The 72,089-nt window shown below is 38.7% G+C and overlaps 1 protein-coding gene across 5 annotated transcripts; it reads left to right on the top strand.

Annotated features, from left to right (window-relative positions):
- Positions 1 to 12,875: 12,875 nt before the first annotated feature.
- Positions 12,876 to 70,881, top strand: map3k1 (mitogen-activated protein kinase kinase kinase 1, E3 ubiquitin protein ligase). Of its 5 annotated transcripts, none has more exons than XM_006627038.3 (20): positions 12,876 to 13,531; positions 48,638 to 48,788; positions 50,257 to 50,466; positions 51,267 to 51,467; positions 52,499 to 52,615; positions 53,696 to 53,844; positions 54,802 to 54,923; positions 55,241 to 55,322; positions 56,567 to 56,753; positions 57,334 to 57,624; positions 60,493 to 60,614; positions 61,215 to 61,306; positions 62,035 to 62,227; positions 62,706 to 63,969; positions 64,495 to 64,647; positions 65,220 to 65,382; positions 65,663 to 65,794; positions 66,067 to 66,209; positions 67,537 to 67,668; positions 68,273 to 70,881. In XM_006627038.3, the coding sequence occupies exons 1-20, from the start codon at positions 13,026 to 13,028 to the stop codon at positions 68,420 to 68,422; spliced, it is 4,560 nt and encodes a 1,519-aa protein (XP_006627101.2). In that variant the 5' UTR covers positions 12,876 to 13,025; the 3' UTR covers positions 68,423 to 70,881. The 5 variants fall into 5 exon arrangements, with proteins under 5 accessions (XP_006627101.2, XP_015193287.1, XP_015193266.1 ...); XM_015337801.2 differs by lacking the exon at positions 12,876 to 13,531 and adding an exon at positions 13,601 to 13,707; XM_015337780.2 differs by lacking the exon at positions 12,876 to 13,531 and adding an exon at positions 35,207 to 35,522.
- Positions 70,882 to 72,089: the final 1,208 nt, after the last annotated feature.

Genomic DNA, 72,089 nt, shown 5'->3' with positions numbered 1-72,089 from the left:
TAAATATACAAATAAATATTTCACACAGGTGTTTACCAAGGAGGAACTCTGCTACAGGCTAAGGAAGTACAAAAGTTCCATATTACATAATATTAACATACAAGAGGATAAATGTTCCATAAATGAACAAACAATTCCCCAGGGCCTTATAACAAGTATTCTAACACTTACTGTATATTAAAAGAAATTCGGGATGTTATTCATAGACTTAACAAGAGTTTTGATATACGGTAATGAAACACTTTCATTAAACATTCCAACATATTGCTCAAGAAGTAATATCCAGTGCTTATTAATTGCTAAAGTGTTATCCTTTTATTAAAAGAAAGCATAATAAAACTTAGCCAAGTAATTATAGACCAAGAAGTCTATCACATGGAAGGAGATAATAACAGAATTCAAGGGGGTAGAATGCATGGAAAACAGTAGAAAAGGTAGTTGTTACTCAGATAACATATTAGATTTTAATCTGATTAATCTGAGGGCCACAGACATCCAAGGTAATATATCCAGAGTAAAACATGGAGTAAAGGAGATCCTTACACTTGGGTGACGCGATTACTAGAGTATCAAAGGGATATCTTTGATATAATCCGGATTTTTGTGTAGGTATTAAACTACTCAGATTCACTGAAGATTTCAAAACAGGAGCATCAGCAAATGCTGCAGAAGTAATAAGGGCAATTAAAAAAAAATGAACAAAAATTGAATACCGGGCATTCACCTGGGGGGTGACATTTAATGTAGACAGATGCTGAATGTTAGGTGCAGGTAGCAGAAACGTAATCTAGAAAAGTAAGAGGGGGGATTGCTGGGCCTGTAGAAGCTACTCATAAAAAGGACTAGAGTGTTAATGTTGACACATCACTTTCCTCCTCAGGTCTGCTGTTCTTCAACCTTTTTCATACCTTGACCTGCCTTCCTAAACTGCTGTGGATCTCATAGTCCTTTTAATTGGGCTGTTTTTAATTAGATTTGTTTATATACCGTTTTAACCACAAGGCCTAGATAAAGATGGAAGTAAAGTGTATAGACTGGGGATTCATGAAAAAGATGAACTGTCTAAAACAGAGTTTGTTTTAGAGTTTTAGAGTTTGTTTACACTGTGCATTACAAGCTAACAACAGTTTTTATTTACTGAACATTTACAGACTATTAGATGACTCTATCTGGGCACTGTCTGACTGTCTGACTCTGAGTCTATAGATAGACTCACTGGGCACTGTGTTGCTCTGCATTTGAAAATTTCACATGAAAAATATACAGTATTACAGTTCTGACATTTACTTGAATAAAAAGAGTAGACAGACAGTCATGAACTGTGTATAGACTGGAATGTTGAACGCAATGGACATTACTAACATATAGGCTACCTGAATGAAAATAAAAATAGATGTACTGTAAATCATCTGTGTGCTCCATGTTGCATGTGGGCCAGAACAAATCACACATACCTAAAACATTATAACATATACCCTGATAATGCTTACAATTTGTGTACTGAAGTTTGACCAACCAAACAACATAAGTAATTGTTGAGTAATATCCTTTTTAACATTTTTATTTTATTTGACCTTAAACAAGATTCAGCACAGACAATGCTTAAATGTGATTTAAGCAACAATTAACACTACATACAGTACCTGGATAAACTAGATTTACCCAAACTTTAGCAAGGATGCTGGCTGTTGACAACACTGCTCTAAATAAAAAAGTCAAAAATAACATTAGGCTGTAGTTAAAAGTGTAATACGGAAATCAAGAGATGTTATTTGTAAAACTTTGGTCATATATTGCTACATTCTTGGGCTTAAAGGAATGTGCCTCATGTAACATCTGTAACAGTCATCTGATCTGAACATTCTACTGATTCAATTAATCAAAATCTTTAAACGTCAACAACAAACTAAATGGCACACATGGAAACTACAAACAAGTGCGTTTAAAACAGGAGGCAATTTTTGCACAAGGATTCTGGGAATCTGGAACAAGTTTCCCACCCCCCATAATGTCAAATGGAGGCTTCTTTCAAAAAATGGCTGGACAAGATTCTCAAATCAATAAGCTCCTAGCAACCAAATGAGCTAAAAGGCCCAGATGACTTTTTCTAATTTGTAACCTTTCTTATGATCAGGAAGGAAATTGCGTGATGACAGCCCAAAATATCCCCTATTTACTTGGTAAGATGTTGAACCAGGAAAGATGTATGTTCTCAAACAACTATTTTTGTACTTATAATCATTTCCCATTAAACACAGTTACTTTTTTCTATTGCAAAAAAATAAATATATTATTATAAAACATACATATTAGAAATAACTGAAGCCCTGAAAACCTGGGTGAAGTATCATTTGTGGATATGTGTTACCCCATGATAAACCATGTTAGAGTACGTTTCTACTGCTGCTTAAAAATTGGGAAAGATGTCAAAGAGATTAAAAAAATGTTACTACAGTATAACACATATATTGTAAAGAGTTTCATTTTTATTGTGGTTTGTGGCTTGCCAGTGTGTATTCTTAAATATAACTGGGTTCTTATCCTGGCAGAGGTAGGGAGACCAACACTCCTTCTAATATGAGGTATGACCTTCCTAAGCATTAACACAATCCCGGTGGCAACATTGATGCACAGACCTGATCAGACCCTGGACAGACTGCTGTGGGATGTTTTACTTCTCTTCCTGTGCTTTTGCAGCCAGCTGGTAAAGGTTGGTCGGTCGCAATTCTTTCCTGCTGGTGGCTTTGGTCAACCTGTCCCATAATGCTTCTGTTTGAACTCAGGTCAGGAGAAAAAAGATGGCCAAGACGATCAGCTTTGCTTTCCTGAAACACTACCATTATAATCCTAGTACTGTGTGGTTTAGCATTGGCCTGCTGGAAAATCAGCACTTCTGCACTGACTTACAAGAATAGAAGAACTGTTGTCTGGAGGTTTTTATCAATGTAAGCAGGAAGGTTACCCTCATTCTTTACCAAAGGATTTTTTGTGTTGAAGCTGATTCCTCCCCACCTCATTAAAGTCTCACTGCCCTAGCACTTGACTTCAACAACACAGCAAATAGCATTGCACTCACCCTTGCGTCTCCACATCCACTGTCTTCCATCGGGTCTATCAAAGACTAATAACATTCTTCATGAAAAAAGGAATTAACCCCTTTTTCTGGTGTCTCTGGCCCACCAAAGATAGCAAATTCATCCCTAAGCTGTTATTGTGTTACCACTGGACGACCTCTAGGCCTGCATATCATTTTCACACAGATTGAAAGCTACAGTCATTTTGCTGATGTGGAAATAATTTCTTCCTGGAATTTCTTGCGCTGTATCCACTGCAGTCGAACAAGGATTACCCACATGGATCAGACAAGTATGATGGTCTTGGTTGAGGGTACTGACTTTCTGTCAAATATCCCTCACAGAGCCCATTTCCTGGCTTCCCATGGTTAGTCTGCTAATTGTAGTATCACAGTACTTACAGACTTCAACACAGTACTTTTGCTTCAATTACAGGAAAAAAGGCCATATTGTACCCTCTGCTGATCTTGTATTAATTAAAATGGACTTTTTGCATGCTGTGTATTATCCTACTAAATTGTTTTTAGATATTTTACATTAGCTTTAATACCAAACACTGAGCACAAGGTGTTTTTTTATGATATGTCATGACTTGAGCTCAGGATTGCTACCTCAAAGAAAAACACATAAATAATCTGCAAACCTGTTTGCTCACTATTTAAGATTTCAGTATCATTATTTCCCCAAAGGGCCATTGATGAAAACATAAACAGTTGCATTTTCATTATGTACATCAGTATACAGTATATATAGTTTGCATACTATGGTGAGGTTTTACTATAAATCATATTTTCATATGGTTACTCAAAACCAGAGCATGTATTTATCAGATACAAGTTTTGAGTTGTTCTCACAATGCAAATTTGATTGAATGGGGATAATCTTGCTCAATTATTTTAATTAGATTTTAAGATTACCTTAAAATTATTTTGATTTGATTGTTTTGTATTGCAGTCATCTTTAATTAGCATAGTTTTAATTGTAAAGCATCAGTGGAGTTTTTTCCCCCTCACACAGAGATGCTCCTGCTACTTTCACTATGAAGTGGGTAGTATTCTGACAACAGAATTTAAGTTGCCAGGCAGTGATTCAAGGAGACTCTTGAATCCTCCAAGAGTAAATCTGGAAATCTCAAGATGAATTAAAAACTTGTACATTAAATTAAGTGCATATTAAATGTCCTTCTGCATTTGATATACTTGCGATAAAGCTGTAAAATCCTAAGAGTTAGTAGTTGTTCCTGACTAGTAGTCACACTGGCTGGCTCAGTGCTTGAGAAGAAGGTGAGGACACTCAAAGGGCAATATGCTACCAATAATAACATTTCCTCTGGCATGGTGAGAATCTGCATCAAGAGGATAAGCTGAAAAGGAGAGAAGCAGCTTTAGGAATGTTAAAAATAGATTCTGTTTATGTCTATGAGCTACGAGCTGAAAACCATTACTTATACAGTGTTTTTCAAGCAGATTCCTTCAGGAATGGGAAAATGTGCTCAGTTGTTCTTGTAGTATTTAACAGATAAAACTTTGTGCCGAATGTTTTTGAGCCCTGTGACTGCTAGGATAGTCTCCAGGTCAAGAAATTCCTCCTAAGGATAAGGCAGTTATTGAAAATGCTGAGAGACTAGTGATATTATTCCATTGTCCAGTGTTACATTTAGAAAAATAGCTTGTGAGTGAAAAATTTGTTTTTTTTCTAAGTTAGTCAGGAAAAAAAATGCTGCTAGATAAAATGATAAAAAGGAAGTAAGTTAAAGTAAGTTTTAGATTGATCTTTGAGTCTCAAAGGACCAAAAAGACAGACAGAAAAATGTGATTGTAACCAACACAAATATGCATTGAAAGAATAGGATGCCATAGACTACTTCACCTGTTTTCTAGAGAAAATCCTGCAGAAAAAGTTTACTAGAGGGCATAACATAGTCACAGACATAACCACTGGCACCTTCCTCAGACATACAGAAAGCTGCCAAACTAAATATGCACACCCTTCTGTATGTCTTAAAGAAGTTAGTTCCCTAGAAGTATTCAATTCCACTTGTGAGGATGAAGCGTTCAATAGACCTAATGTCAAATAAATGCAGTTTAATCAACAGATAAATTATAAAAACACATTGTTGGAGATGGAGAATGCAAATACTTGTGTCTCTCACTGAACATACATATGGTATATGTCATTTATAGTTAGTTAATTTACAGCTCCCCAACATCCTAGATTATCCCTGTTATCCATCAAGCCAGTGATTCTTTCACAGAACAGTAACCATTAATAACAGGCCATCCGATAGGAAGTGAGCCTTGAGGTTCTGGAATGTCAGCATTCCTGAATGCTCTGTTTCTGCAGTTGTCGTCTCTGTTTATAAATTATTCCAATGTGGTGAAGCCAGCACCTGCCATCATCTGCTCATGCTCCCAAACTGGTAGTGCGAGTGCATTGTGATGTTGTTCACTTGTTTCAATTCTCAGGAGTAACAGCTTAAGGATTAACACCTCATGTTTATTTATCCAAGACATTTTAATCACTGAACCATTTTAAAGCATGTATATTATGTTTCAGTTCAATTCTTTATCAATCAAGAATTGCCTTGGTAAGCAAGTTTTTGAACATTAGAATATTTCATTTTAAACAGTCCAACACTTGAATTCAAATGCAAAACACCATAAGTGCCTAAAGCTCCAGAAGATATAAAAAGCTGGACCTTTTGTGAGGCTGTAATGCACAGGAGACTTTTCAGCACAGAGAAGTTATGTTACAAAATATTTTCTGCATTTAGCACAATTTCTTTGAATGGGGCTTATTGTGTGCTACTGTAATCAGCTCTCTGAGCATGGATAAATGTCTTGTTTGTTGAGCGTAATACTGAGAATACTGACTAAAAATCTGCAGATTGTAATATTAAGTATTAATAAATATATTTGACAAATAATAATGCATGTCAGTCATTTTGCTGTTGTTATTGGTTTTAAAATGCTAAATGTACAAGATCATAAACATTTTATCTGAACAGCATGTCACTGAAACTGTGCTGCATGTGTGTTTGGCTGGTAGACAACATGGCACCAGTCGTGAATTCAATTTAAAAAATGCACAGTCCTGGTATGCATGTAAATATGTGCTCACAGGAATGGATGATTGGGTCAAATGAGAACACTGGCAGGACCATGTCTGAAATGTTGAAGTACCATACATACTGTATGTACTTTGAGCTCCTATTCAACAACACTGTCAGCCTCATGAATTCCTTGCTATCTATAAGAAACCAAACTAATTGTCATTGACCAAAAGTTACATTTTTCTTCAATGCAAAATGCTTGAATTGGACAATGCAAATCTGTTCCATTTGTGAGGATTTGAAGGATTCAGCACTCTCTAATCGACTCATTTTTGTTTCTGCTAGGAATGTAGCTTATGCAGGATGCTTCAATGGAACAAACACTGCTTTTTTGTGTGTTCTCTTAAAATGTTGCTTCAGCCTATCTAACAAGGATGGGAAAGCTGATGGAAGTTATTTTGTCACAGCTGACCCTAATGGTCTTACCCCTTCATAACACAGCCTAATGGTCCTGCTCTGATTTAATTGTGTATTCTGAGACCAACAATCTAGAGTATTTCACAACCTGCACATTTTACACATTTATAAATTAAGAAACAATGGAAATGACTTAAATTTGTATGTCATTTGTGCTACAATATTAATATATCTATTAAATAATTGGCATAATCTTAAATATATTTAATTTTTGCAAATATGCCAAAGCTGTGTTGTAATTGGTAAGTGTTATATTAAATTGCTATTTGATATCAGATTTCCTTGGGTAAAGTAATATATTATTTTCCTCACAGGACAACTGGACAAGCCCTTCATCTCTTTGAAATAAATTGGAATGGCTTGAGAGACATGCACAGCATGTCGACAGTTCCATGTGTATTTAAAGAACTAGAGAAAGAAGGAAGTGCAGAAGCTACAGGAAGCCTGAACTGGATAAGAATAGTGCTTAGTGATAAACCGAATACACATTGACAGGAAATTGAATTTAGTGGCCAGGCTGCTCTCATTCACATGGCTGTTTTAGTATTCAACAACTGAAGTAAATGAAGTGCCTGTTCCACTGTCTGTTTCATCTGTCCTTAATTAATTACAGTGTGCAGCCTGTGTGTCCAGGGATTCCGATAACCTACTTCATTACATTTTAGCTGTCTTTAATTGAGAATAAGGGCATAAATAGAGAGTAGAACTATGGTGTGGAATATAAACATTTCCAAGTTCCACAGTCAATTTACTTTCGAATTGAATTTACCAAAGAAAGGAGAAAAGGAATCGGCTGAAAATAGTTTTGCTAACATTCGCTGAAAAGATAAGTGTTGATATTTCTACCATTTAATTTGCCTTGCTTCTTGTTATAGAAACTCATGGGATAAGTATACACACAAAGTGAAACAAAGACAGTATTCATAGGGTTTCACAAAAAGCCTAATTTTTTTTAAGCAAATAATCTAATAGTAGGGCTACCCTTGCATATAAAGTCTTCAATATGCAATATCATTCTTTAATTTGTTTAAAAAACTCCAGGCTTCTTAAATTATACATTTCTTTATACATTAACCTGCCTCACACTTCATTGTTGTTGCACATTTTCAGCACAAAGATTGTTAAATAAGAGTAAAATGGAAAGGTAAAGAGTGCTTCTTGTGAATCAAAAAAATCCTTCAAAAGGTTTGCTTTTGATGAGGAACATGCAGTTGACTATTTGTATATGAAAAGCAGATCAGACTGGAGATAATCAAACCACATTGAGTGAAACCATGATTATTTTGGTCTACTAAAATATGACTTGTCAAATCATAACCTATGAATTAATTGTATATTTTATCAACTGAAAGCAAAAGCACCTGAGTTTTTATGGATGTATCCTTGAGTGTTTTCATTTCTGTATTTCATAATATGGGGCACAGCATGTTACAGCTAGTTAGCATTAACAAAATGTTGTTGTTGTTGTTGTTGTTGTTGTATCTAACTCAGTTCTCCGTTTCCAGAAATGTTGAGAACAGCTCATTGACTGTAACTCTGTTAGATAGAAATGTTGAAATAGGTTTTTGACTGCGTTTAAAACTAAAATGAGCCTGACTGTTTTATATGAACAACTGTAATTATATTTTGGATTTCATAATTTGATGCTAATACAAAAGGTAACATCTTAGTTTAAATGGAGGTAAAAATAATTGATTTCTAAAATAAAAAATCACTTTCACGATAAATGTGAAGATAACCTTGTATCTAAGAGTTCATTAATTGCAGCTCAGGGAGGTTGCCAGGCTGTGCCTGGGACACATGGGGAAGCTCTGCGTTAATTTAGCTCTTCTAATGTCTTCAAAGAAAAACTTTACAACCACGAGGCCCACTGAGGAAAGGCAGAGATCACCTGAGAGCTGAACTGTCTTCTACTGTGTAAAAATGATAAAGTTCATAAGGTGTGAAGAAGATCTGATATCTGACAGCACTCATTGATCTTTGACCTTCTTTGCTTCTCTGTACTGTACGTGCCAATCACAGGGCAAGATAGTTAACTGTCTCTTCCAAGCTAATACAAAAGGCATCTTATTATGTTGCAGCTTGTTATAGTGGTTTCTAAACACTGTGGCGGAGTTCTAATGAATTAGGCTAGAATGTTCAATTTCCTGACATTCATATCTGTATTTGAGTAGTGAATGATGCTACCTGTACTCCTGGCAAAATAATTCTATCATGATTTATTGTCAAGGTTAGCAAGGTGCCCAGTCATTAGCATTTCAGCTTTGGTTCAATTCCAGACCTGGGATGTGTTTTCGCCAGGTGCTCTGGTTTCCTTCCACAGTCCAAAGAAATAGTGGTAGGTTAATTTGCTTCTAGGAAAACTGGCTCCAGTGTGAATGAGTTTGTGTCCATATGCCCTGGTATGGACAGGTGTCCTGAACAGGTTATACTCTGCTTTGTGCCCATTGCTTGCTGGGATGGGCTCTGGCTCCCCCACAACCCTGTTTTAGATAAAGTAGTTAGAAAATGGATGGATGAGTAATTTTCTTCTATTTATGCAACTAAAGCTGCCAGAAATATTTCCAATGTAAATTCCCATGGTGCATCAAAACAAATTAAAACAAAATGCAGCTATAACCGAAATGACATTGATATTGGTAATATCTATATGGGATGCCATTTGGTATTGTGGTAGATTTACAGACAACGTTCATTTATTGAAAACTTATAGTATAAATTAACAAAATGTTTCTGTACATTGGCTGCAGAAATTGTGTTACCCATAGAGAATTGCTAAGTAAAGAAAGATGATGTGTCAAAATAATTAACACTTGCATCACTGTACATTAGTAACATACTGTAGGATGGCTACAGGTACAGGACCTGGTTACTGACCTGTACCTTGTTGTTTTATTCTAAATTAATTTTAGTGGCAAAGAAAGATCAAATACTTTACTCTGTTTTATGTGGCAAGCCAAATAATCATTTAACAATATGTCTTAATCATTTTTAGATATATTCATACATTTAAAGACATTTATAACTATGTGTAAGTATCTATTAATATTTACAATAGATCTTAAACTGATTAAGAAGTATCTCAAAATCTATAAAAAAATTAAAGATATCTATAAATGAGTTATAAATATCTTCAAATAGAGTGGTATAATATGATATTGCTGAATATAATAATAGATTTACACATTTTAGATTTTACCTAGCAATAATTTCATTGATCATGCAATGCTGCTTACAGTACAGTATGTCTCACTGCTGTCACCCTACTTATCTGAAGAGAAGAACAATGATATGTAATTGTATAGGGTGTATGGAGATTGTAAACCAATGCCACTGATTAGAAGATTATAAGTCTGTTCTGATGTACCTTATTTTATTCATGTGTTGGTATCAATAATTTTCAACATTTTTAGGCAATCCGTCCAACCCTTACCCTAATGAAGTCAAGACCGGTAGTGCATGCTTTTCCAATGTAAAATTTGCATTGTTCTGCACTGCCTAAAAAGGGGAGTGTTTATGTCTGTAGAGTCTATATGCTACTGTTTGCATAAGAACCCATGACAAACCTCTCTAAACTAGAAGAAGCTATTTTAAGGGTTTATGAGGACCTTTTAAAAGTGCTGTTGTTTACTTAGCAGGTACATGATAGGAATGTCCTCAGTTAAAACCCATCAATTTTAACTTGCTTTTGAGTTATTTTTCTTGTCCAGTCAGTAACACTGTAACATTCTAGTCACTTTTTAAAATAAAAGTGAAAATGTTTTTTTACACTGACATGCATTCTCATTCTCACAATTTTAAGCTATTTTAAAAGATGTAACTACTTATAACTAACACTTTGGAATACAATTTTTTCTCACACTTAATCTTCTTTGTTCCAAAGGTATAAAGGTATTTTTGTTACTGGCCATGAAAGAACACTGCTATATCAGAAGGATAAATGTTTCTTTTTCAAATTACTACCCAGGTTGTTTTCATAGCCTACGGACGAATGAACTTTTAAAAGGTAAAAATATCTAAATTTTTTGCCTTGGGTATGAAACCATATCTCCTGCCAGTGTTCACTCAGCATATATATTTCAAAGTCTTGAAACTTCACTCCTGTTCACTGAAGTTCAGAACAGAAATATCACTAATAAGAATGTCAGTCCTGCTTTTCTGTTGAAATAAGGCTCTTTTCTCCAGACTCTGCTTACAGCGTCTTTAAGGTGCAGTATTAGGAAGAGACAGGCGGTGACAGTGAGAGAATTCTCGAGTCTTTTTGAGCTTTTTACCTCTAGTAGTCTGCGTTTAGAACAGCAGCCCCAGGGTATGCTGGTCCCCAATACAAAAACAAGTACACAAGAGATTTGCACAGTATTCTACTACTTAGGTTTCTATGTCTGCATTTGATTTTCCTTGTACATTCTTGATTTTATCCTATTCTGGTGTCTTTTCTTAGATGAACAATACACTGCGGCCCTGTGCTGGCCTTCAAAAGTTGAAAATTGATGAAACTCAGTCACTCAAAGAGCTTCAATGTCTCAGAAATAACATTTCTGAGTTGTTTTGGTCAATACTTTTGACACTTGAAGGAAATAACAGGTAATATATAGTGTGTTTTTACTTAGGACTTCACCATAAAAACCTAACACTGAGGAGGGAGAAAAGTAATGTATAGCTTAACTGGAATAAGGACGTTATTATTAATTGATGGTACATACAACAGTAATCTCTCCTGACCATAGCTTTTCTTTGTCCATCTGGGTTGGATTACTTGGATTAACTTCCAGATATATTCATCTATCCAATTTCGCCTTTCCGTGAGAGTATGTCTACCAGAAGACTGATTACCCTTTTCACATGTGCAAGGCTTTAAATAAAATAAAAAAATTGAACAAAAAAGGAAACGTCATACCACTCACTCATGGTTAAGTAAAGCGATGTGTCAAACACAAATGTACATTTATATAAATTAAATATTTATACATTTATATTTATAGACATGATTTAAAAATGAATTTTGAAACTAAACAAACACATTTTTACAGCTCAAAAATAAAAACATAACTGTAGCATTTGATTTCCCCAAGTTAGTTGTCCACCACCAGGTGTACTGGGTTTACCAAGTATAAGGGTTTTGTTGTGTAAAGCAGAAAACATCCCATACTCAACAAACAAAAAGTAATTGTTTATCCACATGTTGTTAGGCTCTTTACAACCCCTAGGCAGTTTTATCTTTACTATATAATATATAAATTACTAGTACAATACATTTGGTTGTGGATATTTTGGCTGGATATCCTATCATCATGCAGGCTTGGGTGGCAATATACGGTGCCTCCTAAGAGTATCGGTGCATTTCCCCATACAGTCCTTTTCCGATATCAGTGACACTATACACTGTATAAAATGTAATAGTGGTTAGTGTGGACAAAGGGGCATACAGCTGTTACCACAGGCTAAAGGAGAAAGGTAGTTTGGTCAGACAACAAATATCTTTGCGCGCAACCTTCCGTCAATAACTATTTCTATCTGTGGTACTTCCACATACTGAACCAAGTCTGCCTTTTCTGTTTGTAAGTTTGTTAATCTAAATGGGAAAGATGGTGGGTATTTTATCCTGAATACAATGTACCAGCTGTCAGGAACAACAGGTGAGATTCGTTTGGTAAGCGTTTGAGTTTTAAAATTGGAATGGATTATTATATCACGACTTGAAAAATGACTAATCTTCATAACATTGGCCTTTTGAATTCTAAAAATCAGAAAATGTTCACTCTCCGTCCCACTTTATGATATCAGGTGATTTACAGTGACTGCATATTCTTCAGAGACTAAACGACAGGTGAAATCGAAAATGACACAGGTAACTAACAGTATACCAATGAAATTCTTAGTACAGGTGTAAAAACATTAAGCACCATAAAAATACGAAAATAAAATGAATAAATCTGTTTTTATTTGAATATGGTCTCCAACTAGATACTCATCACATTTGTAACACCAATCCACAAACATTAAAATGTTACCTACTAACGAATTTGTATTACTCTTATAACGGCAATTATTTTTTACATTTTAACTAAGCTTTAGAACTGGTGAACGTGAGCATGTCCTCGATTTAGTAAATACTTTAGCTTCACGGAATAAAGGCAAACAGAACGAATGGCAAGGAGAAAACCCAATACGGTAAACATATCAGATTGTAACTTTTTTTGGCTATTTATAACATTACTCCAGCCTTAGTAACTCGGGTGTCTCACTTTTTAAAGCCCATAAGCAGCAATCTTTAGCTACGCAAAGCACGCTGCCCCAGCTGCGCCGTTTGCGGTAGTGTGTAAACACCAGCAGCTCTCTCGCTCCTCCTCTCCACCTCTCCTCCCCCAGTTCCCTCCACTCCCTCTCCCAAAGAGCCTGAATGATAAACTCCGGGACAGAAAATGGCGGCGGCGGGGAGCCGGACCTCGTCGTCGGGAATAGCAGAGTTAAATAACGGCAGTGGCGTCGGCAGTCCTTCTCAGGGCACCTCCAGCACGGCTGGTCTTCCGAGCAGCCTCGGGCCGGCGAAGAGCGGCTGCGGCGGGGAAAACCCTCAGTGGAGACGCAGGGAGCTGCGGAAAGTGAGGAGTGTAGATCTGGACAAGCCCGAGTCGCTGCTGCTGTCTCCCGAGACCGGGACTGCTCCGATATCGGCGCAGCTGCACTTCTTGTCGATTTCTACTCCCGGTGGGATCCAGGCGACCCTCCTGCAACCCAGCCAGCCGGCTCCGCAGAGCAACTCGCTGCACAGCCGCCCCGTGTCGGACAGCTCGGGTCACGCCGGCGGCTTGTGCGCTGCCGCCGCTCTGGAATTGCTGAGCATCTCCACTCGTGGGAGCTGCGGCAACCACAATGCAGACTGTGGTGCCACGGGGGCTTCACTGGACATGATCTCTTCACCACATAGGTAGGAGATTAAGCCTTACTCCCCTCCTCCTCCCCCCGGAGTCTCGAATTTAACGGGCTTTGCTTTTCGTGTTGTGGGTGTTGTGATCTGCTTTACGGGTGAGGTGGATGTTTGCCACGGCAGAAGTGCAAGAAGCGCTTCAACTTTTCCCGGCGGATGTGATTTCCGAAACTTTTGTGAGTGTCACCACATTGCAGCCTTTAAAGAAGAGTTGATTGTGTGAAAAGCGCCGGGAAGTGAATTGCGATCCGTTTAAATTCTTAGTGGGGGAACGTTAGGAAATTTACGGATTTTTTTGTGTTTTATATCTTGGAAATCGCAATCTCAAAGGCGCAGGCGGCGAAAGAGTTGGTCTCTTTTAGATTGGGAAATGCGCTTTCGGGATGCAATTAATTGTGGAAGAGACCCCGGGATTGAAACACCATTGCCTGGTTTTAAAAATAACCCCGTTTTCCTCTTGGTTTCTAATGTCAGAGCTCAAACTGAAATCTTCTGCCTAATGAAGCCACACGGATACCTAGATACCTCTCCCGCAGCTGAAAGTGGGAATTCAACATTTTACACCGAAGATCAACGAAACAGCGATTGTTTACTTTTAAGGTTAACGGTCCCACCAAACGTTTATTTTAATTATTTCTCAGGTTTGGCACGTCAACCTTTTCCTCGTTAGCCCAAAATACGTGCGTAATGGCTGTTTCCTAGCATTTCTTGAGTCCACGTCCGCATCCTGCTACCTCAGTGACAGAGGTCATGATCGCCTCTACGTTTGAAAATGTGTAACGTGTGGTTTCCAGCCTATCAGCTGGAGCTGTTGAAAGACATTGTTCCGGCTGTTTCTATAGCCAAGCCGGATTTTGTAGTACGTTTCAAGGTATACATGGGGTGTAAAGTCCTTTTTTATTAACATTCCGAGGAAAGTAACGTCTTCTGTTACTGAATCGATTAAATCAAGACGTGGAAATGCAAGATGAGCTATCGGTGATTTATGATGGCTTGCATGGGATTGATAGTAATGTGGTATATTCATACAGTTTAAAAGAGGTCCCGTCAGTGCTTTATTTGTAACTCTCCTCCTCCGGTCTTGCGCCTCAAGCCTGCAAGGTTTCGAGCACGTGAGCGGAGACGCCAGTTTCTGCTGGTGTGCAGCTGTGGGGAAACTCGCAGGAGCGCAGGGCTGTGATTGCCTTTGAGAGAGGGGGGAGAAAGAAGCCAGTTTCTTTTGAAATATGTAACTTTTTTATGTCGTGTAGAACAACAGTGGAGTTAAACAGTGGTACAGGGGGCACCAAGTAATTTCGGACTGCAGAGGTGTGCTAGATATATTTTAATTCTAATCGCTTATAAACGCAGTAGACGTGCATAGAGCGAAACATCTTTTTGTTTTGGTGGAGTTAAACTTTTCTTGCTGTGAAAGTTAAAAATTAATGGGGAAGTCCTTTACTCAGACGAATGAATCAATGTTATGGCGTGAGATGAAGCAGCGAAGCGGTTAGAATGAAGGACTGCGTTTTTGTTGTCAGTGCGGTGAAGGCTTTTTGTAAATCGGGGTGTAGAATTGGATAATATACGGTGAATACAATGCGTCAAGATAAAATGGTGAAAGAGCGGTATTCCAATGTGGTATATCACCTTTGCCTCTGAAAATGTACAACTGAAAACGCACGGGTCCAGTTTCTGCATAAATATAGTTCTAGTTTAGTGTATTGAATAGGGACAGATGGAAAGTGAGATAAAAAGCTACTTTACATATCTCGGGGCAGAACACACCAACCAGATACAAGATGTAGACATAAAAAACATATAAACACATCCCATGGTAAATAGAAATAACAGATGTAATTGCTCAACAATAATGGCATGTTAATAAATTATTAATATAATTTTAACTATTGCTGAATAGCAGAACAGTGAGTAAGCACTTAAAACTATCTGGCATAATGGTTCCCCTTCTGATTATAAGACTTTCTTTAGCCTCACAGGAAGATCATTAAGCTGGTAGAATTAAGTACAGAGCAGCATCCAGAAATGTTAGTTTTGCACAGATATGTTTTTTTGTTGGGAGTCTTTCACCATAATTACCTAAAGATTTTGCAGTTTTAAAGAGTGGATGGTTTAAGTACATGCTTTCTTTAAAATTCAGATAAGGTGGGTCGGAAACCATCTTTGTCAAAGTTTAGACCAGTCCTCCTGGAGCCATTTCCTGCAGTGGGAATGTACTGTATTGTGAACCGATACTATTGTTTTGAGCCAGGTTTCTTTGGGAATGTGGTTTCGTCTGTGTTTATAAGAGTCCTTTTTGAAGTTAAAAGTTCTCAAGAGTGTTTAGTGATAGAGATTTGACATGGGAACTTAATTTAAATGTGCCTTCAAGGCACAAACTCTTTCTTCCTATTTTTAAGACAATTTAAAAAGCAACCAGTATAGTAAATAACGCAGTTCCATGTTTTGTACATGTTCCACTTTGCCCATTTACATACAAAAGTGTCTGCTTTTATTCTAATTTTTATATAACTATGGCTAAAATATAACAGGTGATATTTTTCCCATTAACATTTCAAAAGTAAAAGGTTTCACTAGACATGCATGATACATTTTTCACTAACAACCATGCTTTGTGACATTTGGTTGAAACTATTGGGTTTAATGATCAAAAATTGTGTGTTTAATGAGTATTTTCATTACTGAAGCAGAAAGCATTTCTAATGCTTGTGCATGACAACTGGAATGTGATGTGTACCTTACTTATTAACAGTTTAATGTGCACATTTGCTTTTAAAGGTGCCTTAGTTGCATGGCCTGTAAAACTATTTTTTGAGGAAATTGAAGCCTAAAAAACCTTTTTGTAAAGTCTCTAAAGACTTGTTTACATGTGCAGTACAGTTTTATGTTCATGCGGTCTATGGGATCTGTAGGTAACTTCACTCAAAAGATATTTCCTTCTAAAAAATATGCTCCTTCGGGGGTTGCATTTTGGACTGTAAGTCCATTTGCAGTGTCTGAAATGAACACTAAAGTTGTTCTGTTGCTGCACATGTATGTCTAGATCTTCACACGTGTCATGTTGGTATGTTAATAAGACAGAAATTATGTGAAGGTTTTACAGAATGTGGATGAAAATATCTTCAGAAATCCACATTTTTTGGTCACCCACCCTAAGTTATTCTCTTATGCCATTCTGAGCTCCATTTACTCTGGCAGTAAGCAATAGATGACTCAGTGCTCTTTGTGGGGGTATTTCTCTGTTAGTTGGTGATGAGATATAGGTAAAGCTAGGTTCAGAATTAAAAATAGAGCGCCGTATTCAGCTGTGTTTCTTCTGTGGGTGTTTGTTGCTTTCCATGCTTTGTGACCTATAGGGTGTCATGTGATAGTCTACCCCTGCCCCCACTCTTCAGCCTGAAGTAAAGTCTGGTAGTAAACCCCTTGTCCAACTCTGCATGGTTAAAGTCATACGGTTGTCTGTTTTGCCTTACTGGGGCAAATGTTAAGGCAGCCACAGCCCTGTGGTGCCATTTCGCAGTTTTGTGTACACTTCCCCTTAGCACGCAGGCCTTTCAGGGCAGGTAGGCTAGAATACTCGTGCACTGTTTTGTCGGCCTCTTGAGAAATTCCTTGTTCTATAACAGCAGCGTGGGAAGGCTTATATAGCCAGCAGGGGTGCCCCTGAAACGCAGAACCTCATACCCTTTGCACAGGAAACCATCCCGGTTTATTTTGAAGATATACTGCTGCCAGGTGTCTGATCATTAACCGGAAAGATTCATTTATGAGCAGTGTTTTTAATCAGGGATCAGTTTTCTGCTCTAGCTTTGATAGGGTTAAGTGAATCTCGTATTAGGAAAAGGGTAATTGAGTATGAGTACAGTGAAGTAGCTTTTTATTTGGGAAGGTTCCCTTCCCAGTCTTCAGGGGCAGTTATAGAGCTAGGTCATGGTTTCCTCTGAGCTCTGTAACTATCTAGAGAGTTTGAGATGGGAAATTGTTTTTCAGGATGTCTGAAGGGGAACTTCAGAAATTTATTTTGTACATAACGTAAGCAGTAAATTAGGAGCAGTTGTAAACAAACATTTCATTATAGTGGTTTGAATCCCATTGTAATGAACTAGAAAGTAGTTAATGTTATTTTTTTTTTTAGTTTTGATACTGTTGTAAGCCGTGTGGTGTGACATTTGGTTTGGCAAACCCTTGTTTTTTTTAGTTTAAAAAAAATGTTATGTAGACCCTTGCTCAACAAGCCTTATATTTAAACGTGTTCCAGTGTTTGATGATGACTTTGGGAAAAGATGACTGTGGGTCTGAGTAAAATTAATATGTGAATTAATTGTTCATTGATTTTTATATCAGTTGTATTCAACTTTGGTAGATTTCCTAGGCCTATAATTTCCTTAATGTTTTCTCATTGGATTGGGAATTAAATTCATGATTATGATTAGAATTCTTGTTTAAATCTGAATGCTACACTTACAGGAACTTTGTGTGTAAAAGTGTGACTAGGAAGCATTTTTCACTTTTCATCTTAATTCCTTGATTTTTTTTTAATCTAAAAAAGGGAAATGTCTAACAAATTTTGGGGGACACATTTTAAAACCTGGCCTTTTTTAGAAAAGAATCTGAAGGTAGGCCTAATTTTGAATGCATGGGTTTGAACAATTAAATGTAAAAAATGCCAACGTTCAGAAATTTTACTTGTGCAAATGCAACCAATTTCAGATAATTTATCTGTTGCATGTCATTAAGCAATAATTTGTAATGTACTGTAGTAGCTAAAACTAAAAGCCTCTTTTTTATGAACTGCAGCCATTGCTTCAGGAATTGGGAGTTCTTTTCTGAGACAGGGAAGTGGTTATTACTGGCTTTGCCTTGGGCAATAGACTGTTCTTTAAAAATCTCTTCAGATCAGGGATTCTGGTGTATCCACTTTAGAAATGGGTTTTAAATCTGGTTGTGTAGTGCAGCTTTATGTTTTTCCCTAGCAATATTGTTACATTTAATATATTGTAATTTTTAAACAAAGTGGTTTTAAAGTTGCATTAAATCTAATAAAGACTTTTACAACTGAATTTGAATGTATAGGTTTATTTCAATATTTAAAGTTTCTTTGAAAAGTGGAAAAGAACTGTAGGGGAATTCCTTATGAAACTGAAGGTTCTTCAACTGGGGCTGTAAGAGAAAGATTAATTGCACTGTATTATCATCTTATCATATTACATAAAGTCTTCTATATCTGTGAAAGATGAACCAAATAGAATGAGAATAGAATGAAAAATCACAAGTATCAGAATAAGGAGACATTGTCTTATATTTTTAGCGTCTTATCGGCCTTGAGTTCAATTTGTTGTTTTTTTCCCACAAATTACGCTGCGCAAGGTTAAGTCTCCATCAGAATGTTTTGTATGTGCCACGCAGGAACTGTGCTCTCTTTTCCTGAAATTCTGAAGTCCGTTACACAAAGTCTTATTGTAAGTCACAGAATTTATTTTTGCTGCTTTTAAACTGTGAAGGTCATGCTTAAAACGCCCAAGTAGTAAACAAGCTGTTGCCATTTGTTTACTAAGTCCTCATTTTGCAATACTTTTCCATAAAGTCCGATGCAGGGCTGGGCTTTAAAATTAATAACCCCATTTCCTGTGCAGCAGGGGGCTGCAGAAATCCAGTTGTGCGCTGTGTCCTTTTTTCTAATCGGAGGCTCCACGAAGTCTGACGAAAGTCATCCCTTAACGGATTGTTGTGCTTTACGCTTGAATCGTCTGCGTTGTCCCTGCTCTTCTTCCCCTTTCTTGGTGCAGTTTTCCATCAGATGAATCGTGCTGCTGTTGCTGTCTTAACTGTGGGAGGACCTAGTGGCTCATGATAAGAGGATGGAGAGAAAATGCGATGGAGAGATAGATTTGTGTTGCAGACGCTCCTGAGTTTGGGATGTCTGCACTTACAGGAGCTAATTTGTTTAATTAAAAAGTTCTCTTATGTGGGCAAAGTAAAAAAAAAAAACCCAACATGAAACGTCTTTAATGAGACAGGACAACGGAAATGGGGAAATCCAGATGGTCAAATTGGTTTGATGAGGATGGCAACTAAGTACATATTTATTATTGCTTGATTAAAGCTGCCAAAACATCCGCCCTTGCATGTTTATTTGAACGAACCATGAAACTGATAAATCAGGTTATGTCAACATGCTGTGTTGAGAATTGACTTATGAGAAAGTTAGGAAGCACTGCATTTTTCTTTTTTTGTCTTAAAATGCACAGAGAATTAGTTCCTCCTCAAAGATAGGTGGTTTGACAAATTAATGTAAAGGAAAACAATCATTATTTGGTGTAACAGATAACAGTTGTTTCTATTGCAAGGCCCATGATGTGCTTTATACCAGTGACAGTCTTGTTTGTCAGGGTGCTGGTTTCTGGTTGCAGAGGGTACACTTGGTTAACCTTGAGCATGAGGGCAAACTTGGTTAAGTCAGGGCAGCAGTGTGGAGCATTGGTAAGTGTACTGGACTCATCTCTGAAAGGTTATGTGTTCAAATCCCAGGTGAGACACTGCACCTGAGGGCCTGTCAACATGGTATTTCACAGGAATTGTACCAGTTAAATACCCAGCTGAATAAATAAGTGCAAATGTAACTTGGTTTGGGTGAAAATGTCAGTTAAATAATATAACCTATAGCTCACCTGGTGCTTCAGGGCTCGGTTGTGTGTTGTAAACTGCCTGGGTGGCAGTAAAGTGTTGAGAAAAGTTTTCCTCTGGAAGAGGGAAAGCTGGAAACACCCATCTGAACCTGGGATGTCTCAGATAGGCGTTTCCTGCTTTCGGGATTACAGTTAATTTGTGTTATTTCCATCGGATGTGGCAGGAGTTCTGACATTCTGGTTTGTGCAGTGCAGTAGTTCGTTGGTTGTTTGTGATGATCCCATTCTTCCGTTTGAAAAGTCTTTGTGACCATGAGGCTGTCTTTGTTCTAAGACATCAATCCTCCTCTTCTTTGTACCCAGTTGATTATAATGTTAAAACACAAATTCTAAGTAATTATGGCCTTTAGTGCATTTTAGTTTTTCCAGTTGGTAACCAGACATTTTAACTTTAGGCAACCCTAAAGTTCTGACTTATTTCTTAACTTAATGCAGCACATAATTTATTGGGTATTTATGTAGGTGTTGCTACATTCACTTTTTCAATCATGTTGTCCTAAATCCTAAATATCCACAGCCTCTTGGTACTGCCACCCTACCACCCTTGAGCATTATTTCACCTATTTGTGCAGAAAAACACATAGTCATGGATTGTCAACATCTATTGCATCACATTTGGATTTTATATTTCTTTCTCTTGGGAATATTTCACTGAGCTTCTCCTTCAGAATTGTGTTCTGTGATGTTTTTTTTTACAGCTTAAAAGCTGTCAAAAGAAAGGCCCAATTAGAATCTTGAAATCATGCGTTTGTTTCTTTGCTGTCAGTCTTTATTCCTGCAATTTTGTGGGAGCAGCCAAAGGATCGGTATTAAAAATCGGAAGCCATTTCCCTTTTAAAATGTGAAGAGAGGAGGTGGAGGAAATTCAGCAGAAAAAAAAAAACTGTGCTTGTCAAGAAACAAGCCACCACTAGATCTGGAGAAGCAAAAACAAACGCTTCTGAAGATTCACTGATATCCCAGGGGTGTGGAGCTTTTTTTTCCTCTGGGAACTGGTGAGAGGATTTCAATGGTAGATCTGCTAGGTTCGGGTCTGTGACTCACTGTGCTGTGACCTTGCTGATTGTGCATTTCTACAGGTATGTGATGGGTGAAGTGAATTTTTTCAAATAAAAACCGTGCAGCTTTTATAAACCTTATGCCTGCGTAAGAAACCAAGTCAGTTTTTTTAATGAAATAATTCCTCTTTTTTTACTATAATTGTAACATGTTATTTTAAAGTTCTTACTGGTTTGAGGCATGTATGGTGGTGTCCATGTCTTTGTGAGATATATTGTATTTTAGTTAATTTTAAGAGTTCTGCATGCTTTGGTCTCAATGTGTGGTAACATAAAGCTATAGATTTTGTCCATTAAGTTGTATTTCAGTCCACATAAACCTTTTGTAATTATCTTATGCCAGTTGGATGGTTATGTACTGTTGTTAATTGTATTTGCAATATCTGGATTGCACACATCTTTATGATTTATATTCTCTTTATTTATCTTATTTAATATCTTTGTGTTTGTGAACCTCCTGTTTGGTCAAAGATAGGGATTGCTTGGTACTGCTCTATATATATCTGGTTGTATTGGATTGAAACTCTATTTAAAAATTTGAACTTCATGGTATAGAAGACAGCAGTATTCATGGGGTATTTGTGGTTTCAATTTGCTTTCACACTGCTTAATGGTTTATGACTACCTTTAAGCCTTGTTTAACAACAGCAACATCTACAGTGTATTTCAATTACTTAAACATTTTGAAGTCAGTCCCATTCAAAGCTTGGAAATGATGGGGCTCCTGTTTATATCTACTCAGAAAGTAGGTCTGCCTACTTAAAGGAATCCAAATAAATAAGTTAAACCGTGTCATTTTTCTGGAATGGGGCCTTTCATGAAAATAACCACCTCAATGGTACTGAACATGAAAATAAAGACGTGTATATATAAGGAGATACTAAAAAGGATATACTGTCTTGTCTGTAGCTAAGCTATATCTAACAAAACAAACCTGCCCTTCTTAGAACTGAATGGGTAATTTCCTTCCCATGTTAATCACATGAGTGAGGCAGCACTCCTGAAATGAAAGACATTAAGTGTTATTATTCCTAAGTGAGTGGCATTAACAAGGACATCTAAAGGTGGTGTTAGCAGACTGGAATATCAATATATTTACATGCCTGTATTTGTGAATAATCATTATGTCATTATTTAACTTGTTATATTTTCAGACTCATGATATCGGAAACCTTGTCATCTGAATAGGTTATATCTAGAAAATGTAAATCTCTTTACTAGCCTGTACATATTATCCCAGATTTTCTTGTCCAATGAAACAAATGCATCTAAAAACAAATCCCCATCATCTCTACTATAGTGAATGGATGGCTGATAATTTGTAGTTTGTCTTTTATATGAAGATAACTTCAGTTTGGAGCTTTTAGTAAAGAATGTGTGGTTTAGTTATTTGGCTTAAATATTAAAAGTACCTTGGCCCTGCATTATAAGACCAGGGTTTAGATGAAATGTGTGCACACAGAGTTTGAGTTATATATTAATGACACCTAATACCGTTAGATGCTGGAAAAGCTGAGCACCTTGATTTCAGTTGTTGAGCTGTGCTGTTAACGCTTTAGGTTTTTTAAAGAATGTAGACATCGATCTGCTTTGTGTTGATGGGTTGTTTTTTCCTTTTTTTATATCTCCTGAGTGGGTTTAATGGAGAGAGAAGTTTTGATCCGTGGTATGCTTATCTCTATCTTTATTCCCCTCCTTTCTGTGATATCATTTTTTCTAAACACTGAGCAGGATACACCCAGCCCTCCTTATTTGCGGGAGATGGAACGTTCCTGAACTGCAAGTGGATAACGAAAAATCGAATAACTGGGAAAGAGGTCTCCTATACCATATATATAGGATGACTGTACCTAATACACCATGCAAATCAGCATAAATGACAACAAAATAACATGACTGAAAATAAGTACTGGTACAGTTTCCATTCCTATAAATGAACATCAAGCACATAGTTTCACAGGTAACAAGTGGAGTAGTCTTCGTCGAAGGTGTGATGAAAGTTAAGGGAGAGGTGTGGTGTTTCATGTGGAGGAACACGTGAGTGCAAACTCTGAATTGAGCCTTCAAGACGGCCTGAGACGTTTCAGGCCTCTGAGAGTGTTCAAGAAAACTTTGAGAGTGCCTGTTGCACCAGGCTTGGCTTGACGCCGTGAGGACACAAACCATGGAGGAAGAAACTGCGGAATAGGAGGAAGGAATGGGTTTGGGATCTGTTTATAGTTACAGGCCTAATTTCGAGTCTCGGAAGAAAAGGTCTTATTGTAAGGGGAAAGATTGATTTGTAGTTGTTAGCACGAAACTGTTGAAACCTTGCAGAGAGAGAGTGCTCTTTCAATTAACGTATTTGTCAAGACATTTCAGCTGTTGAAATACAGGAGTGGCCTTTGTTGATAAATATTGTCCATCAATTTGTTTTTTGACTGTTTGTTTTGAGGCAACAGCATTACTATAAATTGCTATAGTTAACAAAGATTAACAGTACTAGTAAAAAGCTAGAAGGTCAGAAACCCATGTTAAATCATTTATATAATTCTTATATTGCCTCCTGGCAATTTTAATTAATTCAGTAACGTTACATAATTTGAAAGAAATTATGTTGCTGTAAATTCCACAGGAAAATTAAGTCACAGCTTTCAAACTTTGTATCCATCACACCAGAATATGGCTTATTTGGAGTTTGTTGTTGATGATTATGCATGCAGTAGCATCTTGAAAAAAGTAGTGAATGTGTGTTAAGTTTCAATCCTGTAAATGACTGTCAGTCTTGGTATAACTGTACTGTTGGAGATGAAGTCATCATGTCTCTCAATAGAAACAGATTAGTAGACGGATCAAGAACGTACTGAAATACTGCCAGTTATGTTATTTATTTCTCTTCAGATCAGTGATTTGTGTATTTGTTGTGTGTGGCAAATAATATTACTTATTTAATTACTTAAACAATGGAGAAATATCCAGAATTGCAAATTTTGAATTTTGGTGAGTGACATAAATCAAACTGGTTAGCTGCTTGTTTGATTGTTTGGAGGTCTGGAGAATTAACCACCGCACTGCAATGCTGAGAGAAATGTGTGTTGGGTGAGTGTGAAATGTGACACTTAAGCTTTCAGTATCGGGACTTGAAATGGATCCTTGGGTGTAGGCAAGGTGGTGTGAGGTGCTTCTCTGTAATCAGCTGAACTGTGATTAATCGCACTACGGGAAATGGGAGGGAAAGAATTTAACAAAGTGTCTTACTTTTATGTTATCTAACTCTTCAGTAATGCACCAGATCATTCTTCATAATAACTAATAAGACTTATCTGGTACCAGGTATGTTATGGTCAACTTGTGTTACATGTCAGTTAAGCTGGGTTGTTTCTTGTTTGCCTATTTCTTGCAGTCAAAGAACAAGTATAAACTTGCCTTAAAACAATGTAGAACAATGTAACTGAAGCAATTCAATCCCTATGAGAGCAATGTTAACTTTCAAAAGATTTAAGACGTTTGTTTTTACTTTTCATTATTTTAGTTCAGTCTATAAAAATGTAAGGAAAAAAAACTGGGCCCGTTTTAAACAACGAGTAAGCAAAAGTTATTTTTAGATTTTTGCGCAAAAGTTATTTTTGCTTTGGGAAAGATCAGCAAGATAGGTGCCCTAAATACACTTCTGACCTTATGTCTCCAATAGGTTCATAATAAAGTTGTTTTCAGTTAATACACCAGAGGGGTATAGCAGCTTTTCTTCTGTAAAAATAATCTGCACTGTCCTATATTCAGTTGTTTGAGGTCATCTCAAGGAACATCATTCTTTACTTATCAGACTCTACATACTCTGCATGAATCCTTGCATTGCTGTTACTAATTTTTAAGCGCAATTTTCTCCAAAAGGTGTTTTAATGCTTGGATTTCATTTTGCTACTGTTTTCATAAATCCCCTTCCCCATTAATACCAACTTTTTTTTCTGGGGGGGATAAGAAATTCAAATAAGCACATAAAAGTGGTTAACATTTTTAAACAGAAATGTAGTATAAGCTGAATCCTTTCAATCTTTATTAGATCAGTAGACTTAAGAGCTCTTAAATTTAACATTCCAGTGTGTGATTGTCCAGCTTTGTGCTGCAACAACACTAAAGATCCTTGGCAGCAACTGTGACTTCAGTAATGAAATTCTATACAATCCCTCAGGTGAAACCTGCCCAAACAGTGTAGGCACTGTCCTCTGTTTCTCCTTTTCTTTTGTTTGTCTCCTCTGTTTTTTGTTTCTTTGTAGCTGCTGTTCTGAAATCAAACAGTTGTTGAAGGACCAACTCCTGAATTTTGAAAAGGTGATTGGTTTTGTCAGGTTGTGATTGTTTAGTTTCTGAATCTGAATTAGGGTTTCGCTGTCCTCAGCACTGAATCCGTTATTGCAGTTAATTCCGAAGGAATGGTTCCTTCCTCCGCCAGCAGCCATATCACTCTGCAACTCACAACTGGCAACCAACTGGCTGTCCTTCGGATGAGACGTAAAACCGAGGTCCTGACTCTCTTTGGTCATTAAAAATCCCAGGGCGCTTCTCGAAAAGAGTAGGGGTGTAACCCCGGCATCCTGGCCAAATTTCCCATTGGCCCATAGCAATCATGGCCTCCTAATAATCCCTACTATGAATTGGCTTCATTACTCTGATCTCTTCCCCACTGATAGCTGGTGTGTGGTGAGTGTACTGGTGTACTATGGCTGCTGTCGCATCATCCAGGTGGATGCTGCACATTGGTGGTGGAGGGGAGTCCCCACTACCTGTAAAGCGCTTTGAGTGGAGTGTCCAGAAAAGCGCTATATAAGTGTGAACAATTATTAATTATTATTAGACAATTGTTTGACATGTATAAATATTAGAAAAGCGCAAAGGAAGAAGGTTGGGGTTGTTTTGACCTTTTGAGGTAATGGGCATTAAACAGGTTTTCGTTTTCCTTTGTAGTTTGTATTAGGTAAGTCTGCCCTTACCTCCCTTATGTTTCATGCCTGAATTGTTTCTATGCAGTATTAGAAATGAAATAATGTGCTTCAGCATTGCATAGAATAGTTTAGATTGAGACCAAAGGCATATCAGCCAAGAAAATATCGTATTGTACAACCACCCGTTTGAGAAAAAAATTAAAGGTTAAAAAATTAGCTGTTAATACTGTATCTGATATAATAAGTAAGGCTTTTCCTTAGTGCTTTTAAATTTAATGGCATCCAACTTTGTTCATATTCCTTGTTTAATTGGTGGAAGTGCTAATAAATCTAGCTGAAAAATCTAGCTTTAAAAATGTGATGCATAACATTAAGCTTTCCTCCAGATTATTTTGATTATTTTGTGTATTTAATTATTCCTGTGGTGAAAGAAGACATTATCTCGTTATTTCAAAGGGTTGTCTCTTTTAACCAACAGTACATTTCTAATGCTGAATTGAAGTTTTCTTTAAAGTGGTACAGCAATCTTTAAGTCAGTTATTTTTCTTTAGTTTTGCAGCTTTTGAAACTTGCTCTCTTTTACCATTCTCCATGCAAAGATTTACCTCAAACAAAATTGAAGCTTTGTTTTTTTTTTGGCTCAGAGTTGTCTTTCCTAAGGACTCATGGTTTTTAGTTTTTGCAGATTTCATCATGTCAGGACCCAGTGGTAATGCAAGAGGCAGATTTCTTTTTGTCACGCAGACTATAGCAGTGACTGCTGAGATTGAAAAAGATAATACAGTTGTTTAAAATATTTAGGATGCTGCCAGAATGTCTTGCAGTTCATGAGCCAAGTGGACTGGGGCAGCCTGAGATGCATTCGATTCTAACAGTCCTGTACCAAACTTCCATAGACACTCCTTAAAGCTCACTGGGAGAAAAGTCAAGGAGAAACTGGCCCTTTTCACAGTGGAATTTTCCAGTATAGGCACTGAAATAAGCTCATAGGTTGAAGCACTGGGAAAAGGTGTTTCACAGTATAAGGAAGTGATTGTACCACAGTGCTGAGTCTAGGATGGTTTCTTCAGGAGCTTGCAGTGGTCACCGTGCTGCAGAGGATGTCTGTACACAAGGTTGAGGAGGGGATAGGCTTGCAGTTTTGCATTAACCAAAAGAACTGAAGAGCAGGTGCTGGTGTTAATCACGCTGGGAGTGATAAGGCTTGAGTGGGTACAGTGGATAATATGCAACTCAGTGCTACGCTGAACAGAAGTGTGTTGTTGTCTCTGCTACATGCTGTGGGGGATGAGATTACGTTTGTACGGTTTTTCCAGCCGAGATTGTATTGTAGGACTAGTTCGGTTATCATAATTAATATGATTTCTGGCCTATTTGTGGATAAATATCATAGCTTTTAATTAATTTCACAGCATCTTTCTCCTAAGTGTGTTGCTAAGCTTGTGCTGCCTGCACTCTTGCCCTGACAAATCTTTAAATGTCTGATGGTGGAGTCTTGTGTCTAAATCAACCTGCTGCTTACTACTGTAAGTAGTACTGCTGGTGCTGGTATTCTAATCAAGCCTGATACCATATTTTCATAGTTTTTACTTTTGTTTTAACTCCTGTACTGTTTCAGATCCACTCTTTAGTGATCTGTAAACATTACTTATCTTACTGTAATACACAGGTCTTAATTCTAACCATCAGTTGGTGCTCCTTTATTTCACAACATTGTTTTCCTAGCTTATGTGCCTTTGATAAAAGTTTTGAAGCTGGTGTGCAGAGCAGCTAAGCACAGTGCAAAAAATGAGATCTATTTTGTTCAAGAGTACAGAGCTAATTAAAAATAGCTATAAGACCAAAGCATTCACTTAAGGGTTTGCATTTGTGTAATTTATTTTTAAACGGGTGTATGTTTACACTGAGCTAAGATGACCCAGGGAAGTTTCAGAAATGTTGGAGACCACAGTTGACTGAGTTACTTTTAGAAAGTAATCCACTACAGTTACTCTAATATGTAACAGATTACTTTTTAGAAATAGCAAGAAGTATTGGGGACAAGTCATCTTTTATTGTTCTGTGTAGTGTGTATAGCTGAATGCATTACTTGTAACTGTAATGGATTACTTTTAAAAAAGTACTTTCCTCAGTGCTGTTCATAGTATTATTCATTTCTGGCTATACATTGAATACATAGTAAACTGAGATGTCACAAAAAAAATGATATGTTGATGGGACAGAAATGATTCAAGGATATACACGTGAATACGGAATATGATTAAGGAGTACAGCTGATTTAAATTAAATATAGCCATATTTGCACATAGAATGTGTAGAAAGATCACATTGAAAGAATTAGAAGTGTTAATTATTGGGGATTTCCTAAATTATTTTTACATTCCTGATCTCTTAAATGTATCAACGTGTTTGTTGTCCTGCTGCATTTGGAGGTAACTGGGAGCATATCGCATTTAAATTTTCCCACTTCAGCATTGTGGCTGTAATTCTGCTACATTAAAATAATACCAAGTGATGGATTTAAGTTACCTTTGAATAGGTACAATGTCTATCACACCACTGTGCAATTTTGCCGTGTAGTGCACCAAATTAAACTTAAAACATCTGTGACTGTATTATTTGCAGTTGTTTCATTGGCTATTATGTTGAGATACAATCAATCAGCATATGCAGTTTCTACACAGGATAAGTATACATTCTGAATCCATATTTCACAGTATGGCAGACCACTAAAATTCATGGCAGTTTGAGCTATTATTTAATTTAGGCTTTAAAAATAATTACTAATTTTTAATCACTGTTTTATTTTAAAACATTAACAAATACAGTCATTATGAGACTTTTTTTCAAAATAATTTCTTATTGCCTTATCCCCCTACATTCTGGTAAGGAATGTCTTAGTGTCCCAAAATCTGAGTATTCAAAAAAAATGAAAACTGCATGCCATTATTTATAATGAATTTCTAGTAACATTGCATTCACATTCTTCGTTTCACAAGTACACAATGATTTAAAGCCTCAGTCGTTATTATTAGGAGATTGTAGTTTAGTTCTGATTAAAACTGAATTTACAGGCTTCTTTACCTTTCTATGTTGCTCTTGTGGAGTAGCAACTGTACAGTGCAGACCAGTATATTTTAATGGAAAGCAGTAAATCAATTTTGAAAAGTAAATACAGACAAGTACAGCGAAACATTCTCAATTGTGTTGTAAAAGAAAGATTAAAATAGCAGAAGCACTTATATGATTAAAAAAAGTGCCCTTTAATAACTGCTCTACATTTTTTTAGGCATTATATCAATATGCATTTCTCAGTATCCCACATCTAGTGAATTCCACCTCTTCATTAGGTATTCAGTCAATTAAGCTGATTGAGAACAGTCTCCTTTCCAGGACCTAATTTTACAGCAGGGCATTTACTCCGATCAGTAACGAGTGAAGTGCTGTGTTTAAGTGTACGAGCAGCCTCCAGCTGAGGTTTTAACCGAAGACCCCTCTGGTCCAAAGTTCAGAGCCTTCACCGCTATACCAAGCTGCTGTCCCAAAATAAGCTATGAAGAAGCAGGTGTTCAAACAACATGGCTAGTTAGCTGGGTGTTAGAACAGTGTTTCTTAATTTTTTAGATGTACAGCCCAACTTTAAAAGAATCCAGTTGTCTTTAACCTTCAGAGACCCATTGTGTGTAACAGCTGTTGGGCTGATATGAAACCATGGACTTCAGAGCAGGTAGCTGCTGCTTGAGTATTTTGGCACTATAAAAACAATGTTACAAAGTATGTATAGACGTGCCCTGAAGACAAAGTTCTCCTTTTCTCATGATATTCTGTTTAACTTTATATGACAGTGCTGACTTGATTGCTCAGAATAAGAGTCCATCCAGGACATGAGATACTGCTTAACCGTGAGCGGCACTGTTTATGGACCTTTCACCTAGACATTTAAGTGAGTGCTGATATTTCTGGGATGTTTTTTTTTTAGAAAAATCACAAAGCTCTCAGTGTTCATTTCTCTTTTCACTAGAAAGGTAAAATACAAATTAAAGTATAATTGGGATTGTAAGTGGATAATATATAATGAGCAGTTGCTAAGAGCTAGTGGAGCTGGAGGCATTTCAAAATCTTTGGTTGCTAGGCAGTTGGAGAAAGAAATGTGCTCCAGTTGAGTTCTTCACACAGAGGTCAAAAGTCGCCTTCTTTGTCACTCAGCACTCTCCATTTAGTAGGGGAAAAGCTGAAGGCTGTTATGACATTTAGTTTATGATTTAAGGGGTGGAATTTGCACTGCATTAAGAGCTTTCATTGTTTCCAGAAAACACCCAATATTTAATAATTTGTACACTTTTCTGTGTGATGATTATATGAATGCATATAGGCCTAGGCCTAGAATAAACAGACTTGGAGATACGAGTACTTTTCACCAGCTTTTAGAAACTGTGTTTTTTTTTAAACTCTTAAAGTAATAGAGAACATAATTTCTGTGTTACTGTGCACTAAAGGGGTATTTTTCAAACGTATCTAACCATAATTTCAAAAGTTTCTCTAAATAGTAATGAGTAGCATCAAAACGGGGAAAAGAGATCCTTGTTTTGTGGCAAACATTTCCTTTGTGTTTAATATTTTTATTCAGAACAGTTAATATATTTTCAGTTTTTCGTAGACCTTTTTATGTTTTTTGAGAGGTAGGCTAAAAATAACCCGTGGGAGGAGTCCCAGTGTCTGAGGTTAGAGGAAGGGGCAGCGTGTTTTGTCTCGTTAGCTAGGCTGGGCCTCCTTCAGTCAGCAAAGCCCTGTGCTATGCCATTGCTCATCACTGGCCATCCCCAACAAAGGCCCGGATATTTCTCTACCCCCTAAATGTGGGCGGCAGGCGTGAGAGCCATTTTTTTCAGCCTCTGTTTAGTTAGCAGAAGAACAGGGCAAGCTCCAGATTACATGTGAAAAGTCAACAAGGGGGACCATCAGATTATCAGTTTAAACAATGTTTCTTGTGGAGTCTTTTGTCATACAAGCATAGAAAAAATAGTATGAAAAATACTCTGAGTAAACAGTTCACACATTCCGATTACCTTTCCCCCCTTTTGTGTTCCTGTAAGGAAAAAAAACGTTTAACTTTTAGGTTAATATTTGGTCTAATTGCTTCAACTAAATTATTTGCCCTAATGGGATTGTATTGTACTGAGAACATTTTTGACTCATCCAATATCATTTACAGCTTCTGTAAAGCTGAAAATGAAGGAGGTGTTAGGGGGAAAATGTCTGCTTTCTGAATGTAAGGTGAAGCAACCCTAAGCTTGTTAAATTATATATCAGTACCTGTTAATGGGCCAGGGTTCACCTTTTATATAAATAAACAGTAGGCTTGATATTTTGGTTAGCTGGATTTATGTAAATTGCAGTACTCAATGTGTGCAAAGCAGACTTTCTGAATAAACTTAAGAAGAAAACGATATGACCCGCAGTCCCTCTGTCACATTGGAGAGGTCTGACCAGGATACCTGATTCATACCGATCGTGTTGCCGTTTGTCCAGTCAGACTACATTACTGCGGTTTCCCTGGGCAGTTAGTAACAGAAAAAATAAGTGGCTTCTGTAATTTGACAGATGGATTTTGCAAGAGCTTTGATTCCATTATTTCTCAGCAAGGGCTGTGCTGTTCTTCTATTGTGTAAAGTTGGATGGGTGACCAGACAGCTCCAGAGACAATGCCTACTACTGCTGCAGGGTTGGGGTGAGATTGTAAGGGGTACCTTATTCTCATTTATGTTTCTGCATTTGGGAGTCCTACGTGCAGTAGGTCGCTGCATCAGCATACAAAGGCTACAAAGGATACTGAAAGGAAAAGAAAAGAGACACAATGTTTCAGCTGTGGAGGCTTCTTTGGGTCAAAACACTTCATCTCTTTCTTTTTCCTTCAGCATGGAATAAACCTTAACCTGTTCCAGTGCTGTCATGTGGTCAACTCAAGGGACGTATCACTGAAACGGTCACAGCCTGCCCCAGAAGTACCTCTTGCTGTCCATCACCCTGGCATTAAGTATAGGTCTGCAGGCAGCAGGCTGCAGTGGATTTCAGCAGGTCGGAAGATATGGAACTTTTCAGACCACCGATAAATAATTATTCAAATACCGATTCTCAGTTTGACAGATTATTTTGTACTAAACTGTGGCCTTTTCTTTGTCTTTAGTCTTTCTCCATGGACATCAATTCACCTATTTCACTAACATCTATGTTAACATACATTACAACATTTTATTAATTTTACACACTTCTTAATTTCTCAGCTCGATAAGCTATTCCGTAAAATATGTGCAAAATAGTCTTGTGTTTTCTATCTTAATGTCATGGAATAAAGCTTAAAATGGGTTCATGGTTATAATAGCTCCCGCAAATGTAGTGCAGCATTTTTCATTTTTTCTGATCTAACAAAAGAGGCAGATCTTAGTGACCGAGACCGATGGGAAAAATACTCCCAGGTCGCTGAAAGATTTCTGCAAAATTTCTTTGAAATCCTAAAAAATGCTTTTTTACCCACCATGTCCTTGCCAAGTGTTGTTTTCTTGTGTTTAATTTCTTGTTTTGTTTCTGAGGTTCACAAGAACCCTACTTTCCAAATTGTGTATTCTGTTTCCAGATATTTTCTTTTTTCTGTTTTTGAATTCCTTTAGATTTCTTTCTTTCCTTATTATACCTTATGGGTTTAGGATTATGCTAATTTTGTGTGATACCAGTAAAATAGTAATCTTAAAGTAAGTAAGATTAATAATGGAGTCTCTGACCTGCCGCATTTAAAAAAAAAAGTTTTGTTAAACATTCAAATGTTCAAGCATGGAGTTATTTCTTCTCTAGGACAGTGCTCTCTAGAATAGTCTGGGAAGTCTTATTTCTGTTCTTTGAATGAAAAACAGTTGCTACATATAACCAAGTACTAAATTCTTTCTTTGTCTTCTGTTTGTAGTGCAGGCTTTGTTTTTAAAACTGAGGTTTAATAATTGCAGACAGAAGAAGTACAATAATGAAAGGCTCCGAACTCTTTAGAAATGATGTTGGACTGCTTTTTTTTTGGATCACGAAGCAGCATTAGGAGAGATTAAAGATCATCACAGCTTCCTGCCAAAGCTGTCTCGGAAAAGAGGAAGTGCATATAGCAGAACAAAGGCGCGCTGTCTCATTTCTTACTGGACAGCACTGTAAATGCTAACGTTAAATTGTTGTTGCAGTGTCATGTTGAGTAGGTCCCCTTATAGTGTTCTAGCAAGGAACAATACCAAACAATGTAAATCATGAAAGACTGTTGTTTGTGTCCTGGTGTTATTAGCTACAGTATATTCCCTTTTGGAGAGCACTGAAATGTTTATTTTACCGAGCCTATCTCAACAGTGGGATCATCTGGGCAGCTGGTTTGGACACTGTTTATTCTACAGCCCCTGGGATCATTTTTCTGTAGTTGTTTTTTTTGTGTGCTTTGAGTTTAATTTGGTCTTGAAAGACCTTGTTTTCTTAAGCAATGTTTGATGAGTATACTCTGGCTGCACAGACTGCTTTAAACCCCTCTTCAGTTGTTGTTAAACGTAGCAGTACATACGCTTTCTAAATGGCTCCCTGAGTTTGCAGTGGACAGAGAAAATGAAAATGCTTTTGAAGCAGTACCTTGTTGAGCTACTAGACTAGTTGTGTTTGCACCACACACTAGGAAGTGAAATCTGCAGTTGAAAAGAACAGTGATTGTTACTCCATGTGATGGGTAACAGACATATAAGGAGATGCTGTTTCTAAGCAGACCAAGGGCCATGTACAGGCATGTCCCACATAAAGTTAATGTAAAAAAACCTGAAGGGATTTAAATTTATACCAACATGGACACCTGCAGTTTTATGTACTTGTGGAGCCTCTTTTCAACCTCATAACTTTGAAATATTTCCGATCTAATAACTTACATTATCCACTCTTTACGCCTTTTGTTTATTTTATCAATGATTTTCATTCATTTGTTTTTCTTTATTTGTAAAAATGTGTTCTGCTTTACAGAGGTCATTTGGTCATATGGTAGAGAGATTAGTTAGGGTTTGAAAGGAAATTAATTTCAATTTCTAATGTCTCCTAATTCCTTAAGTTATCAAAAGTGAAAACTATAGTTCTTGATAATGACACTTTGGGCGCAGTTGAAACATCTCGGGATAGGCTTGTTGCAGGTTACATTCAGGAACAAGGGGGCCGGTTCCATTTCCTGTGGGGAAATCATTCTGTGAGATCCCAAGGAAGTGCTGTTTATAATTATAATCTAGTTGCTTTTGTAACTATGTTTGTATTTAATCATAGTTAAGATCCAAAAGAGGCTAAATACGTGTAGTAGTCAGCCTTAATTTGCTCCATTAACTCAGTTATGAACACTTATTAAAAGCCTTATGGAAATCCAAATATGCCACATCACAGCTCTGAGCTCTGAGCTGTGAGCTGTATCCCTCACTACTGTACATTCCCCAGACCTACCTTTCTAAGCCAGTGTCGATATCCCTGTCTGATATCCTAAATCTTAATTGTTTCTGATTTATCCCTGCACATTTATAATTTAAGGGCTTAGAAAGCCTTTATCTAGAACAGAGAAATTGTCGGGTCCAACTGATGTTTTACAACAGTCTCAACTTCACTGGAACTGGATTTCACGTGGGGGCTCATCTCCCCCAGAATCTGGATTTCAGATCTCGTGCCAAGGTTTTTTTGCTGTATAAAGGTTTCGGAGGAAACAAGACATTATAATGTAGACATCAGCTGGCTATAAAAACAGGCCGGTTTTGTTAATTTTAACCTAAGTAGCATTTGTTTAATCGGGGACTTGAGTCATGGGGTTTCTCCTCCAAGTTTATTTTTCGGCTGAAAGATGCATACTGCCAGCACGTGATTGTCTGCTCTGGCCCACTTTTGTGCTGTGCTCGAGCTGCGTCTTAGGCACTTGTGACTTGCGAAGGCTGGGATACCCGGTGGGTGTTGTCACTACAAGTGGCGGTGGAGGAGGGGGTTGGGCACTCCGAAAATCACTTTGAGGAAGAGAACCGTCCTGGGTAGCTGAGGGGTCACTTGTGGGAAAGCAACAGCTAAGGAGTGGAGTGCCGGAAGAGTGAGAGGGTATTTTTTCGGTTTTGAGGATTGTCTCCTGCGACATGCAGGAGGGGTGCCATGCCTTTTCTGCACGTTGCCCGCGGCCTGCAAGCAGAGTGCCTTTCCCCCCTGTCGGCTCACATCAGCGAAGAGGGGGATGATGTGACCACTGAGGGCACTGTCAAATGACATTTTTGCTCTCCGGCGGGCGGCGATATCTGCAGTTTTCACTCCAGTAAGAATCAAAATGACAGCTGATATTTTCTGCTGCAGTAAAGTAGGAGCTACAGCGTGCTTGTATGGCCTCTGTGCGTCTAAACTACGCGCTCGTCCAACTCCTGCATGTCAGGAGTTTTCTTCTTTTAATCTTAAACAACCAGTTTTACAACCCGTCACAGTGGATTAAAGATAGTGACAAGAGTGACGGTCAATTTCACCAAGGCAAGCCCTTTTATTTAGAACGGTTTTTAACAGCATAATGTTAAAAGTTGTAGAATGAAAGGATTATGCAATGTTTAAGAACCTATTAGACATTTGCAAGGAAAGCCTTTATTAAAGTTTCTGATTTGTTGAAAGTGGTGATTTGGTAAGTAGTGGAGGCCGTCCTGCTCCATTAACATAAATATTATTACATGGGATGGTTATAAAAAAAAGTCAGTCTTATGGTTGTATGTCTTGGAATAAATTTGTATCAGCTGTTGTATCATAACTAATATTCTGCACTTTGTTTACACCACTAAAATGAGTTTTTTTCATTGATGCATTCTGCTTAACTCATGATAGTCAATAGTAAGTAATAAACATTCCATTTATATACAGATACTTATCTATATACTTTATATTTTATATTGTTCTTACTTATATGCTTTATAAAACCTTACATTGTGCTTCCCAGAGAACTGTTGGAATCTCTGTTCATTGAATAAGAGAATCACATGGTGTACATAATTTAATTTTATTCGTACAGAAAGGGGGGGAGAGACCTTTTCTCCTGACAGATTTTAGATACCAGAATTTTACAGCATTATCAAAAAACTTTATAACAACTTAGCCTATATTGTTGTTTGCAAAATATAAAGCTAAGGTATAATTGAACTGTGCAAAGGTAGATACATAGGTCACAGTTTGATTTTTCTCTAAAATCCTTATAGAGCTCGAGCACGTGATTTGTAGAAAGTGCGATTTCCTTTTTTGTTAATTATAGAATTTGTCCCGTATTTTCTGTTTGGACCTGTTCATAAGGCGCACAAAGTAATTGGAGGAAAAAGGAAGCAAAATGAACATTAACAATTAATCCTGCTTGTCTCCTGCAATAACCTCATTTGTCATTTACTTTGTCACCTATTACATAGGTTAATTTACAGAATTAACAGAATGTGAATGAGGGAACATCCTGTAGCTAAGTTACGTAAAAGGAATAAAAATGGGGAAAAAAGGCTGATTTAATGAACGACTTATGTGTCATTGGGAGACTACTTCAGCCTCGTTCTGCCGAAGATCTGTTTGATCAAACTAGGGACATTTACAAATGTCGACCTGTTTTGATGAAAACTCCTTCCAGACAATTCTGTTTACTTCATTGTGGCCAGCGGCCCTGCCAGATGAGTCTTGTTTTTCAGAGCCTTGCCTGCAGGTCAAGCACCGAATGTACAGCGCTGACCAGGCAGCTGCTTATTGCCTGCATACTGTAATTCTCCAAACACAGTTGTACTGGCACATTTCAGAAGTCTGCGTAAAGGGAGCTTGGTGAGTGTCATTAGGAAAGTGCTTGTTTCTTTTGATTTAAGTGTCCACCATTTGTGATTTGGATTCTTAAACAAAAACCTTGCAAACTGGATTGATTTCCCACTCTTCCTTATTGAGACAAAAGTTGCATTAACTTTATATAAACCATAGGGATGGGAGAGCGCCGTGGGGTTGGAGTAAATATTTCCCTTCCCAGGGGTTTACTGTCGGAATTTAGGTAAGGTGGTGTAATTTGGAAAGCTTTTGGAAACAGGAGATTAAAAAATGCCTTATTAGTTCCAAGCATTGAAAGGGAGTTCAATATTCACACAGAGCTCTTTGTTAATAGGTTATTTGGTATAGTAGATTATCATTCCTTCTCAATGTCAAAGTGCTAGGAAAAATGAAAGTCAGGACATGCCCAGGTCTCCAGCGGTCCATTACTGCAACGCTTCATTATCTCCTGTGTGGGCTGTGCGTTATGATAGTGTGAGTGGGAGGAATTTCACTGCATTCCGGCCACATTCCTGAGCAAGGCACTGGGCTGGAAACTCAGTGAAAGGCAAAGTCTTTTGGGAAAAAGCCACGTGCTGCTTGGAACTGTGTGACCTTCAGTGTAGCAACAGGTTGTTTGTGTTGGTAATTGTGTGTGCTTGCTTAGTGTTGGCGTGATTAGAAAACCGCTGAGAGGCATTTGGCTAGTTAAGAGTGAAATTATATTTTGGCATAAGGATTTGTCAGTTTTGGCCAGTTGGATGATAAAAAATTGGTTTTTTTTTCTTGCACTCGAATGTCTGGCTAAAAGACGACAGAACAAGGTTGAAATCTGTACCTTTCAAATGTTTAATTAAATTGAACAAGCGTGGTGGATGTGGTTGAGCCTTCACTGATTACACTTGGTATAATCCCACACTTCCTGGAAAGTTAATGTAGAGTTATGTGAATAAGAGCACCATAACTGAACACATCATTTTGGGCAGAGAAAACAGTACTTTTAGCTGCAGAGTGAGTACATCTGGTTTTGACCACAGTTTAATATGAAAATGATTATTGTAGCCACTAAAAGTCTTCCCAGCTCATTTTGAAGTACCTGGGGTCTAATCTAAGAAGATTTGAAGTATCCTGCCTGCTTTCCTCTTCATTATAGTGTTAATATATGTATATATGTATTTTGGGATAATTGTACATCTGTGCATTTGCTTAAAAGTACATATGCATGATTTGTTTGTATAATTTAAATATATATTTAATTAAAAGAGCCAAAAATGTTCAAAGCCGTGAATGAATAAATATGAATATATTTGTTGGAAACATAGAAATATGGAAGTTGGTATAGATTATACTGTTTCCTGAACGTCGTGCTTTAATAATGATTTGACAAGACATTGAAAATTGAAAGAGAAAGGATTAGGCTTTACTCGTACAAGATAAGCCCACAATGTAGGGCACTGAGTTTTAGCCAATACTAAAATAAGAAGTTATTAGTAGTAACACTAGTTTCTAATTACACTGGTCAATCCCAAAATAAGGATACTGTATGTTGACCTTTAATATGACAGAGAAATAAGTGAGTCAAATTCCTGTGTGTCAGTATTGACCAGTTCACTTGGGGGATTGCAAACCCAACAGAAACCACAAAACATTCCTGACGACTTCAACAAGTTTGAAGTTAGTATTTCAGGGCAAATAATAATATAGAGACTGTACTTGGAGGGTTTATAATTCCTTCCAGGTTTTCTATTAGAATTAACTATACAATGGAACTCTTGCATGCTCCAGAATGCAGTTTCAAAGTCGTGTATTGAAGTCTCTTTTTGCTGTTAAGTGTTCTCATTACACATTGTTTATGTATAATATGTGAATGTATGTAGAATACAAAAGGGCTGAACTATAGGCTATAGGAAAGCATTTGGACAATCCTCCATTTTTGCTAAGAGTATCACTGATATCATTTAATAAATGAAGACCTGAAGTAATATTCAATATTTTGCAGTTGTATGCTCCTGCTAGTCAGTAAAGGTAACATTCATTTGAAATGATCATTTTAAATGTAAAAAATAGAGCAGCATTAGTTTAAACATTTGTATCCTTTTATGTCTGTAGGGTTACTGTGTATTGAGATAGTCTTCTGTACTTCAGTAGAAAGGACTGTTAGATTTTTCATTTGGATAAAGATTTAGTTTTTTTCAGTTAGTTATAATTTATTGTAGTACAGAGAAATGGATGTCATACTGCATCTTGTTAAATACTGGTTACAGGGTACCCAGCATAGAGTAAATGCTATAGTTTGCACTCTTAACAAATCAAGCAATTTCAGTTCTTGTGTGCAGTTCTCTTTGCAGTAGTTGTATACCTCCACTATTACATTGAGGTAGTGTATTTATTCTTAGTGTTCTTATGTAAGTTACAGTTTAATGTAACCTGTTGTCTGCTTCCAGTTTTTTTGTAATATGGGATGCTACATAACACAGTGTAGAGATAAATGGTGAATGCTAAAATTGGAGTGAAATAATTAGTGGAGTACCACAGCTTTTTGTATTTGGACCATGGCTCTTCCCAGTTTATATCAGGGGTCTAGGTGCTGAACTAGTAAATCACTGATTACTGATATAAGCTAAAGTAGGAGGATTAGCAAACTGCACTGAAAATTGTAGAAAACATAAAGGATAATACAAATCAAACACTTGCCAGGTGACATTGTGATTTCAGGCAAGTGTAGGTATTAAAAAGTGTTAGGATTCATAGAATCAATTGATTTAAATAATGTTTTCAACTGTTGAAATTGCACAATGGACTGGTAAGATCTCGTTAAGTAAATTGTACCCTTGAACAGAGGACAGTATGAGGGGATCTGATTCACGTAGTGAAATTTTACCTTGTGAACTTCTTCAGATTGAACAGTGAACCGTGAACCAAAGGAAGTGAAAATGATGCAACAGTGCTATTAAACATGAAATCGGGAGGCACTATTGTGGTTATTGTGAAAAACACAGGTCAGCCATGTTGCTGAAGTCAATACCATCACTTCTTTCAGGAAGTTGCTGGATGAGGTCCCTGCATCACTTAACTACAAAGCAATGAAACAAGTAAGGGCTGAGTTTGTTGGGCTTCTCATTTATAACCCCTCTTTATGGCCTTGTTCTTATATAACTGGAAAAGATAAGCTGTTTTTTGTGTATGCAGTCAGGAGATATGAAACAGTTCTTTCAGTGGTTAATTTGACTCTATTCACAGAACACAAATGTGCTATAGAGTTACTATTAACATTTTAAAGACAATATCCATCAATATGATTGTTGATGTAAGCTGAGTAGTACATGAAACAAGTAATCGATTCTCAAATTAAGTACAAAGTCATGTAATTTTCTCCATGTCACTGACTGAAACCTCATGTTGTCAAAATCTTTTTCTAATTCTTTTCCTAATAAAGTGTAGTAACCTCCTTAAAAAGGCTTGAATGCTCATGCAGTTCTCTGACCATTCACTGCTTTCAAAGGCATCACATAAGATCCGCATGATTCAAGTAGGCATTAAAGTGTTATTTTGAGATAGTTTTCTTTTTCTCAGTGTTATTTAGTAACTTGACGCACTTCAGTGAAATTCATTCGTTCTGAGACTGAGCCCGTATCCTCACGGGTTGAACACTATGAAATCTGGAGTCTCACGACAGTGCCTGCTGTCGATTTGTTCACAGAGGTGCGATGCAATCTCCCCATAAAGCCTGGTTTTCATCGGGTCATGAATGCTGAAGTGAGAACTGAAGCCCATTGTGGAAGCAGTTGAGCTTGAAAACACCTCTAAGTTCATCACGTGTTGCATCTAGATTGCTAGGAGATACTGCTATGTGGCTTCACATTAAACGTTTTGCGCCATTATTGCATCGTAAGGTTGCCTTTCCTCAGTGACGGTTTTCAAGCAACCCCTTCAAAAAAACTATGGAAATCCAATAAATGACTCATGTTTGAGAAATAGCTTGAGGGTCTGGAGGATCTAAATACAAAAACCTTGATTTAAAACATGGGAATACTCCATTATTCCAAGTTTCTCCAGTTTTATTGTGAAATTCCAAACCATGCATTAATTGTAGTTCCAAGTGAATCGCAGCTTAATACACTAACTGCAGATCAGAGGACGCTTCAGGCTCACTACAGGCCTTATGAAGGGCATGCAAAAGTAACTCAGAAATGCACTGCACAGCCTTAGGGAGCGCAATGTGTGTATGGTGTCAACTGTAGTAGCAGTAACTACTGCTGTTAATACTTTAACTCCTTTTAAGTTAGGTTTTTGTTCCTGTAGTCCTCTGTACCTTGACAAAGTGAAAACCAAAATATGTGCGACCATCATTAACTGCCAGACTTCCTGTGATCTTGTTGCAAGCAGCTATAAACTTGAAATTCTTTCTTTGCAGGGTTTTGCTTGAAGAAGCACAATAGCTTCTTTGAACAGCTAAAGTTGCTTTGAGCTTAGTGTTAAAACACCAAGGTCATGAAGCATTTGAAGTCCTGCATTGTAAGTCAGCGTACAATCCATGGTCGGCCAGTGAGCGTTTCATAATTTTAGTATCCATTCCTGCAGGGATTGTTTCATACCATAGTATTCGTCTAGGTTACTATGTACATTTATACACAGTACACCAGTACTTTTTTAGAAAGTCTTGATATTGCATAAAATGTTTTTCCAGGCTTTTTTAAATATTAAGATGGGAAGGAATTAATGCATAATGTGAATCTGTATTTCAGACTAATAGCTTTGTTTCAATTTCTCCACAAACCATATATTGTGAACAGGCAGTTGATGTGATCCAAACTTCCACTTTACACAGAGAGCATATCTTGAGGTTCAGCCAACTACTTAATTTACTTTATATCTGAAGAGTGGGGTGTATTGACATACATTACTTTGTGATGGGCTGTGGTATCTCAAGCACCATTTACAGATTACTTTTGTGAAGATTTCTTTTTCTTAGAACTTTCTTTGCAACAACAAGACTTGCTGCAGATATACAGGCTCTGTTGAATAAACAGGAAGGCTGCAATTGCATCTTCATTTCCTGTCAAAACTGAGGTTTTAATTTTAGACTCACAGATGTTTAAGCACATTAAAAAAGGAAGCTACTGATGGCTCAATTCAGACGTATTTCACAGCATGTAGATATGAATTGTAAGTAGTTTATTAGGGAAGTACTGTACAGTCTCGAAGAATTAGGTTTAGTGTTTGGAAGTCTTTTCATGTTATTTCTTATCATTTGGATTAAGTGCTGCTCCTTGTTGTCGGTTCTTGTATTTCCACTGAGAAATTGCTTGCCAGTGAAAGCAAATTCCTTCAAGTATCTAGTTTCACTTGACAAACACATGGAAAAGTAAAAATTCTCCAGTTACCTAATGCGGAAGATAACATTCACAATCTCTTCCTTCAGTTCAGACTGCATTCCACCTTTTCAGTCTGGTGATATGACAGCAAACACGATCTTCCTCCTTTGACAGACAACACTATGATATTAATGACAAAACTGAAAACTGTTCAGCTTTACCTCATAAAATAAAGGCATTTTGCAGTAAAGTAGTAATATGCTGATGTTAAGTAACTTCATGAAGATCAGAATGTTGGTTTAGGCCTGTGAGAACTGCAGTGCAGCTAGGTGAAGAAAATGGCACTCATGTTTTTTTTTGCTTGGGCCTATATTTCTGTATTGGGAATAATAATTTAGCACACTAATGGCTTGCTGTCTCATTGCTCTGGTAATGTGCTTTCAGTGTTTATGATGCACTCTAGCAGGCTCATAAACCTGTAGGTCCATAGGCTCTTACAGAAATGCCAACAGGGCAAGCTTTTTAATGCAATTTATCACTGCTGTTCAGCAAGGTTATGGTGCGTGAATGATGGTATGGAAATTCTTAAGCAGCTAGCCCCGACTTTCAAAATCCGGTCATTTTTGTTTGCCCACTCCAACATTGTGAACTTTGAAGCAACTTAAACAATACTTTTTCTGCTTTTCCATATTCCATCACATCTAAATGTTTAACATAAATCCCGTTCACTAATAATTGCAGCTGCATTTTCTTCTCATTCGTCATACCTTCCTAACTGCATTGCAGTTTCTCATTGTTTAGCTTGATTTCTTTTCCCGTTTGGAAGTATGAAGAATACTATTGAAAGCGTACAGTCCTTTTTACACGTGTCCCCCATTTCCCTGTTTCGTGGAAGTTGGAGACAGATTTTTACTTTAGCAACTAATCGGTCTGGCCGATTCTGAATGGGTGACCCGTTGTTTATGGGGACTGGACCTTTCCATGAGATGGGGTACATGATGGTTATTGTACAGTAGGTCTTGGTCTTTTAAGAACATGGCAGACTGGTGTTGCTTGCAGTTTTCTGATGCAATACGGCTGTAATCAGTTTGTACAGTCTAAACTGAAGCCAAGCAGTCACGGCTGTAACTAGACTCCTCGACTGGTCATCAGATGCTTTGCATTAGGGTAGATTTTAGACCTGTCAGGGCAGATGTTCTCAACCTCACGTCTTGTAATTTGTTCTACTTGTTTTTGTTTGAAAGCAAAACAGGGAAAATTGGTCCTTTGCTGTATCCCTCTCTCTTTTTCTTTCACTCTTCCAACAGCCAAAGCTGACGCACGTCGAGGCAGAAAAAGTATTTTTATTCCCCTTGTAGTGTTGCCCTTTTTTTCTCCACTGACAGTAATTAAACTGTGTTTTAAGTGGCATCACCGTTTACTTTTCCATCCTGACACGACAGTTGTATCTTTACTGCCTGCGTGTGTTAGTTTGACGCTGTGTCCCCCACATGTAGAGGCTCTGTCCGCTCAATCCCACCAGGATTTGGAGAAGAGGCATCTTTTTTAAGGGGACCTGTGGTCCATGAGAGAGGATGTGAGAAGAGAGACCTGGAAGTTTGAGTTTCGGTTTACGTGGCCGAATTGTATTCTTAGCCAGCAGGGGCTTCTGTGTCCCACCTGCACGAGCTGCACAAAGAGCCTTTGTTGTGGGATTGCAGGGAACTGGGGTGGCTGTCATGTGAGAGGCAAGGGCCCAGCCTCTGCTGCCTTTTATTCGAAGTCAGTCAAGACTGCGAGCTTTAGTTTATTGTTCCCGGGTCCAAGTCCAGGAAGATTTGCGTCTTTAATGTTTCATACACTCATGAAGGGTGAATGAAGGATTAAGGGGTTTTGCTTTAGGGGGAACTGAAAGCAGTGCTCATTGAAGGTCCTCGACAAACACAGTCTTATTAATTTTAGTTTGAAGTGGAAGTCTTCGGCTGTCCTGTCTTGCTTGGTTTTTGTGGAGTTCTGTTACGGCTTACTGCCAAGTGAAAAACCAGTGTGTACGTGCTTAGTGATAAGATACCTTTTTTACTGATACCTATCCTTCCTTTTTTTTTTGCTTTTTTGTGTGTATCTGGTGTTTAATTGTCCACTTGTCATAATCCAGTAGTATCTGAATCACACACCATGCTTTTTGTCAAGCTTCTTGAAATAATTAGGTTGTGGACTATATCAAAATAGTCAGTTTTTAAACAGGATTTGTTGCATTAAAGTAAAAACACTGTGCATTGCAGGCACCCATCTTACAGTGTGCTGGTAGTTTCATGAACTTTTCATATTTCCTGGTTAAAAAGCCCTGGACACCTGCTCAATATTATTCTGCATTTAACAGGAAGCCACCATTTCCTTTTCTATATGGTGTTTCCTTTGACAGTATTTCAAAAAAGAAGAAGTGTTTTGGCTGTGCTGTAAATTAAAAAGAACTTAAGCAGAGGCTATTCTAACACTGCCCTAAAATGTCTCTTTTACCAATGACTCTCTGTTATTGCTCGCGTTGTTCTTTACATAATGTTGATTCCACCTCCGTTTACAGTGGTATGGACTTTATTTGGTGAGTTCTTATTTTCTTTTCAACTTCGATGGGATCAGTCTCCTAGAGTTTTAGCCTCCCTCTGTTTTTGTTTTTAAATTATCTAAGAGGACCATGACAAGGACAGTGTTTTTATTACCGTACTCTAGAAAGAATTTTCCTGGGTGAGATCTCAGTGTGTGTTAAGTAAACTGTGTATTTCCTAAGGTATATATTTGTTAGGGCATTGTGAAGGTTTTATGAAGTTTAGTCCAAACAGCTGCTTTGGAATGAGGTAGTGATTAACAAGTGGATATTTTTTACACAAATAAATATCGTAATATTCTTTCATAATAAAGTGCACAATGAGGATAACTTCACATGGAAGTAAAGCAAGTATTTCATAATATTAAAATAAACTTGATATTATCATGTTTTGGCCATAACAGGAAAAGTCAAATAAAAGATAATTAGCACACTTAGCTGTCACTCATAATTACGAATCAGTTATCGAGTGATGTTCAGAAACTGCTTGAATATTAAAGTCGGCAGTATTAAACAGTCTACACCCATTCATGGTTGAGGCACCTGGCAAATTCCATACACTTCCAAAGAAAATACCAGCAGCAAAACAGTTTTTATTCACTATTCTCCCAAAGTAATACAATCTGTCATGAAACGAGCTCACTTAATGCCTGTCAGCCACACTTCGGCTCGTGACTTGTCTCTGCAACCTCTCAAGTGGTAAATGACCATTGAGACGCTGATTGACTACAACTCTTATGCCCATTAGACAACGATCTTAAAAATAATGGTACTTTTTTGCAGAGAAGCTAGGGCGATCTGTTTTTTTTTCTGTGAACTTTGTGCAAAATGGCACACTTCCTTAATCTCCTGTTTGCTGCACTGGGTGATCGAGACATCTTCTCCATGGGATGCCAAGGTATCGAAAGGGGAAACCTGGCAGTTTACCTAATGAATGCCAGAAGCTGGAGGCACAGTGTACCAGGGATATGCTGTTTGCAGGATTAAAAGAAAAAAGGGCCAGAATGCTGTGTAATTATGCTTTGTTGAATTTAATTTGTAACTAGAGGAGTTGTGAATTAATTACGTTTTAGGTTCTCAGCTGCTATTTCTAAATGTTTTGGCTTTACTAGGATCCTGATGCAGAACCTTGGTTTTGCTCAATACAGATCTGTAGGAATGAATCACAATGTTCTGAGTGTTCAAGGGCTGTCTTTTACCACTTTCCGTCGACCATATGTGTTCAAGCAAGATGCTTGAGATAAGAGGTGCTCAGTGTTGTAGTCTTAGTCCTTGCCATTTACCAGTGGTCTCTTTTTTACTAAAGCTGAAATGAAACGTGCAGGAGAACACTTTTATCGCTGAGCTCTTTGTAATAATTCAGTAGCCACCAACAAAAGCTCAGATAAAGCTCTTAGAATATCAGATCATTTAGAATGTCAGAGCACAGACTGCAGTGCACTTTACCATTTCAATTTTTTTACCATTGTGTAACTCTTTGCAATATAGAAATTCCTTGTATGAGTGCCAGTACACATCATTTTTAAAAGTTGCTGAATTACATATTTTTGAGCTTCTGTGTGATGTTGAATGTTCCTGTAAATGGTAGTCAACGCTGGACAGATGATGCAAGCAGTATCTGGGATTTAGTGGACATATTTGTTTGTCCTGCAAGGGCTGCTTTTATTAAGAAAATGAAAATGTAGAGCACAATGCTGACCGCACATTAATATGATGTACAGTAACTCTAACATGTTCAGACTGCTGTTATCTGTCGTAACATCCTTTTGCAAGAGTGCTTGTTCCAGGAAAATTCAAAAAAAGTACTGAGTTATCAGTTTTTTTAAGTGTACAAAACCTGAGCATACTTTTTTTTTTACTTTTCATGTGGTAACAGTAGCACACTACAGTAGTCAGTAATTAGTTCTAAATTGAGTAATGTTGGTGACTTGCTTTTCTACATTTGCAGTCAATACATTCATGATATCTTTTCTTCTCACAAGTTATTTAAAAAAAATGTGCCTCACAAGATTCCTGTAGAAAAAGGGACATTCTTATATATCTTTTTAATAAGAGAAACATGCAAGTCTCTGTATCGGACATTTCCCAGTCTGATACATACTCAGGGGTCTATTTACAAAAGTATGTGGGAAGACGTAACTCATGTGGGTAGCTGCGTCAGCATGCACAGGTGTATTTTCATCAGCCAAATGTGCTCTGTCTTTGCTGTACTTCAGATTGAAGGCTACTGACCATACAGAACCAATTTATGATTGAAACGCCTGCAGAATCTATGCAGATTTACCAAATCTTAGCAACTGTCACCCATCTTCACAGATAAACAAGTAAAAGGTTTATTCCATGCTGAAAAGAGAATAAAGGAAACAACATTTCGGCTGTGGGGCCTGTGGATCCTCCCTCCCAAAGAAGGCTCCATATGGGAAACGTTGTTTCCTTTCTTCTCTTTTCAGCATGGAATAAACCTTTTACTTGTTCATCTGTGAAGGTGGGTGACAGTTGCTAAGATTTGGTCAATCTGCATAGATTCTGTAGGCATTTAAATCATAAATTGGTTCTGTATGGTCAGTAACCTTCAATCTGAAGTACAGCAAAGACAGAGCACATTTGGCTGATGAAAATACATTAAACACAGCAGTCCATTTATTTGAAACATTTTTGGAGACAGAAAACATTCTGTATTTTGTTTGTTGTCAGTTGTGATCTCACTTAAACGTTATCCCCTTTGAAATAAAAGAAGAGTTATTTTTTCCTGCTTCCCAAAGAGGGGAAGGCAGTTGAGGGGGGTGTTTTTTTCTCACCTGCTGCATTTTCACAGCATTTTTCCTTTCCCTCTGGCAACAAACACCAACTTTAACAAGGTTTCCAGTCCATAAAGGCCTTTTTCTGTCCTTTCCCCAGTACCCAGCACAACTAAGTGAGCTGGTGGCTGTTAGCTTAGACTTTGACCTTGGAAGATGTTCAGCAATGTCATTCAAGTAAAATCCAGGCTGAATCTCAGGACCAATCTAAGAACCATGCTAATGATGGTGAACCACTAATTCTTTCGTTTGATTAAAATAGGGTGAGGTTTTGCAGTCCTGGAGCTGGAGGGCCAGTATGTCTGTAGGTTGTTAAGGTGTCTTCCAAGTAGCACCACCTGAAAAAGCTGTTAAAATGGTTCAGTTATTCCAGCAACCAGCTGGTTTAGCTCATTAAGAACTGAACTGGAATTGAAACATTGGTGCTCCAGTTCCAGTATTGAACACCCCCTGGTATAAAACACTCCACCACAGATCACCACTGAGGCTTAAAGACGCGCTCCAGCTGGCCTTTGTGTATCTCACTTCTTGTTAAAATCTGTGGCTAAACTCCAGTCATGCATCCCCATTTTGATGCATCAATAGCCATTAACCCTTTATCAGTCAAGCCCCTCGAGCTGTGAATTGTGTGGTCTTGACATTTCGCCTGTGAAGGTGCAGTAAATTAGCGATGCCAGTAGCCAAGCACATCTCCTCCTTCTCATTTGACCCTGTAATTACATGGTAGTCTACAGATTTGGCTTGTTACCGTGCAAAGGTGCACCTTTGTTGCCAATTGGAATGGAGCTCAGACCACAAATATAAATTTAGAAAAATAACCCAAAATACAAAAAGCGGCAGGGAAGCCAGACAACAGGATGGTTGAGGCCTTTTTTTGTGCCCTTGATTTTCTAGCTCGCGGGTCTAATTAGTCTTCTCTTTCCTCTCCTCTCCACAGCCGTGACATGGAGAATAAGGATACCCCCAGGGGCCTGCAGAAGATGGACGACCGCCCGGAAGAGCGGATGATCCGGGAGAAGCTGAAGGCCACGTGCATGCCGGCCTGGAAGCACGAGTGGCTGGAGAGGCGAAGCAGGAGAGGGCCAGTGGTGAGTGGAGGCGTGATGTGAATCGACCCCCCATATCCTCTCCCTCCTGTGCTCTCCTTGCACTGTTCTCCTTCATGTGGTTTCATGTTATTTTTGAGAAAAGATCGCTTCGGGACTTAGTCTCTTCAGGATTTAGTCTCTGAGCCTGTTGCAGGAAGTGATATCACACTCTTGAAAGCTAGATATAATTGATAGCAGGGAACCTGATCTTCTAGCACAGAGGGATTCGCTGCTGCCTGGTGACTCACGCTGTTTGGCTCTGAAGCGGGTTTGCCTGCAATCGTCTGTAATCGAATTCTGACGTGAGCAGAGCTACACTCAGCACATTAACGGCATTGCAGCTTCATATCTGCCAGTACAGCTGTTGCCAGTTCCTTTGGTTGCTGTATCATAACTTAATACCTGATGGTTTTCCGTTTGCGAACCATTTACACATCAGTGAGGACTTCCTACCATCTTAACTCATCGGGTTGCTTTTTCTAGCAGCCTTCTGTACAGGTTATTGGTGTAATAGGCAGGTTTTATAGACATTTAGTCAATAGGCTGTTTACCAGAGGAAAGCAGAATTGTAGGGAAAATGGACAGATTGTCCTCCTAAACAGAATCTGCCATCCATGCACGTGGGACTGTGGGATAGAGAAATTTAAAAGACAATAAGGGAGAATAAAAAGCAGCTGTGGGAGCGATAACCTGACAGTATGTGGAATTCCGTCCATTTGGAACAACATTTTTAAGCAGAAGGGACTTCTTTAAAAGGAAGAAATGTTTAGAGTGATGGTTTGGAAATATAATGGAGAAATCCTTTTCCATGTCTTCTGAGAATATGTGCTTAAAAGTAAATGCAATATGCCGGTCTTGAAAATAAATATTTTTGCTGTAAATCTGGTATATACTGTCACATACTGGTTTCTCAAAATGTTGGGCTTCCGAGTGATGAGAGCTATATCTTAATAATTTTCCTTATTCCTTTTAACTTTGGAAATACCAGACAGGAGCAAGATAATGTATTTGCAAGGGGGCATCTTTTTTCTCTTCATCCATCAATAAATATGGTCAGTTCAATTCAGAGAAGCATTGCCTTGATTTTTTTTTTCCTTAGGGTCAGACTGCTGAATTCCATGTGTATTCATTTACTTAGTTTGTCAAAGCAAATAAGAGGTTTGTTAGTTGCTTACTCAGAGACTGACTTCACACTTCAGTTAGACTGCTGTGCTCAAGGAGATGTGCAAAATTGTGCCGTCTTGTGACTATTAGTGCAGTGCCAAACTATTGTTGCTATGCATAAGCCTTTTGTTTTGTGTATATCCTGGCAACAAAAAACAGGAAATATATAAGTCTGACGCCAATATAGTGTTAAAATTCACATTTTGAATTTCACACTGTGAAAGGAGAACTGTGCAGAGCGCAACACATAGCACCTCTGCTCACCGCCACTTCAGGAGAACCCACAGCCTGTTCTTGCTCACAGGTCGTAAAACCCGTTCCGCTGAGGCCGGACGGCAGTGAGGCTGGCAAGCAGGGCTCAGACGTCCTGAGCGAGTCGCAGGCCGCCGCGTCCCTGCAGGCCAGGGGCAGACGAAGCCCCTCTCCCAGCTCCTCCTCCTCTTCCTCCTCCTGCAAGACCGGCTTCAAGTCGGAGTCTCCTGGCGTGCGGAGGAAGAGGGTGTCTCCAGTACCTGTAAGTCCCTCCACCCGCAGGCGGTCTGTTCATTTCCTCCCAGAGGTGCTTGTCAGTCAGGCAGCGGTGCAGATAGACATGATCTCCGAGTTCAAGTACAGTGGAGGTTCTGCATGTGGTTTTCTAAAGTTATCAATTGTTTTTGGGTTTTATTGTTTTTATTTTCCCGGAAAACTTAAAACACTGTAGTTTATATTGATGAAGTCCAAAGATATTTGCTAACTGTTTTAATTGAAAGTCGGCTGTCAATATTAAAGGTTCATCCACCCAATTAAATTTTTTTTCCCCAAAAATTTCAGCAGAAGAGGATATCATCTAGACATCTGGCAGCCTGTGGTTTAAATTTTTAATCATTGGGTCTTTTTTATAGTCAGGTTTATGCTTGTTAGACCTTATAACTTATTACTTAAAATATATTGTTGGTTTTTAAATATAGGTACAAATATTGCTTAGTGTGATAATATTTTCTTTTAATCTCAAGTTTATTTAACTATTTTCAACCATTAACGGAGCAGTGGACGCTAAGTAACTATGTGTTTGTGGATGAAAATGCAGCTTATGTTGTATTCTTCCTCTGGTCTCAGAGTTAATGACCTGATCTTAGTTTACTTTGAATAATTGGCGACTGAAACCAGCCGACATGATTTGCATCTTATCCGAGAAAGTAAACTGTGATCCTGATAGGCTTTCGTTATAGAGAAAAGCAATGTGCAATTATTGAAAATGGCATAATTACTGCCATGCCAAAAGTTTTCCCATAGCCGTTGCTTTTCTCTTAACATGCCCTGTTCTGTGTGCAGTTCCAGAGTGGGCGCGTCACCCCACCCAGGAGGGCTCCCTCTCCAGACGGCTTCTCTCCCTACAGTCCCGAGGAGACAACCCGCAGAGTCAACAAAGTCATGAGGGCACGACTGTACCTGCTGCAGCAGATCGGACCCAATTCCTTCCTCATTGGCGGAGACAGCCCTGACAACAAATACAGGGTGTTTATTGGTCCTCAGGTAAGATCAGCCATTACACTGGAGATATTAGGAAAGGAAGGGAATTGGAATCACATGATTATTTTAACTCCTCATCATCTGTTCTAAATGATCATAATGTGTTGCGTGATCATTTGTTGTAGGTGGAATGGGTTAAAACGTACATGCAGTCAGTGGCAGGTTAATCAGCAAGGAAACAAGCAAACAAAGACAATGTTTTTTTAAATCCTTGATAGCAAAACCGAATTCAAATTATTGTGAAAAACAGTGTAAGTAATTCAGCACTTCCCTGAAACATTTCCAAGTGGGTTTCATTAAAATCACATTTTCTTCACAAGAAAAAAAAAACAGCTGTCTACAGGAAGTTTCTGGAACAAGTTAAGTGACTGTGAAGCTGTCTTCCTGGATTCAGTAAAATGTAATCAGTCTGGGAGTCTGGTTTGGAGAGGAAGCCACAGTTGAGAGTGTAAAATCCTTTCTTTGGAAACCTTTTCTTTGTACTAAAATATAAGCCATTTGAATGCATGTGAAAGTTAGGAAAGCACTTTAGGATTTTTTAAACATAGAAACAGTTGAAACGTAATCTGGATCTCGGAAGACAATTCTGTTTATAGCTGTAGTTTATTTTGCAACAACAGGAATGCTGGTTAAAGAGTCACCTGCCATCTTTTATCAAATGCAGTATTTTGACATGGACATGGGCGTCTCTGGTTAGCGTCCTGGACTGGTAACCGGATGTGTCTGGGGTGCAGTTGTACCCAAGGTGTCACCTGAACCGGTCCAGTTAATTCTTCCTAGTTGTAGAAACGGGTCATCTAACACTAAATCTAAATATCTGTTTCCTCAGCTTGTGCTATCTGAAATAAAAACTTAAAAGGTGCAGATGTGATTCATTTTGGATAAAAGCATCAGCCAGATAGATTTATTCTGGTTCGTGAGGGTGTTTTTGAATTAGTGGGGTAGTCGCCTTAAACCAAAACCATCTTCGAAGGCTGTTTCTGTGCACCGAGCACACTTCTCTAACACCACTGTGATGAACGCCGTCCTTGCAGACCTGCAGCTGTGGCCGAGGGACGTTCTGTATCCACGTCCTCTTCGTGATGCTGAGGGTGTTCCAGCTCGAGCCCTCCGACCCCATGCTGTGGAGAAAAACTCTGAAAAACTTTGAGGTAACCACTTCGTGCTATACAGCCACCTGTCTTGTAAACCCCCCCCGCCCCTGGGGAAGAGAGTTCATACTGCAGCATAACCACAAAGCACATTCTGACGGTCCATGAACCCTTTACGGCCTGCTGGGATTTGAAAGACTAGCCAGCAGTAAAAGTTTACAAACTGTGAATCGGGCTCTGGCCCGGCGGAACTGGACAATAACCATACATGGACGTTGACAGCAGTTCTGAAGCAGGACCCATAAGTCTTGCCGACTAGAAATATTGTTGTACAAAAATAAGAAACTTTTTTTTGAATGAAGGAAGTATTGCTGCAGTTTATGAGCACCTCTTAATATTATACACAAACACACTGCGGTGCTGTCCTTCTCCAAAGGTTGTATGATCATTTATTAAGTGAAACTTGTTGAGCATAAATATTGCCTGGTATTTACATATGTATACTTTTAGAAAATTAAAGTATAAGGGTTTGCAATTAAGAATAAATGTAGGATTTTTCAGTATTGCATTGAACCAGTATTGCATTGTTGAGTATTGAATTGAAGTCAAGCAGCTTTCAAACCAAGAATCTGAATACATTTGATTAATGTAGCATTCATTAATTTTGTGTCAGCATGCATTAATTACATAAGTAGTTACTTATAGTAACTATAGTAAATAGTTTTATCAAAAATATAGTTTTAGCAGGGTACTGAAGTAATGTGCAGATACATTTATCTTATTTTTTTTGTCTCCCAAGAGATGAACGTTTGAGTGTGGAGGATTCAAAGTCTTTAACTCTGTTTTCTTTTCCAAGTCAACATTATCTGTATTATCCAGAATTCCTAAAGACACTTTGTGAAATGGGGCAGAAAAGAAAACCATCTGATTTTCTTATTGGAATCCGGGTTTTGTTAGCTTTTTACTTTTCACTTATGTGGTCCACCTTTGTCTGGTTGATTCAATAAGATCAATGTAATACAATTTTTTGATAGATTGAAGTCACCCATCTAAATATCTGTTTCTTCAGCTTGTGCCATGTGAAATAAAAACTTAAAAAAACACAAGTGAACTTTTGTTTCCTATTTTGTTCCTGAACAGGTGGAGAGCTTATTTCAGAAGTATCACAATCGGCGTAGCTCACGAATCAAAGCTCCCTCTCGCAATACAATCCAGAAGTTTGTGTCCCGTATGTCCAATTCTCACACGTCTTCCTCGTCCAGTAATTCAACATCAAGCAATGAGAACAGGTGCGGAAGGTTATTTTTCCTTTGCTGTAGTCAAGTTAGTTTAGTTTTCAAAGCCAGAAAAATTAAAGAGCAAAAGATTACTCCTTTCTGTTTTTTCATCTGGCCTCTTAGTAATCCAACACCAACTGCAATTTCAAGGACAGCATTTTCATGAACTATTTTTTTAATTTAATTGTAATTGCACATATGAAGACTATTGAATCCGTTTATCCTTTAAATGTCTAAAATTTCAGAACGATTATGACCAGACCTCAATAGAGAAAATGCTGTGGTCATTATCATCCCATTATGGTTGTTGTATTGCTGAATAATCATGGTTACAACTTTGTTTTTCAATTCTGGAATAACATAAGCCAGAAAGTCCCAATCCTGGTCCTGCAGTTTTCTGGCCTTAACTGGTTTTTGTTGCAACTGAGCTCTTAAGGAATTAAAATCACTGAACTCTTAACTCCTGTTCCACCTTTCTGTTTAAAGAGTAGAAACTCTTAAAAAACAGAGACTTCAATTAAAAATTTAGTTCTCTTAATTAAGAGCTTAGTTGGAATAAGAACCCAAAGAAATAAGAATTACAAGAGTGCCTCAGGACCATGACTAGAAACAGTGAGTAATCGTTAATATTGCTATCAAAGGTGCTGTTTACACCCATTTACAAACTTGAAGGGCTCACCCATGTGGTTAAGACAGTCCTCCATATGTTCCTTGTGATGGCATTATTTTTCCTTTTCCATTCTTTTTGCATCCAAGCAGCTAAGTCTTCCATTGACACTGCAGTAAGGAGCATTTTCGTTTTTCACCAGCTTATTAAAAAGTCATCACTGCCTTAATTAAGGTCATGTGGACGACAGCCATAGAGACTGAACTGTATTTTTGTTAAAATCTGTCTGCATGATAGACGTCTGTCCTTTGGTCCTTGGATTTGAAAGGTAATTTCAAGGTGTTATTGTTTTGGCTTTGCAGCATGAAGGATGAAGAAGAGCAGATGTGTCCTATATGTTTGCTGGACATGCTAGATGAAGAGAGTTTAACAGTCTGTGAAGAAGGGTGCAGGAACAAGCTTCATCATCACTGCATGTCTATCTGTAAGTCTGTTATAGGCCTTAAAATGGTGCATTTAGCAGTATCTTCAGAATGAACCTTCAGAAAGTAGCTGTAATCTGTTGCTCATCTTCATTGACCCATACATTTTGTGCAGTCAAACGTTTTGCATGGTCACGTGTTTGTTAGCCCTAATGTCAGAGTGGATGCTTAGACATTGTGTAATGCAATGCAGTAACCTTTATAGCACCTCTATCTGCAGGCTTTCATTATTTTAATCTCTGTCTCTCATTTGACAGGTAGCCACGAATTGTCTTCTGTGCAAAACAAATTAATGATGTCTGTCGGTATTGATTTTCAGGGGCTGAAGAATGTAGACGGAACCGTGAAACATTGATCTGTCCCCTTTGCAGAGCCAAGTGGAAATCACATGATTTTTACAGGTAAAGGCAACACTTTCAGAAAACAAGGCTTCTAAATCTTGACACTTGTGGTGTGTTAAGATGCAACAGTTTCAAGTTTCTTGGCCATTAATTGGTGTCTCTAAGTCTCTGTAATTTCAGTTCAGAAACCCAATAGGCAAAGGGCATTTTTCATCATTGCTGACATTCTTCTCATATAAGGATAAAAATAACTTATGACCTTCAACTTCCAAAGCTTAATATTCTGTTTAATTAAAAGATTTCCCAGTAGAAAAGAAGCATTGTATGCCAAATTTCATAAAGCTATAGCAACAAAGTGGACTGAATGAGTAGTACGGAAGATCTCCAGGTTCTCTTCTGGTGTTAAACCTTTTGCATTGAACTTAACATGGGTTAACAGCTGAGACTAAAGCTCTGGGCTAAGAATGTGAGAGTCAACAGTACTAAATTAGACCTCCTCGATAAATCCTCCCTTTGATTACATCAAGAGGATGAAATTAATTGTGCTCCCGTTTAACCATTAGAGACTAATTTAAAATGTGTCAGTGGTGGAAATTCTTGGCCTATTAATATTTTGTAGGTCTTATATTAGTGACCTAAGACTTTACAAGAGTACATCTGATATGTCAAGTTGCTCATGGTGCCATTTTACCACCCCAACAAATGTGTATAACAAAAATAACAGAATGTGGACTCTGAGTCTTCTGAAATAGAATGTTTTGCACTGTTTCTTTCAACGTGATTCATTTAATGATGTGTATTCTGCGTTTCCTAATAAGGTAGCTCCCCTTTTAATTAGGATCTATGTGGTTTATGGAAAGCTACTTTTTTTCTAAATCAAGACTTTTGTCTTGTCGAGCTGGCTTCTCTTCATATAGTCAGACTGCCAGGCACCAACACTTTGTGTCTGTCCTGACCAGCACTGAGAGAGGGTAGCCAAAAATGATCTTTTCTTCATAAGCTGTCATTTGAAACCATGATTTCATTCCTTGTTTGCATTAGAGTTGTTCATGGTTTTCTTCAGCTATTCACTGTCTTCAAGGTCTAAATGAATGCTTGAATTAGAACTGAGAACTATAGTAATAGTCACACACACATTTATACCTACTTATCAATAGGTATCAAAAAGAATGTGTTGCAATGGGAAAATTTTACATTTCCACGTGTGCAGTGGAGATTTTTTTTGTCTTCGGTATTATTAAAAGTCAGTGGAGGAAGTTCTCCAGGTTCACGTTGTTTAACTGGAAAACTGTTTTTTTTAACAGCCATGATTCATCCAGCACTCTGGACAGTGCTGCACTTCGACAGGGTCACAATCAGTCTCTTCAACACCAGCACTCGCCTCACACTGATGCCCAGAGGAGAGTGCAGGAGAGTGACTTCAACTTGCCTCACTATGGCGTGCAGCAGATTCCCCTAACATACAAAGAGCTGGCAGAGCCCTGGATTAAGGTAAAACAGCAAAGGGCTGGGATCCCTCAGGGGAAAATGGATTGTATCTGGAAAAACGGCAGAGAACCGAGATTTTAGCCCCAAACCTTGTGTGTTTCCCAGAACACTGTGTTCTGTTTATTAGTCTTGCTCACAGTTTGCCTTTCAGCTGTTATTTTGTACGTCTTTTACAAAATTTACAAAGGCACAGAGGTTTTATTTGTTGTCTTTCTTCAGGCTAAATAACATAAAGCCGAAAAGACCCACTTTGGCCTTACAAAGTGTGTTGTTAACATCCTAATTATTGGAGTCCTCAACTGAGTAAACTGTCCCATAGTCTTTACTGTTTTGGGCCAAACATTTTAGTCACAAAGAAGTGCAGGTCCAGTAGGTTTAGCCGGTCATAGCTGATCCTTTTTGTTGGAAAAGATGGATCTGAAGAATTGAGCTGAACTCTAAATACCGATGTAGGTTTTGATTCAGTGCAAAGTTCTTCGTTTCTAGAATTTCTAGAATTCTAAGTTTTTCCACACGATTAAAGCACTCTGGGCTGCAGCTGTAGGTTTAATTTGGCTCCTTCCCGTTTGTTGTACGTGTCCAGGTGTTTGGAATGGAACTGGTCGGCTGCCTGTTCTCCAGGAACTGGAACATCCGGGAGATGGCCCTCCGGCGGCTGTCCCACGACGTCAGTGGCGCGCTGCTGCTGGCCAACGGCGAGCGCACAGCCACCTCCAGCTCTGCCGCTGGGAGCGGCCAGGGGGCAGCCGCCGCCCACACAGCGGCCGGCGCCTCTCCGGGCGAAGTCTCCGGGGACGTGGTGGTGGAGTCGTGCTGCTCGGTGCTCTCCATGGTGTGTGCCGACCCAGTCTACAAAGTCTATGTCGCTGCACTGGTACGTATCGATCTGCAGCTGCCGGTTCAGGATCAGTGGAGTGTGACTGTATGTGTCTTTACCTCTGTCTTGCCATGAGGCGCTTTGCTGGCTGATGACCAGTGCAGTCCATGGTACCTCTTAACAGGAAAATTGTACAAAGAACTTTACATTTTGCAAAATAGTCAGTTTCGGTATCTCTGATATCCCAGATGTCAGGCTGTTCCACCCTGAGGTTTCTATCACAATATAGCTGACTTGAATACTGGGACGATGCGATTTATAAGAACCTGGAACCTGAAAGAGTCTTGTCAGACTTCTGTGCCGATTCCATACAATATAGAACTGTCCTTCCACTGCGTGATAAATGTTGACTTCTTCCTTGGTGAAACCAGAAATACTTGTTTCCTATATCACCCATTTCCTATCACCTTGTTTCCTATATCACCCATTTCCCCTTCATTGTTTAGAATTTTACCATTTTTGTCCCAGATATATTTATTTTAGCCTCCATTGCAGTATCCCTTTGGTTTATTCATGGACACTCTAATATCATTTTTCTGCCTTTGTGATACAATGGTCTCAGGTTAAAAAATGTGTTAGAAGCACAAGCCATCACCATGTTACTGTTCATGTTACACCATGTTACATGTTGGTGCTCAAGTATAGCCATTCAAAGGCTTGTTTTGCAGATTACAAAACTAGTCATCATCGTGATAGAGTTTGAGATTTCATTTGATTCAACTGGACAGTATCATTTAAAAAGCAGGAAGTTATCTGTGCAGATGCCCGAGTTAAACTGAAATACCACATTACCCACGTGTTTTTAAAATGGAACATTTAGAGAAAGGTATTTATATATTAATCAAGTTCTTAAAAGTTAAAAATCCATTTTTATAAATAGGGTTTAAAGTACAATTATGAGAGCTCTCATGCTTTTCTGTCGACTTCAGTAGCTGGGACATCAAGGCAGACCAGAAGACGTTACTAACCTAATTACTTTCCTCTGTAGATCAACCCTCTATGGTATTCAGGCTTTTGGAGGGCTTGACATTTGCTTGCGGCATTTTGTTTCGGTGGCTGGCATTTCTGCACACAAAACAGTATTGTCTGTTTAGGTTCTTAGGCGTGCGTTGGGCAGAGAGGCTGCAGTGTTATTCCTTTGCTGGAGTGAAGAAGGGAGGTAGCTTTTGCTGCAGATAACTAGCAAAAGGCTAGTGTTGACGGGAGAACGAGGACCAACTTAATCACCGCTTTGTTTTGAAGCCTGTTTATGTAGGGCTGGAAGAGTATGGTGAAACGTAGGTGCATATTTAGCAACTTAGGCTGTAAAAAAAAAACCATTTCGTTATTATTGGGAAAAATGGGTTAAAGTAGTTTACAATTTTAAATGTCACACTTATGTAGGGCAAAAAGGGAATCGCATGGGCAGGGAATATTTTGCTTCTAATTTCTCCAGTCTTTCCTATGGTGCATATTAGTCAGCATTTAGTCTAACTTTGAGTAATGGTTTTGGGTTTAGTATTGTCCTTTCTAAATACACTTCTGCAATTGTGATATTTATCTATATGACTGAACTCGATTTGCTCAGTGTGTACCATGGTATGCAATAGTGCTGATTATTCCCCAGTATGAATGCAGCTGACATGGCCTTTCACTGTATGTCATGTGAAAATAAGACATTACACTCCCAAACATTACTTTCCTTCCCCGACTAATATAAGCCAAGCAACAGCCTGTCATATGGATAGGAGCAGCCTGTGAGACTGGTGATTCTGAAGAGCTGGTTGTCCAAGAGACTGATCTGGAGCCGGCCATTCATGCCAGTGTCTGCGCTGAGTGCGCGTGGCAAATGCTCCAGAAATAGCGAGGGCAGGTTTGTGAAAGCAGATGGACCTCCCTATAGAGCCGAGAGCTGTTTACTGTTGAACCTGGGTACCATTCCCATTGGCAGCTCTCACTAATTCACTGCTCCCAGCGTGATTTTTGAATCTGAACAGCCAGAGCGTGCTGGCCATTGCATTGTGAGCATTCTTCTCCATTAACAGGGGGACAAAGTACTTTTTTTCCTGCAGTGAAATAGCTGCTTTTGGCCTGCAAGGAGCTGAGTTTTTGCCATATGTAGGCTTTTCTTTGTGTTAATTGCTCTTGCATTTATCATTGAGTCTTCATAACAAAAATCTTTTTTTCTTTTGCCTTGCGGTTCTATGAAGACTACACATGTGCCCTTAGAATAAAGGCTGCAAAATTCACTTGCTTTTATCGCAACTCCAGAAGCAGCACTTAAAGGCGTAATAATCTTAAGCAGTGTTTGCTATGTTGGGCTTGTTTACAACTGAGGGACAGCCAGAGAAGTTTTTTTTCTATTGCAGTATTTGTTTAAAATGTTGTCCTCTGCCAGCTGAAATTTGAATTGTATAATTTGACATTTTATGACAAAGGAAAACACAGTTTACTCTGTTCAGTGAAGCTGTTTGAATATGAATGTAAAGATTATGATGTTGTGCTGGAACATTCAGATCTTGACCTGAAACTCAATGATGAGATTCACGATGTTCCTCTGCATATTAGTCTATAATATATACTCTTAACATACTACTAATGTGTTTACTTTTATTAATTATTTCTTTGTTGGCTCTGAATTTCAAGTTTCTAAGGTCTGCAGGTCAGTTTTCACTGAAATGTAAGTTGTCACAACAATAGTTTACAAAAGTGTTGACCTTTGTATGAAAGTAATGTTAAATTCAGCTTGCACTTGTTTCTAAATGTTTTACAATTTATTCTCCACCACATATTAAAGTGACCAAAAGTATTTTGTCCTTGTGAGAACAGATTAGTTTTGTATTGCTATCCTGAGTTCTGATGAGAGTTCTGTTGTCTCTGCTGCAGAAAACGTTAAGAGCCATGCTGGTTTATACTCCCTGCCACACACTGTCAGAGAGAAGCCGACTGCAGCAGCTCCTCAGGCCTGTGGTGGAAACCATACTGGTGAAATGTGCAGATGCTAACAGGTAAATCAACAGCACACAGATTCCTGTCTTGGCTGTGGGGGGCTGTAACTGAGTTGTTTCAATACATATGCATCATTAGCATTATTGACCCCCAGCAGGGATGAAAGCCTCTTTGAGATTGTTCCACAGGTCTCCTTTTCTAATTGTTTCCATTCAGCTTCCTGCTACAAACATAGTACTTCTCCTTTGCTGTCTTGCAGGTGGTCTTGTTCTTGATTGTATTTGTCAGAGTTTCCTTACTCTGACAATCATCTGTTCTTTCTACTGTGTTTCTGTGGAGCTTGTAACCATTTGGCTTTCAAACGTTTGACATCCTTCAATATAATCCTGTAAGAGTTAATTACGTAGTTGTGCTTATTTGAATATTTGTACTGTACAGAACAAACCTCTTGTTCTAAAGAACTGTTTGATAGTGGCGACATCTTGTGGTGTAACAGAGCAATGATACTGAACACACTGAATGGCTGGATCAGTGTTGAGTGAATATAGCGATTTAAGAAATTAATTTATAGATTTTCAGATTAATTAAGTTCCTGAATTACCTTGCACCTTTTGACTATTTTCAAAACAGACAAGTAATTTTAACATTTCTTCTCCCAGTCGCACAAGTCAGCTGTCAGTTTCCACACTGTTGGAGCTGTGTAAAGGTCAGGTTGGAGAACTGGCAGTTGGCAGAGAAATCCTCAAAGCAGGTAAGATTTATTTGTTGAATATAGGAAAGCCATGAACCTGGGCTTTGTCACTGACTGCAGCTTGAGCACCTTTCCTCCGTGTTAGGATGTACTTTTACATGTGCTGTAGTCCACCTCATATAAAACTTGAACGTGGCCACATTGAATACCCACCATGATCAATACAGGAATCAACTGAACTGAATCCATCACCAAGGTCATACAGGAATGACCCATCAGTCATACGTTGCTAGAGGCAAATTTCTATGGGGAGGATGGCAACACAAAATATACCTTTTAAGAAAAACAAAATATTTTTTTACTCTGCAGTAATGCAAGTGTGGGGTGTTTAAGATCTGCAGTACAGTGCTTTTTGAGCTACTCTCGGTTCTAGTGCTTTGCTTACTTCCTCACCTCTGTTATGGAAAGCGCGTGTCGTTTCTAAAACTTTACAGGCCTGTTTTTATATATAAGTGGTTTTAGCTGTGTGTGCTGTGGTATATTTATATTCCCTCCCATGCTTTTCCTTTCTGGATTGAATTTGTTCATTTATGTAGCACTTGTAAGTAATTATATAAAACTGTGAATTTGTATCTTTTGTATAATGTATAACATTTTATAACTGGATAAATTCAGCATCGCATAGAATTTTAGTTTAAGGCGCAAGCTAGACCCTCGGTGTGGTTGTATGTTTGTGCAGTTAAACAACAGAAACTGACCCACCTGTTCTGTAACTTGTGTTTTTGCAGGATCCATAGGTATTGGAGGCGTGGACTATGTCTTAAACTGTATCCTGGGGTCCCAGACTGAAGCAAACAATTGGCAGGCACTACTGGGACGCCTCTGCCTGATTGACAGGCTTTTACTGGAATTTCCTGCTGAATTTTATCCCCATATTGTTTCCAATGGGGAGAGTCAACAGTCAGAGACACTCGTGGAAAGGTAGGGTGTATCAGGATTTTGTTTCATTAAGAGCTTTCTTGTGTTCAGCAAAATTGTCTGTTGTAGCACCAAAAGTATTTTATGGGAATGTTTTTCTGTTGTGCTATCTGTTAGAAGTCCTAAAAATAATAAAGCAGTGCAATGTCATAGTAAAATATGATGTAATACCGCCATCCAGACTTAAGAATCCTTAGCATATAATGAATGCGTTTTTGCTCTGGAAGTGATTCACGATAGCCCATTGAATACCAGAAAATGAAATCTGCACTTGGCTAGCTTCATCCACAGAAGTGGGTATTAACCTGACAGTCTTTCTGCTTATATCATTTTTAGTTTTTTTTTTAAGACATTGGTGTTCCTTTTCGAAACAAAGTAACGATGGAAGGATAAAGAGCACAAAACAATTGGTCCATGACGACCTGTTTGCTGTTGAACACCAGAAGTTGTTTATTGACTTTAAATTTTTGGCTTCCCACAGATATCAGAAGTTGTTATCTCTCCTGAGTTTTGCACTGCAGTCCATTGACAATTCCCACTCTATGGTCGGCAAGCTGTCCCGGAGGGTTTTCCTGAGTGCGGCAAGAATGGTCGCCAGGGTGCCTCACGTGTTTGTGAAACTCTTGGACATGCTGAGTGTCACCAGCTCCACGCACTATGCACGCATGAGGCGGCGCTTGATGGCCATAGCGGAAGAGATGGACATCATAGAAGCCATTCAGTTGGGCATGGAAGATGTTCCCACTGGAGAGGGACGACACAATGAATTTGTAGAGCCTGCAGCCCCCCAAAACTCGCCAAATGTCACAGAAAACAATACCCCCGCTCACACAGTGCAGTTGTGTGGGAGGAGTCCCAGAGGCCTGGCCGACCTCAAACCTGGAATCAGTCCAGAGGACATCACAGAACGGCTGGCTGGGATTTCTGTGGGGCTTCCAGGGCCAAGTGCCACCGCTGAGCAGCCAAAGGCTCCAATTCAGGCAAAGACCAGGCCTCTAAGTCAGTGTCTGAACTCCCCCTCATCAAATCAGTCCCCAAGTCCATTCCCAACTCTTCCCTCTCCCTCTGCCTCTCACCCTCCACCGTTCCCTGTAAATGAGAACTGTAAGGTAAGACCTCAGGGCTTCGTCCAGGGCAAACTGGCCTCAGCGTCCCCCGGCTCCCAGCGCAAGTTTCTCCAAGTCCAGAAGGGCACACAAGCACACAGAGAACCTGAAAAACTGTCCCCCATTTTCACCCAGGCAAGGCCCCTGCCTACCACCCAGATCCATAGACCAAAACCCTCCCGCCCCTCCCCAGGCGATGGAGGGAAGCAGCTCTGTGAAGCTGCGAAAAGCAGCCTGAAGCTAGACCTGAAAGACGCCTTGCAAGGTGAGAGCAGCGGCGCACTGATCCCCAGCGAGGACACGGTCTTCACCCCCGTGGAGGACAAGTACCTCCGCCTAGACACCTCGGCAGAGCTCAACTCCAGTATGGAGGACCTGCTGGAGGCCTCCATCACCCCCAGTGACAGCACGGTCACCTTCAGGTCCGAGGTGGCAGTGCTGTCCCCCGAGCGGGCCGGCACTGACGATGCCTACGCCGACGACATGGACCAGAACCAGAAGTGCAAGGAGAAGATGGAGGCCGAGGAAGAGGAGGCTCTGGCCATCGTTATGGCCATGTCGGCATCCCAGGACGCATTACCCACAATTCCACAGCTCCAGGTTGACAAAGGAGAGGATGTTATCATTATCCAGGTGGACGTAAGTCTTGCTCGTTTGCTGATCTAATTGTTATGTTTTGACAAAAAGGTGTACATTTAAAATGTTGTTGTAAGTAAAACAGGTTTCTCCTTCCTGCTATTGATGTCTGAAAACACCCTTTTATGTCTGTTTACATGACTTGTATTCAATTGGTGTTCATTATGTGTTTTAATGCATCAGTGATAAATGGTGAAAATAATGTTAAAAGTCTGTTTTGTAAACAGTTGTCTGTTGTGACAGAGCTGCCAAATCACTGTTTTGCCAGGATTGTTGCCTTTCCCAGCTTTGCAGCACCATAAAACTCTTCACAAAAGGTCTCCCTGGTTCTGACTAGTTTGAAATATCATTTCATGCAAGCCAGGAAGCATATGCTATGCCTTATATCCATTATATTATGATACAGTGGACAGCATTGTAAAATGCCTTATGACACTATGATTTGTTCCTCTATTTCAAATAGAGTAAATAACTCATAAATTTAAAACTTAAGGTTTAATAAACATGTGACTTTTCATGCATTTGCAGACCCCAGAGACTCTGCCTGGACATACCAAAGCAAAGTACCCCTACAGAGAGGGGGTAGAATGGCTCAAAGGGCAGCAGATCGGCCTTGGAGCATTCTCATCTTGTTACCAGGCTCAAGATGTGGGGACTGGCACACTGATGGCCGTCAAACAGGTAACCTAGATTTCCATCTGAGAATAGTGATGGGACACCATTTTATCAGTTTTGATCCCCCAGATTTGTTTTTGCTAAATTAATTCTATAAATCATGTGGGAAGATATGCTTATAAAATCAAGAACAGCCCAGCTCATACCTTTGTTGCTAGTTCCTCATATTTACAGTTCCTTGTGCTTTACGTGTTGCATTAAGCCAGGACACCAATATCCTTGCTCTTACAGACAGTGCAATATAATGTTTAATGACCAAGGCAGACCTTGGTTTAGCATCTCCTCCAAAGGCTGGTGTCTCCTACAGTCCAGTGTCTCCAGTCCCCATAAAGGGACAGTCCTGCTTTTGGAAATTCTGAGGGCAGGTCAATCAACACTTCATTCAGCAGCAGCCTGTTCTTCATTACTGGTCTTAGAGCTTCTGAGGTCTGACAGTGTCAGGCTACAAGGTGGCTAAGCTGCTCTTCTGAATAATCAGCTTTCTAGGCATTTTATTACCTGTTTTTCACCCCCAGTATACCATGGGACCTGCGCATTATTAACGTGATGACCTTTCTCTTGTTACCTGCCTGCCTCAGGTGACCTATGTCCGGAACACATCCTCGGAGCAGGAAGAGGTTGTAGAAGCTTTAAGAGAAGAGATCCGGATGATGAGCCACCTCGATCACCCCAACATCATTCGCATGCTTGGCGCCACCTGCGAGAAGAACAACTACAACCTGTTTGTGGAGTGGATGGCAGGTGAGACTCTTGCCCTGGGGCAGCTATAGAGAAAGTAAACTGTGTTCTGGGTTTGCTGTGTGTTCGCAGTCTAAATTTGCAATTTTTTTTTTCTCTTTATGGTGATGGTAATAAAACTTAGTCTTACAAGTGCTGGGGGAAAAAGGCTGTTTGAAAAGCAAGGGAAAGTTTAAGTTCTTGTAGAAGCCTTGCTTGATGAACAGAATGGCACCCGATGAACAGGGTGGCCTAATCAAGCAGTTTGTTCAAATTGAATTAAGTCTTTGTCCCTTCCTTTAAGGTGGCTCAGTTTCTCATTTACTGAACAAGTATGGCGCCTTCAAGGAACCGGTGATAATCAACTACACAGAGCAGCTGCTGCGTGGCCTCGCTTACCTGCACGAGAACCAGATTATTCACCGAGACATCAAAGGTGAGGGCAGCCTGAGCTCCGAGACAGGAGCTGAAGAGGTGCTGGTGCTTCCGGCTGAGAGAAGCAGCAGCTCGGGCTGGCAAGGGCCTATTCTGGCTGTGACCTCTTGACCCCAGAGTGCGGTCGAGAGGCCTTGTCCAGCGGCACGCTCGGAGCAGCCCATCTATCTGGGCGCTCTCGACGAGGGAGGGGTGTAGTGCTGGAATTTGGGGACTCCACTCCCTCACTGTGGCCTACGCTAACCACCAGCCCTTCTGTTGTATTTATTTTAGGTGCCAACCTGCTGATTGACAGCACAGGGCAGAGGCTACGGATAGCTGACTTTGGAGCTGCTGCCAGGCTGGCATCAAAGGGCACTGGAGCGGGGGAGTTTCAGGGCCAGCTGCTAGGAACAATTGCCTTTATGGCTCCAGAGGTAAAAACAAGTTTTTTGTTTCCCCCCAAGATATTTTCATTATTTATATAAAAGCATATAGTCCTGGGTTGTTATTAGTTTTGGACATGAGTAGGTTTAGGTAAGGGAACTAAATAAATTAAATGGTCTTTTGATATGTAAATCAACTTGTCTTTATTCATAAAACAAAACAAGAGAATCAAAGAGGATATTTATACGGTTCTGTGAAAAAACAGTATTAAAAGAACAAATACCAATGGGGAGACAGTATTGTGCATTTAATTTTTCATGTCTATTTGCAGTAGGCATCTTGGAAGTTGAAGAGTGTACTTTTTAACCATGATTTTTTCAAATGTTAATAATCAAATCAAAGGTTTAGGAAATCCAGCTAATCATGTAGACCTGAGAATCACGTGCATTTTAGGGAATTGGTCAGAGTGGATTGAGAATTCTCAGTAACTTGGGGAAAAAAGAAAATTGAAATCCCTATGAGACGCCAGCAATAAATGGCCTTTTAATCCCTTGTTTTCATTGTCATCCAAAACATGTTTAATTAGCGGAGAAATCATTTGGCTGTGCCTGTTCTGAGAAAAGAACAGCCTGCTTTCTCTCTGAAAATAAAATGCTCAAGCAGTTTTTTCATCAGCTTTCACAAGCTTGGATTTAGTGATTGAATTTAATTAAATACAGATCTCTGCCAAAAGCAAGTCTTTGAATAGATTTTCATTATTTGTTATAAAATATGTGTTCATAGATGAAAGAACACAAAGAAAACAAAAGTATTACTAAGAAAGGTTAGTAAGGACATTTGTGCCATATATCATATATCTTATATCGGTAGTATCAGATAAATTCAAGCTTTTTTTTTCCTGTAACACTGCATCTCACTTAAGCCACATTTATCCAATTTTTAAGATTAGTTTTACAGATCAACAAGAGGATGTCATTTTATTTCAGTGTTTTTTTTTACATTAGTAAGTTTGCGGTCTTGGAACTGTTTAAATATGAATTTTCAAGGCAATTGGCGTGGACTGGCCGAGAAAATCCAACGAGAGTGATTCTCTGACCCTAATTCTCCTCCGAATGGTGCAGTCTCATTCCACTGAGGCGACAGTCCCCTAAACACCCGCTCTCTGGTTTTGTCTTTCATCGATGTGTGGGCCCTCTGAAGCTTGAGAAACTGTCAAAACAGCTCATCACAAAAAAAATGTTTCACGCTTGCTGCAAGCCGTGCTTACTGCAACACTGTGTACCCTCGCTAGCCGTCAATTCTTGCGTGGTGAGCATGCAGGTCTTCACACCTGTGCCCATCTGTGCCCGCGGCCCGTCTGACCGAGGTGTTTTCCAGGTGCTGCGGGGCCAGCAGTACGGCCGGAGCTGCGACGTGTGGAGCGTTGGCTGCGCCATCATAGAGATGTCCTGCGCGAAGCCTCCCTGGAACGCCGAGAAGCACTCAAACCACCTGGCCCTGATTTTCAAGGTAAGCGGCAGAAACAGAACCTCAGTGTAGCCATCTTTTTATTCCTTGTCGTTTCTGGAGGCAGGAAGATTTACTTAATGCAAGATTTGGATGTAACTTCCAGTTTGCAACACAGTGTTGAATCTGTTTTTTAATTTTGTAAAGGAGTCCTATAGTGTAGCCCACTGGTTTGTATCTGGGTGTGTGGCCATGGATGGTGTGCCTTTTGCTTCATTTCGCCAGGGTTAGGTGGGTCGGAGTAGTCCGGAGTGTCCTATGGCAAGTCCTTCGCTTGCCGCATAGCGGAAATCCATTTGGCTTGTTGGGCTCCTCTGAGCTTGCAGTTATAGCCATGCTGCTTATGTCCCCCTCCCAGCTGATTAATGGCTTCCAGTTGGCACTGGCTTGGCACACGCAAGTCTCAGAAACCACGTGTATAAGTATCCACCTCTGCCGAATAAGAACAAAGGTTTCTGAGGAGATGAAGAACTGAGCCCAAGAAGAAAAAACATAATTGCAGCTGTACTTCTTGTTAAACATGATAAAACTGCGATCGGGGGGACCGATGTGGGTAACCTCCCTAATGGTGGAATGTGCTTCTTTATTATCTTTCTGTTGCGGCCAGATTGCCAGCGCCACGTGTGCGCCGACGATTCCAGCCCACCTGACCCCGGGGCTGCGGGACGTGACCCTGCGGTGTCTGGAGCTGCAGCCGGCAGACCGGCCTCCCTCGCGGGAGCTGCTCAAGCACCCCGTCTTCCGCCTCAGCTGGTAGAGGGACGGGCCCAGGCGAAGAGCAGCCTCCGCGCCAAAATACTACTGAAGGCAAGGAATGCCAGACTGTGGCCTTGGGGTGCTTCCAAGCGCCGTATGAGCCTTAAAATCAGCGATGGATGCGGGGGCCCCAACGGGCCCCTTGCGTGACGGCCAGAAACTGCTGTAACTTAGCTCGAATAAGCTGCGAGACCTGTTCGAGAGAGACTTTTAGGAGGGTGACATTGGTCTTTGCTGACCAGCGTTTATCTTAGGCCGAAGCCTTTTTTGTAATCAAAAGAAAATACATTCTGTAAGGGCAATTCCTTGGCAAACCTTTTTAGTTTAGAGCACTTTTGCAGCCATATTAATAAATCTGAGGTCTAAATCTTTCAAATGTTGAACCCTGATCGAGAACGTTTGCATACATTTGACATTGGAATATAGTGCTTGCAGAACATTGTTCAGACGTGTAGGGTATAATGTTCTTTCGTACAGTTCAGAGTACATCACTGTCCATCCTTTTATTTGTTGCATTTTTAGGAAATAAGGCCTTAAATGGTTCTTTTTAGTGTTAAAATCATCTGGTTTTATGTATACCACTTATTTTAAATGTGATCATATACATAGTCGAGTTGTGCGTTTTACTGTTTTGGCTATTACACCTGGTTTTGTAAATGGAATTTTTTCAGGGATGGGGTATTCTGAGATACGTGCTCTTTAAGAATGCTGAATGTGAAAGACAAAGTTTCAAAGATGTTCTTTACTGTCTGGAGGTTTATATAGAACAAATCCCTTTTTTTGTATGTATGAATACATAATATAAAAAATGCATTTATACTTTTGAGTGTTACTTGGATCCTGTTTATCAAAGCTAGCCTTTGAACTTGAGACCGTTTTATGTAATTTGGAGTTTGAGGCTAGGATTTTTAAGTCAGGTTGCAGTAATCATCCTGCTGTTTTTATAGATCTCACTGTTACATTTGAGCCTTGTCGAGTTAACAATTGACTTATTTAGATGTCATTTTAAACGTTTATGAAAGCAATCTTTAACATAATAGTTTAAATCAGATACTCTTCCTACTGTTAAAATACATGTCATTTTACTTTGGTGCTGTTTCTCCTGAGTATACTACTACTTTAGTTTAATGTTGATTGCTATTGACCATTTCACACCCTTTAAGAAACATCAGCCCAATGTGTTTAGAAATAGTTCAGTATTTCACCAAAACATTGTTCATATAGTGTGGTTTCAGTGCTTCGCTGAAAACAATGCCACATTATTGGGGAAAAAAAAACTTTTTGGCAAAGAAATTGCTGGGTACAGTATTTGAAGTAAATTACAATACTTTTTTGACATCTTTTCATTGACATTTTTTAGCATACATTGCTAGGATATAGAGCATGTTCCTAAATCATTTTGTCTAAAGTTTAACTCTTCAAGTATTGTTCTAATTGTAATCTGTTTAGGGAAAAAATCTAATGGTGCTTGATCGGTTTTCATTGAGAACACAAAAGTGAGTACTTCATTGGTTTTGTTTTTGGAACCTCTAGTGAAATTAAGGGGGCAATAATATATTTTATATAATTGAAAAGCAAAGTCACAATTTTCTATAGAAAATTGAAAGTTTTATGCAAATTTCTATTTCTGTATGTTGAGAACAAGCTGACAAAGCTTGAAGAGTTAAAATGTAAATGTGAAGTTTGGTAGCTAAACTTATTGTACTTGACCTGTTCTTTTGTACAACTATTTTCAAAATACTGAAGTTTTTGTTTTGTTTTTTTTTGCTTTGGGTAATCGTTTTATCTTAAAATCTTTCTGTATGAGCTTTAAATTTATGCACTCTCGCCATTTTTATATACTGGAAAAATGTTATTTCTGGCAGATTCTTAAAACTGATGAACCTCAGCTAATCAGTATTACTTCATTTTTATGCCTGTGATTATTTTAAATCATGTTGCCTTTGACTTCTCTTTGTGTCTGCTTGTTTCCCTCAATTTGCTGGTCTATGTGATATTTTTTTTATTTTCAATGAAGATGCGATGTGATCTTATTTGCTTTTTGGATCGGAGCTGGACTGAAATTTTCATGTATAATTATTATTTGTGCTGTTTCTGTATTACTTGGTACTTTCTTTATTTGTAAATAACGTCTATTGCTGTTTTATTCCAGTCTCTACTACCTCAGGTGTCCTATAGATTTTCTTCTACCAAAGTTCACTTTCACAATATATATGCTATGTGACTATTTTTCTGAAGATTTCCAGGGCTTAAGGGCTAACGTCTATTAGCACCTTACTGTGCAAGCAAGAAATCTCTGGGTTAAGAAAAAAATTGGCTTAAATGTATCCTTTGTAATTTTAAGTATATCAAGATATTTTAATTATTATGAAGTTTTTACCCCATTTGAAGCATTTTATAGCATAATTTGAACTTTATTTTGGTGTATGTCTTTATAGTAAATAAAAGATTTTGGACAAACGTTTGTGTCATGCCTTTGTTTCCCAAGGATTGGTTCTGTACTTCAGTGTTAAACACCCTCGGGACTTTGATCTTTACTATCAGTAGCCCATCAGTTCTGTGTAATGATTGGAGGCTATGATATCACAGGCCGGCACTGTGGTAGCTTGATACTTTCACAATATCCTGCACATTTAAGGAAAACTAGGGATGCTAAAAGGACTCTTGTAAGTTGCGAGTAATATTGAAATATTCCTAATATTCAGCAAGCCTTTAGGTTTTAATACACTACAGTTTAAGACCATTATCATGCTGATGTTTAAAGGCCATTTTTATTGTTTGATCACCAGAGATTATCAACAGTTAGAAGTTCAACAGTAGCTTGGCTTTGCTTGTTAATCTTAACAAAGGAGCCTATATTTTTCTTGATGCAGCAACTAAAATAAGTACAGTATTATCTACAGGTAAGAATCATTAAAAATTGCCTCTTGGCCTCTGAAAATGGCCTCTGACACTTGTGTGTTTGTTATTGTACATAATTGAAATCACAAATGCAGTATCTGTATTTACAGAATTCGTTCTTAAAACAGCAAGCAGTTGTTCTGTGCTCTTAATTGTTGTGCTCAGACATCATGAAAAGCATTAAGGAGTCTTTGCAAGATCTTAGGCATGCTTGTCCACAAAGTAATTAATCTTAATTGGTAATTTGTTTGTTTAGTATTTTTCGAAAATGTAACGAGTCAAAAAGCAAACAACTTTTGCAGCATTTTTAAATTAAACAATGCTTTCTTTTCAAACTTGTATATCCATAATTTAAATATGCTTTCTTGCTGACATTTGTAATCTCTCGGTTTCTTGCTAGAGACATGGTATAGATCTGGGTATAGATTTATGTAATTATTTTAGGTTGCATTTTGGTCTCAATAACTATAGCTTGGAATTTAGTGGAAAGATTCCAAAATCGCAGAGAACAAGGCATTGTGTTTTATTTTCCATATTCATAAGTTGTCATTCTTTTTGATATTGGGGAAAAAAAGGGATCCAGTCTTGTAGATGGTTTTTTTTTTAAGAGGACAGACTTCCTACATTCCAGAACAATCACAATACAAATTTCTGTGCCTCCTTTTATGTGCCTATTTTAAATCTCCATTCTGCAGCTATTGCCTACCCCCTGGGGGCTGAGGTTGTCAGTTCATGCTCTGTTTGACCTTCATGGTGAAGTAGATGTA

The sequence above is a fragment of the Lepisosteus oculatus genome, chromosome 3, assembly GCF_040954835.1.
Source record: "Lepisosteus oculatus isolate fLepOcu1 chromosome 3, fLepOcu1.hap2, whole genome shotgun sequence".
Taxonomy (NCBI): Eukaryota; Metazoa; Chordata; class Actinopteri; order Semionotiformes; family Lepisosteidae; genus Lepisosteus; species Lepisosteus oculatus.
This window is presented reverse-complemented; position numbering and strand designations above follow the sequence as displayed.

Bases quoted from the DNA above. Each gene is read 5' to 3' on its own strand.
- map3k1 (XM_006627038.3), top strand. From the start codon at position 13,026: ATGGCGGCGGCGGGGAGCCGGACCTCGTCGTCGGGAATAGCAGAGTTA. The intron at 62,228-62,705 runs GTAGGGTGTATC...GGCTTCCCACAG, and splicing joins TCAGAGACACTCGTGGAAAG to ATATCAGAAGTTGTTATCTC. The intron at 64,648-65,219 runs GTAACCTAGATT...TGCCTGCCTCAG, and splicing joins CACTGATGGCCGTCAAACAG to GTGACCTATGTCCGGAACAC.